The sequence below is a fragment of the Euprymna scolopes genome, chromosome 7 (genome assembly GCF_053919585.1).
Source record: "Euprymna scolopes isolate OS-2025 chromosome 7, ASM5391958v1, whole genome shotgun sequence".
NCBI classification, from domain to species: Eukaryota; Metazoa; Mollusca; class Cephalopoda; order Sepiida; family Sepiolidae; genus Euprymna; species Euprymna scolopes.
Window position 1 is genome coordinate 150,671,425 of NC_136488.1, and position 72,089 is coordinate 150,743,513.

General features: G+C 32.1%; 1 protein-coding gene across 7 annotated transcripts; it reads right to left on the bottom strand.

The window, feature by feature from the left end:
• Nucleotides 1-29,441: 29,441 nt before the first annotated feature.
• LOC145280057 (stathmin-like) lies at nucleotides 29,442-58,162 on the bottom strand. Of its 7 annotated transcripts, none has more exons than XM_080131739.1 (6): nucleotides 58,095-58,162; nucleotides 47,102-47,189; nucleotides 38,696-38,800; nucleotides 36,915-37,078; nucleotides 31,689-31,880; nucleotides 29,442-30,661 (listed from the first exon to the last, which is right to left on the bottom strand). In XM_080131739.1, exons 2-6 carry the CDS (start codon nucleotides 47,109-47,111, stop codon nucleotides 30,587-30,589), a joined length of 546 nt encoding a protein of 181 aa, XP_079987865.1. In that variant the 5' UTR covers nucleotides 47,112-47,189; nucleotides 58,095-58,162; the 3' UTR covers nucleotides 29,442-30,586. The 7 variants fall into 7 exon arrangements, with proteins under 7 accessions (XP_079987865.1, XP_079987867.1, XP_079987866.1 ...); XM_080131741.1 differs by having other exon boundaries at nucleotides 58,106-58,126; XM_080131740.1 differs by lacking the exon at nucleotides 58,095-58,162 and adding an exon at nucleotides 52,806-53,026.
• Between the last annotated feature and the right edge of the window lie 13,927 nt (nucleotides 58,163-72,089).

Sequence of the window (72,089 nt, forward strand, 5' to 3'; positions counted from 1 at the left end):
GAAGGAATGTTTGACAAGCACGCGAGTCCCCTCCTCCTATCTCTTTGAAAGTAGGGGTAGGCTATAGAAACAAAATTTTTCAAATAAATGCCAAAAGTGGCTTATTACCTTCATTTATATGTAAATAGATGGGAACAAATGATTTTTTTCAAAACGGGTCAAAATTGGAGGGTCGCTGGCCCCAAACGTGATTTGACCGCGTCAACGCGTGAAAATGGCCCAAATTTCGCCCCCGAACACACTTAATCATTTATTGAAAGCCACAGGGTGCATTTTTTTACTATAAATGCATTTGTATCATGAAATCTAACATTCCCATTGGCTATCCCTCAAGTATAGGGTTTTTTAGGGTATCTCAGAGTCCAAAATGGGTCAAAATTACCCCAAAATTAGCCAAAAATGGTCGGAAATCACAGATTTTCCAAAATGCACCTCCCATGGGCCCAAAGACACCTCTACATGGCAGAAACTGTTAAGAAATTTTTGAAGCAGGCACTCTCCTAACTTTTGCACTGTTAATGAGGGGTATAAGGACCTTTAAAAGGGGCTAAATATGGCCGATTTAGCCAAAGAGAGTCAAAAAGTCCCCAAGAATCAACATAGGTTGTCAAAAAGGGGCTTAATTTGAGTTATAGATGGAAAATTACCAAATAAGGAAATGTTTTCTTTCTGTAACAATGCAATGGCATCTTTAAATAGACACGATAACATTGCATTGCATTAATTGTGAATTTGATTGAACTTTGCTTTCTTTTTCAGTTAGTAAAATGCAATGAACATGGCTGGTATAGCAGGGCAGATTGACGAAGATTATAATTACGACGATTGGACTTATCTTCTGCTTGATTCTCTCCCAACTGAGGCTGAATGTGTTCAAGCTGTGCAACATCATGCTGCCAAATATGGTACCACGACACAGAAAAATCATATTCACCAGTTCTCCTTGCGATTACTACAATTGTGGCAGAAAGCATTTGGAAGTGATGTTCGTTATGTTACAATACCTGGGATAAAACATAAACTTGATCGATCGCTAAAAATTTACGACAAAGATGTCTACAAAGCAAAGGGTTTCAGACGTGTGAATATGATTAAATGGAAACGAGAGCACCATGTCCTTCTCAATATACTTTCAAAAGATGTGAATCCTGATGAATTTGATGTACATGAACGAAGATTCTTTGTCGATCAAAAGTCTCTCTCTCGCAAATGGCTCATTGACACTTTCCACGTCGATATGGGACATGAACGGTTTCTGGCAGAGCACAAACTGCAGAATCGTTTGGATTTGGACGATGATCAATTTGAAGTGGAGGATATAAGTGACCAATTGCCAGAGCATGATACCTCCAGATGCTGATAGTATGTACGATCAACTGCATCAATCTGGAGATTCTACATCTGCTGTGCTCGTCAATACTGATCAGGAGGACGACGTTGAGTTGAACGAACCATGCATTGCCATCTGGGATACGCAGAAAGGCCGAGAGTGGTTTGTTGGTATGACACGGGAGAAAATTGGGATTGATGAATACATTGTAGAATATTTGGAACCACTTCCCAACGACAATAGAAAGAAAACATGGCAGTATCCTTCCCGAATTGAAGAGCAGAAGACATTGAAAATTCAATTTTTGTCGTGCAATGTCATTGGTGCATGGAACTTGACAAGACGAAAACCAGTATTTGTGCTAGAGAATAATGATGTGATTGACGAGCTCTTTAATGCATTATATTGATATTTTACTGTTGAATGATTTTAAAGTAATGTGAAGTGAAGCTGTGTCTTGAAATAACAAAATAATTCCTTTGCTAATTACTCATACCTTTTATCAAGTTATTCAATATATTGGTTACAAATCGAGAAATAGCGAATCGAGGGCCATTTTCATCAATTTTGGGGTAACTATGAGAACAATATGAATTCAGACTCTTCTTGGACAGCATTTTATTGACATTCAATGTTCAATTTACAATTAATTACTTTCTGAGAAGTTGATGTAGTAAAGTTACGATGTTTCTAAAAAGTATCATTGATGAATGAACTAATGATTCATATGTTATGTACCGTAAAGCGTAATTTTGTCATTTTTGGATTGTTTTGACCCTTTTTACATCCCCCAAAGATCTCTAAATACCCTAAATACAAATGGATAAGATAACGGGGTGGTTATTTCAGTCTTCCAACTGTAAAAAGCCATACAGGAGTGTTTATAGGAGCCCGATGAGATATAATACCTGCATTTTGGGGATTATCCGTGATTTTTGTTCATTTTTGGCCAATTTTTGGGTAAATTTGACCCATTTTGGACCCTTAAGATACCTTGAAAAGCCCTATATAGGTGGGATAGCCAGTAAGAATGTTAGATTTAATGATATAGAGCCATTTATGGTCAAAAATTGCACCCTGTGTGGCTTGAGAGGTGCATTTTGGAAAATCCGTGATTACCGACCATTTTTGGCTAATTTTGGAGTAATTTTGACCCATTTTGGACTCTGAGATACCCTAAAAAGCCCTATACTTGTGGGATAGCCAATGGGAATGTTAGATATAATGATACAAATGCATTTATAGTCAAAAAATGCACCCTGTGGCTTTCAATAAATGATTAAGTGTGTTCGGGGGAAAAATTTGGGCCATTTTCACGCGTTGACGCGGTCAAATCACGTTTGGGGCCAGCGACCCTCCAATTTTGACCCGTTTTGAAAAAAATCACTTGTTCCAATCTATTTACATATAAATGAAGGTAATAAGCCACTTTTGGCATTTATTTGAAAAATTTTGTTTCTATAGCAAGCAAACCAGTCGACCTGTGAGTTCAAGAGAAACTTACTGCAACACAATAACTGATTGTAGCTAAAACAATGATCTGCCATCTGACGCAAAAGAGAAAGAAAGAGAGAACATATTGTGTCGCGTTGTAAATACATGTTGGCGACTTGTGTGTGAAAACAAAGAAAATAAATAACTTTTCTTTCAACAGTTTGTATCAAAGTTTTGTTTTCTTTGCGAGTCTCTAAATACGTTTGGTCATAATCTTGATTTTATTTTGATTAAAGCTCTATATACAAGTAGCTTCATTTTACAGTCAACGTCTTGGTTATTTTTTATACGATATTTACTAATTTTATTGTTATTTCCATGGGAAGTGCTCGTCTGAACTCCAATCTCTGGTCCCCCTTTTGCCAATCTTTCACGAAAAACACCCGTTTAGCTGAAACCACCGTCAGTAATTTTCCCCACTCTTTATCTGTGCCTAAATCAAAACGTAGATTCCATGAACAAAGCTTCTTTCTTAGAAGTGCACGCCTGTGGAACTCTCTTCTGTTTGCCTGTTTCCCACCTAACAAAACTTGGATGTCTTCAAGTCCTGATAAACCGCCCCCTTAAGTAAGACACTTTATCAAATCTCCATTACTAGCGATTACTATGATCTTATCCCATTGATTACTGTACACGCAATACCCCTTATCCCCGAGTGGCTTCCGGGCCTTGATAAGTGGTGACTTCCATGTAAAAATAAATAAATATATTTTTGTTTTAAGTATTCTATGTGGATTGTGAAATCCAGTTTGTTATCGAGAATAACCTCAAGATATTTGTTTAGTTGAACTGGTAGATTGTTATTATTTAATTTTGTGTTGCGGGTACAATGTTGCTTATTTTTTTAATTGAAAGCCATGTTTAATTTTAGAAGAGTTTCCAATGGCTAATTAATCTGTATAAGTTCTGAGATTTAAAAAAAAAATAGACTTCTTAATGGGTAGCTAGTTCAGAGATGAAACATACAGTTTTCGATGAGTAGCTAATCTGTATAAGTCTTAAACTGTAAAAGTTTGCAGATAAAGAGCAAAGATCTCTCTCACGTGAACATGAAAAATTATGTGCGGGATTCTAACAGATCCGGTATTTTTGATTTTTGGTTGGTTTCTAGCAGAACGTGACTCCATTTGATTAGTCAGTTCCTATCGCCAGTGTCTATAAATAGAAATTTCCAATTTTCTTTAATCACACCCTCTTATTGTATCAAACATATTGCAACATTTATATTATTCATTTTTACAGAAATGTGTGCATACTCCCATACGTTACCACCACATACGCTAAAATAACGACTTTATTTCAACAATAAAGAAAAAACACAAAAACTCAGTTTTCCTTAGTTAAACAAAACTAATAGACTTTAATTTTGGATGGAAAATAAATTGTATACGGGCAATAAATGCCACAGACATGTTTGCCGACCAGAAATCCAGATCAAAATTAATTAGAGCCATTTGTCTGCTTCAGCCGCGTTCATTTACAGCAACACCAGCTTCATCAGTAACCTTCAGCGCCAGCACTTCCAGCCACCAGCTCATGTGACTCTTGACGCCCGGCTACCAGTTTTGGTTAGGTTAGGTTAACGTCCAACTACCCGTGCATGTCCACTGACGTCCAGCGTCCGTCAACGCCCGTTTTCCAGCATCAAACCCCGCCTATATGATTCGGATTAACCTGACACACGTCATCCTAACTCGGGGACACAAGAATCTCAACCATAAGCTGATCCTGATATTAAACATCATACAATTTAGCGTTGTCGGTTGATAAAAATAAAATACGACACTCATCGTCTTTAACCGATCATCAGTGTTTGTCACCCGTCTTTGTTATTGCCGTTATTTCTTTGCCTTGTGTTTACTTTGTAAAGTTGTACGGACGATTGACACCTTCATGTCTTTCGACCGTTCGTAACATTAGAATAAAACCTATTTTCAAAACAAAAATGGAAAAATGATTTTATTTAATTACTAGCATTTCAGGTGTTTGCAGGTGTGTTGAGCAAAAAAAAAAAAAAAAAAAAAAAACTGACATCTTTGCTGTTACGACCACCGCCAAACCGGAAGTGACGTAGGTTTAAAATAAGGCTAGACAATCGAAAAGAGGCGATGACTTTCGAAAATATCGGCGTAAAAAGCGACCCTTCCCTGTAGAAAAGTGCCTAGTTGAGGGTGAAGAAATTAATGTTTTTAGCCAATTTTTCGGTATTTGTCGTCTGAAAGGTCGAACTTCAAAACAATACTGATCTTGCGAAAATCCATCGCCTCAGTCGAAAGTTTTAGGCAGACATGCAAACAGACATACATACATTTATATATTGGTAGCTCAAATTTTCGACCAAAACCGATTAAAAAGCTTGCCCTATCTCTGAATACCCTTTATGTAAAATTTAAAATGTCTAAACCAGAAATTGTCTGAGTAATTTGGTAGAGACCACAGAGGTCAATTTTTTTCTAACGTTGACTCCTATTCTGACTCCCTTAACATTTATTCTTTTGGGCTCAAATCAAGTTATTAAGTTAGATCCATGTCCAAGGAATCTATATCTCAAATTTCAAGTGTTTAGACCCAAAATTGTCGGAGGAGTTTGGTAGAGTTCTCAAAGGTCAAATCGAACTTTGACCCCTTAACAGACAAATTTCTGGCCGAAAACGTATTATAAAGATTTTCCCAAATCTCAGTACACTGAATATCAAATTTTGAGTCTGCAGATTGAAAATTGACAGTTATTGCGTAGGGAAATGTGCACAGACAGACACACACACAGACAAACACTTTCACTTTTATATATATACTAGCATTTCAGCCCGGCTTTGCCCGGGTGTTTTGAGGTGTACGCTTAGCAAAAAAAAAAAAAGTCAATTTTTTTTTTAATTTGACCCCTATTATGACCCCTTAAAATTTATAGTTTCGGGCTCAAATCACTTTATTAAGTTAGATCCAGGTTCAAGGAACCTATATCTAAAATTTCAAGTTTCTAGACCCAAAATTGTCGGAGGAGTTTGGTAGAGTTCTTAAAGGTCAAATCGTTGAATTTTGAACCCTTAACAGCCAAATTCCTGGCCGAAAACGAATCACATATAATTTCCCAACTCTCAGTACCATGTATCTCAAATTTCGAGTCTGTAGACTAAAAATTGGCAGAGTTATTGCGTAGGGAAATGTACACACACACACACACACACACACGTTCACTTTTATAGATATACTAGCATGGTTTCCAATTTTTCGATATTTATCGTCTGAAAGGTCGAACTTCAAAACTATACTGATCTTGAGAAAATCCGTCGCCTCTGTCGAAAGTGTTGGGCAGACATGCAAACATACATACATACATTTATATATTAGTAACTAAAAATTTTCGACCCAAACTGACTAAAATGCTTGCCCTATCTCTGAATACCCTTTATGTAAAATTTCAAATATTTAGACCAGAAATTGTCTGAGTAATTTGGAAGAGACCGCAGAGGTCAATTTTTTTAAACTTTGACCCCTATTATGACCTCTTAACATTTATTGTTTTGGGCTCAAACCAAGTTATTAATGAACCTATATTTAAATTTTCAATTGTTTAGACCCAAAATTGTCGGAGAAGTTTGGTAGAGTTCTCAAAGGTAAAATCGTTGAATTTTGAACCCTTAACAGCCAAATTCCTGGCCGAAAACGAATCACATATAATTTCCCAACTCTCAGTACCATGTATCTCAAATTTCGAGTCTGTAGACGAAAAATTGACAGAGTTATTGCGTAGGGAAATGTACACACAGACACACACACAGACACAGACACACACACACACACACACACACACACACACACACACACACACACACACACACACACACACGTTCACTTTTATAGATATACTAGCATGGTTGCCCGGGTGTTTGGAGGTGTATGCTGAGCAAAAGAAAACAAAAAAACGGCCAATTTTTTTTTTTAAATTTTACCCCTATTATGACCTATAATTTCTCAAAGGTCAAATCGTTGAACTTTTACCCCTTAACAGCCAAATTTCTGGCCGGCAACTGATCACATAGATTTTTCCAAATCTCAGTTCCCTGTATATCAAATTTCGAGTCTGTAGACTAAAAATTGACAGGGTTATTACGTAGGGAAATGTACACAGACAGACACACAGACACACACACACAGACACGTTCACTTTTATAAATATACAAGCATTTCGGCCTGGCGTTGCCCGGGTGTTTGGAGGTGTATGTTGAGCAAAAAAAAAGGGTCAATCTTTTTAAACTTTGACCCCTATAATGACCCCTTAACATTAATTGTTTTATGCTCAAATCAAGTTATTAAGTTAGATCCATGTCCAAGGAACATATATCTAAAATTTCAAGTGTTTAGACCCAGAATTGCCGGAGGAGTTTTGTAGAGTTCTCAAAGGTCAAACCGTTGAACGTTGAACCCTTAACAGACAAATTCCTGGCCGAAAGCCTATCACATCGATGTTCCCAAATATCAGTACCCTGTATATCAAGTTTCGAGCCTGTAGACTTAAAATTGACAGAGTTATTGCGTAGGGAAATGTACACAAACAGACACACAGGCAGACAGATACACAGACAGATACACAGACACATTCACTTTTATAGATATACTAGCATGGGTGTTCGGCGTTGCCCGGGTGTTTGGAGGTGTATGCTGAGCAAAAAAAAGTCAATTTTAAACCTTTGACCCCTATTATGACCCCTTAACCTTTATTGTTTTGGGCTCAAATCGAGTTATTAAGTTAGATCCATGTCCAATGAACCTATATCTAAAATTTCAAGTGTTTAGACCACAAATTGTCGGAGGAGTTTGGTAGAGTTGTCAAAGGTCAAATTGTTGAACTTTGACCCCTTAACAGATAAATTTCTGGCCGAAAACCGATCACATAGATTTTCGCAAATCTCAGTACTCTGTATATCAAAGTTCCAGTCTGTAAACTAAAAATTGACAGAGTTATTTCGTAGGGAAATGCACACCGACAGGCACACAGACAGACACACAGACACGTTCACTTTTATAGATATATAGATAGATAGATTGGATGCAATATATAGTAATGATTTAAAAAGTATGAAAAAAAAAAAGACTCATGCGCCACCATCGAGAATCGAAACCAAAACGTTCAGCTCACGATTTTGTTTACTTCTGCCGCCAATAACTGGGCTATGAAGACATTTACTACAAGGCTAAAAATTAAAACATGAACCAATGACTACTATGTTATGCATTCGTAATGCTGGCGTTCTACCTTCACCTGGCAAATTTCATTTTTTTATTTTTATTTTCACACTTTTGCACCGATTTTTCTGGGCTAAAACCCAAATATAAAGTTTGGCATGGATTCAAATACCCTATATATGAAGTTCCATGTGTGTATACCAAAAACTCTAGGAGGAGTTTGATAGGCAAAATTTGTTCAACAAAATTATATACGTATACATAAATATATATTGAAACAATTTTGTGTTTACTATAAACTTTTTACGCAAATATTATGCAAGTATAAATCATATAGAATATCTGCATGAATTACACGTAATGGTTAACTAAAGATGATTATCCCATTAGAAAACCGAAACAACTAATAGGGAATTAATTAAAACGAATGTTTAAAAGAATATGCAAACTAGCTAGATCTTTTGCTAGTGAATGCAATTCCACAACTCATATATAAGAAAATTGTATTTTCTTTTAAATAAGTAAAAAGGGTTTTTTTAATATGAATATCAATACACACAAAAGAAAAACGAATTTATAGGAGTATGTATATATATGTGTGTGTGTGTGTGTGTGTGTAATGTACACACTCATCACGGAACGAAGATGTCATATTTAAAAAATTACGTAAATTGGTCAATTAGTTGGTTTTTTGTTGTTGTTTTTTTTTACTAAGAAAATCAGATTTCATGAGGAAGCGATACATTGTTTTAATCCGTGTTTTATAAATCAAAGAAAGACAACTCAGTTCAAAATATCCATATTAAAATCAGCTTTGTAATGCTTACTATTAAAATCGCAAAAATAAAATTATATATATATATAAAAAAAAAAAACTGCTTGATCAATTTATATGATTTTTAGAATATGACATTCGTTCCGAGACGAGCACGTACACCATAACGGTCTTTCTGTGTTTAATTCTAAATATGCCCGGAGATTAATTTAAAAACTAATTATGCATTAAAAAAAAACATTAAAAGCGTATCATTATAGATTGCTCCTATTTACTTGCCTCCCCACGAGGGCAAAGTAAGACACAAGGTCGGATTTTAATGTGGGGAAAATCCAAGGGTCCCAAAAAGAGGCACTCTAGATAGGAACAAAAACTTAAATTGTCTCAGTCATAAAGCACCTCCTCCATCGATCGAGGACAGAAAAGGTGAAGTTTAGCATCAAAACAGATACTACACTGTGATTTTGACTCGATTTTCAATGTTCGAAAAATATGACGAAAGTTTTAGAAATGGGACATATTTTCGGTAAAGACAAACGTCCTTTTGATAGAGATAACGTTTTAATTTGCTTTTCATGGTTCAGGGGAAGCAACTCCAGATAAAAGTAAGAGTTATTTCCCCTACAGATCCCCTCTTGAAGAGAAATATAGAAGCCTATTCATTAGCAGTGTCAGAAATCGTCAGTAAGAATTCGCGGTAAACAATTGAATATTCAAACACTGTCTTTCGAAGCTTTTAAATTCTTGAAAAATGTAATTCAAACCCTATTTTTTTTTAAATTAAAGGAGCAAAGACCAAAATTAAAAACAATAACAGGTTTAATAGCAAATTATGCAATATTTGTTTTTTTAAATCGGTTTTCCTTAAAAATGATTTAAAAAAACAACGAAATTTTACTTCCTTCAATTATAAAAAATATATATAAATTCCAAAAGAATATTTACCTATAAAAACTAGTATTCGATGAGGAGGTCAATTGTTCATTGTTAAGAATTTATCCATATCTATACTTATATCCAATGTCCTTTTTAAATAAAATACTTTTTTAAACAAGGATTAAAAACAAACGCGAACTCATTTTTTTTTTTTAACTGTTCAAATCAAGGGAGACAAATCTGATTTTATTCGCCTTTATAATGTGGCGCATAGAAGGGGCATAAATTATGTCTTTTTAATGCATACCGTAAACCAAATTTAGTATTTCGGTCCCCCGTACTTAAAAAACGGAAATTTTCACTTAAAAGTTTTTATTGTTTTTTAAAAAAAAAAACAAAAAAAAACAGTTGACCGATTTTTTATATATTTTTTTTTATTCTCTTAATGGAATACATGAGTTTTTGATTGATATATTTTTATACTTCTTTATCGACTGAATTTTTTTTTTTTTTTATATCTAAAAAAAGAAAACATTTTATGAAATAGAAAAAAATTGTTGTAACCATCCCATATTTACTTGACATTCTAGGCATAACATAAGCTTCCACTTAAAAAAAATAAAATAAAATAAAAAATTCAACGTGGTTTTTTAAAAAAAAAAGGGGTTTACACTTTGGACTTTACAGGTAAATTTCCAAAAACTATTCTTTTTTGTTGTTTTAAATTACAATATATGATTTATTAATCTTTTATCTTCAATTTGTGGTATATAAAACTTTGGTACATAAATTAATTATTAAAATTTTAATAGACATTTCAAAATGGGGGAGGGGTGAATTAAAAAAAAAACCGTTTGTCCAAAATATTATATTTGTTTTTTTAGAAAGAGCATAAAATTTCACATTGACCCTGAAAATATTGTAAAAGTTGACCAATAGAAAAATTTTGATAGATTTTTAGAGTTTAAAAATTGAAAAATATTTAACTCATAAAATTCAATTGATTTCATTACGTAAAAAAAAATGACTGCATGAAGACGCTCCGGCACTTTATAAACACTGGGGTTTTTTTTTTAAATAAACAATAATACTTCTATCATTTTTCAAACAACTTTAATAATTTATTTTGGAAGTATATTCCATAAAGAAAATAAACAACCCACTTTAAAAAGAGAAATTACGAGTTTTTTTTAATATTTTATTCACAGTTTTTTGTTGGGGGTGTCAAAAATTCCCTCAAAATTCTGATACAACTACATATTCGAAACCAGAGGTTTTTTTTTTCTTTTTAAATGATTAATGAATAAATAATATAAAGAGTGTTTATTTAAAATTACACTTAATAAAAAAAATACAGAAAATACAGATAAATCTTTTTATGCACGTAATATCGTATTAAATAAAAATCACGTAAATTGATCAAATAGATTTTTTTTTTACTAAGAAAATTAAATTTTATTACGAAGTAAACCGCTATTTTTTTATCAGCCATGTTTAACTAAGAGAGACAACATAATTCGAACTACTGAGCCTTTTATGGCTATAATCGACTCTTTAAGTAGCTAAAACTCGTTAAAATGATTTTCTATATAAACATAAAAAAACGTAGTCAATTTACGTGATTTTCAGAATATGACATCTTCGTTTCATGACAAGTACGTTCATCATACAGATTTTTCTGTATTTTTGTTTATTTATTAAGTTTAATTCTATATAGGCATGTTTTTTTTTGGGGGGGGGGGTGAGTTTTTTTCAAAAGTCGAAGTATTTTGAATTTTTTGAAAATAAATCATGTCAAAGTATTTTGAAATTGTTAAAAATAAGTCATGTCAAAATATTTGGAATTTTTTTAAAATAAGTCATGTCAAAGTATTTTGAATTTTTTCAGTCAAAAAGTAAAACTTCTATACAAATTAAATCAATTTTATTCAAACTGTTTCGTCAACACAAAACATAGAAGGGAAACAGTTATAAAAGTAGGACGATAACACATATGCATCGGCTGAATCTGCCTGCGTTATAGGAATGGAATTGAGTGACGTCTGACAAATGGCCAGCCGAGAGACTCATCCAGTAAAGTTCTTCATAGGCCAGCCAACAAATTAAAGGTATTGCCACCCGGACTTGGGGTCATGCGTGTTTTGTGTACTAGAAGCATCAGAGTGGTATTTTCCAGCCAGTGTCTTGAATGTTTTGAAAAGGTCCACCACTAGACGAAGTAAAGGTGTAGCCATTGAGACTTAGGGTTAGCACTCTCTTATTTGCCCGTGTGTTGTGGGCCTGATCTGTTCCTGGCTTGGTTACATTAAAACGATGAACCAGAATTGGGAAAAATTTAAACTTTTTTAAAGTATTAGAATCGGTATCGAAAAAATTGGAGTCTAATTTCCAATTCCAAGCACGATTCTTTCATTTATATTTTTTTGTTTAAAACATAATTTTTCATTGTTTTCATTATTAATGATATTTATTGAATTTATGCTACCAGTAAAATTAACATTTATAAATCATAACGAATTTAGTTAAAAATAGCGCTGGAGAAATTGCCCTAGAAAATGGCGCAGATAAAAATGGCACCAGCTGATAAATAAGGAAAAAATGGCACAAGTTAAATGAGTTTATCAAAATCTTGGACATCATATAGAAATGGAAATCGTCAAATTCAGAAAATTAGATTCTGGTTTAAATGCAAATGAAGATTTTTCGTTACCCTACCCCCCCCCCTCTTTTCATCTACCTCTCCCCCCCCAAATGGAATTCTTCTTTCTTAGTTGCATTTGGAATCAGAATAGCTAATTGTATCAGAATCAGGAATTTAGAACAGAATCAGTATTTGTATCGGAACCAGAAAAAACAATGAAATAATCCTTCACTAACTAAGATATATTATCACCATTACCATTTTCCTTTTTTTTTACCATTTTCATTTTTTTTACTATTTTCCTTTTTTTTTTACCATTTTCCTTTTTTTACCATTTTCCTTTTTTTTTACCATTTTCCTTTTTTTACCATTTTCATTTTTTTTTTACCATTTTTATTTTTTTACCATTTTCATTTTTTTTACCATTTTCATTTTTTTTTTACCATTTTCCTTTTTTTTTTACCATTTTCCTTTTTTTTACCATTTTCCTTTTTTTGCCATTTTCCTTTTTTTTACCATTTTCATTTTGTTTTCCATTTTCCTTTTTCTTTTAACATTTTCCTTTTTTTACCATTTTCCTTTTTTTTTTACCATATCCTTTTTTTTTACCATTTTCATTTTTTTTACCATTTTCCTTTTTTTTACCATCTTTATTTTTTTACCATTTTCATTTTTTTTTTACCATTTTTATTTTTTTACCATTTTCCTTTTTTTTACCATTTTCCTTTTTTTACCATTTTTATTTTTTTACCATTTTCATTTTTTTTACCATTTTCCTTTTTTTGCCATTTTCCTTTTTTTTACCATTTTCATTTTGTTTTCCATTTTCCTTTTTTTTTTTAACATTTTCCTTTTTTTACCATTTTCCTTTTTTTTTACCATATCCTTTTTTTTTACCATTTTCATTTTTTTTACCATTTTCCTTTTTTTTACCATTTTTATTTTTTTACCATTTTCATTTTTTTTTTACCATTTTTATTTTTTTACCATTTTCCTTTTTTTTACCATTTTCTAAGGAAATTTTTTTTTTTTAATTTTTTTTTTTTTTACCATTTTCCTTTTTTTTACCATTTTCCTTTTTTTACCATTTTTATTTTTTTACCATTTTCATTTTTTTTACCATTTTCCTTTTTTTGCCATTTTCCTTTTTTTTACCATTTTCATTTTTTTTTACCATTTTTATTTTTTTACCATTTTCATTTTTTTTACCATTTTTATTTTTTTACAATTTTCATTTTTTTTTACCATTTTCATTTTTTTACCATTTTCATTTTTTTTTACAATTATCCTTTTTTTTACCATTTTCCTTTTTTTTACCATTTTTATTTTTTTACCATTTTCATTTTTTTTTACCATTTTTATTTTTTTACCATTTTCATTTTTTTTACCATTTTCCTCTTTTTTACCAGTTTCATTTTTTTTACCATTTTTATTTTTTTACCATTTTCATTTTTTTTTTACCATTTTTATTTTTTTACCATTTTCATTTTCTTTTACCATTTTCCTTTTTTTTACCATTTTCCTTTTTTTTACCATTTTTATTTTTTTACCATTTTCATTTTTTTTTACCATTTTTATTTTTTTACCATTTTCATTTTTTTTTACCATTTTCCTTTTTTTACCATTTTCCTTTTTTTTACCATTTTTATTTTTTACCATTTTCCTTTTTTTACCATTTTCATTTTTTTTTACCATTTTCCTTTTTTTACCATTTTCCTTTTTTTTACCATTTTTATTTTTTACCATTTTCATTTTTTTTTTACCATTTTTATTTTTTTACCATTTTCCTTTTTTTTACCATTTTCATTTTTTTTTTACCATTTTCATTTTTTTACCATTTTCCTTTTTTTTACCATTTTCCTTTTTTTTTTTTACCATTTTCCTTTTTTTTTACCATTTTCCTTTTTTTACCATTTTCCTTTTTTTACCATTTTCCTTTTTTTTACCATTTTTATTTTTTTACCATTTTCATTTTTTTTTTACCATTTTTATTTTTTTTTTACCATTTTTATTTTTTTACCATTTTCCTTTTTTTTACCATTTTTATTTTTTTTACCATTTTCCCTTTTTTTACCATTTTTATTTTTTTACCATTTTCCTTTTTTTTACCATTTTCCCTTTTTTTACCATTTTCATTTTTTTTACCATTTTCATTTTTTTTACCATTTTCATTTTTTTACCATTTTCATTTTTTTTTTACCATTTTCCTTTTTTTTACCATTTTTATTTTTTTACCATTTTCATTTTTTTTTTACCATTTTTATTTTTTTACCATTTTCATTTTTTTTTACCATTTTCCTTTTTTTACCATTTTCCTTTTTTTACCATTTTTATTTTTTACCATTTTCATTTTTTTTTACTATTTTCATTTTTTTACCATTTTCATTTTTTTTACCATTTTCCTTTTTTTACCATTTTTATTTTTTACCATTTTCTTTTTTTTTTTACCATTTTTATTTTTGTACCATTTTCCTTTTTTTACCATTTTCCCTTTTTTTACCATTTTCATTTTTTTTTACCATTTTCATTTTTTGACCATTTTCATTTTTTTTTTACCATTTTTATTTTTTTTTTACCATTTTCCTTTTTTTACCATTTTCCTTTTTTTACCATTTTCCTTTTTTTTACCATTTTTATTTTTTTACCATTTTCATTTTTTTTTACCATTTTTATTTTTTTTACCATTTTCATTTTTTTTTACCATTTTCATTTTTTGACCATTTTCCTTTTTTTTTACCATTTTTATTTTTTTACCATTTTCATTTTTTTTACCATTTTTATTTTTTTTACCATTTTCCCTTTTTTTACCATTTTCCTTTTTTTTACCATTTTCCCTTTTTTTACCATTTTTATTTTTTTACCATTTTCATTTTTTTTTACCATTTTTATTTTTTTACCATTTTCATTTTTTTTTACCATTTTCCTTTTTTTACCATTTTCCTTTTTTTACCATTTTTATTTTTTACCATTTTCATTTTTTTTTACTATTTTCATTTTTTTACCATTTTCATTTTTTTTACCATTTTCCTTTTTTTTACCATTTTCCTTTTTTTACCATTTTTATTTTTTACCATTTTCATTTTTTTTTTAACATTTTTATTTTTGTACCATTTTCCTTTTTTTTACCATTTTTATTTTTTTACCATTTTCATTTTTTTTTACCATTTTCATTTTTTGACCATTTTCATTTTTTTTTTACCATTTTTATTTTTTTTTTACCATTTTCCTTTTTTTACCATTTTCCTTTTTTTACCATTTTCCTTTTTTTTACCATTTTTATTTTTTTACCATTTTCATTTTTTTTTTACCATTTTTATTTTTTTACCATTTTCATTTTTTTTTACCATTTTCATTTTTTGACCATTTTCCTTTTTTTTTTACCATTTTCCTTTTTTTTACCATTTTTATTTTTTTACCATTTTCATTTTTTTTACCATTTTTATTTTTTTTACCATTTTCCCTTTTTTTACCATTTTCCTTTTTTTTACCATTTTCCCTTTTTTTACCATTTTTATTTTTTTACCATTTTCATTTTTTTTTACCATTTTCCTTTTTTTTACCATTTTCCTTTTTTTTACCATTTTCCCTTTTTTTTACCATTTTTATTTTTTTACCATTTACATTTTTTTTACCATTTTTATTTTTTTACCATTTTCATTTTTTTTTTTACCATTTTCCTTTTTTTATCATTTTCCTTTTTTTTACCATTTTTATTTTTTTACCATTTTCATTTTTTTTACCATTTTTATTTTTTTACCATTTTCATTTTTTTTTACCATTTTTATTTTTTTACCATTTTCCTTTTTTTTACCATTTTTTTTTTTACTATTTTCATGTTTTTTTTACCATTTTCATTTTTTTTACCATTTTCATTTTTTTTTACCATTATCCTTTTTTTTTACCATTATCCTTTTTTTACCATTTTCATTTTTTTTTTACCATTTTCATTTTTTTTTTTACCATTTCATTTTTTTTACCATTATCCTTTTTTTACCATTTTAATTTTTTTTTCCATTTTCCTTTTTTTACCATTTTCATTTTTTTTACCATTTTCCTTTTTTTTTACCATTTTCCTTTTTTTTACCAGTTTCATTTTTTTTACCATTTTCATTTTTTTTACCAATTTCATTTTTTTTTACCATTTTCCTTTTTTTTACCATTTTCATTTTTTTTACCATTTTCCTTTTTTTTACCATTTTCATTTTTTTTACCATTTTCATTTTTTTTTTACCATTTTCCTTTTTTTTACCATTTTCCTTTTTTTTACCAGTTTCATTTTTTTTACCATTTTATTTTTTTTTACCATTTTCCTTTTTTTTTACCATTTTCATTTTTTTTTTACCATTTTTATTTTTTTACCATTTTTATTTTTTTACCATTTTCATTTTTTTTTACCATTTTCATTTTTTGACCATTTTCATTTTTTTTTTACCATTTTCCTTTTTTTACCATTTTCCTTTTTTTACCATTTTCATTTTTTTACCATTTTCCTTTTTTTTACCATTTTCCTTTTTTTTACCATTTTCATTTTGTTTACCATTTTCCTTTTTTTGTTTACCATTTTCCTTTTTTTTTTTTTACCATTTTCCTTTTTTTGAAATGCAAAGAGATTTCATGAACACGCTGTATATTTGTTATAACGGTTCGTAAAAAAAGGGGGTTCATTTTGATGATGAACCATCTATTAGTGTTGGGACGATTAATTGCAACCAAAAAAAAAAAATCTGAACTGTTTGGAGTATTGGAATTGGGATCGGAAACATTTGTGCCTATTTACCAATACCAACAACGGTTCTAGTAAAATTAAAGGCAATAGATCAACCCCACTCCCTTTACACACAAAATGTATTCTTATATTTGTAAAAATATATGGAAATACCACATTGGTATTTATGTTGATTCGAAATTTAAAAATGATAACAATTCTATTATTAAATATTTCAAAATGTAAAAAGAGTTGAAAAAAATATCGGAATCAGAAAAAATATCGGACTCGTCTCATTACTACTTTCTATATCTATTCGGCTTGGGCAGCAGTTTAGTTTTTCCATTTTTGCACAATGTTTAAACTTATACGGAAAAAGAATTCTATGAAAGACAACTACTTCTATATTCTTCGGTCCTAGATATGACCTTCAACTATATCCGATGGTGAGGCCCCAGTAAGCGGGCTTTGGGGAGTGTGAAGCCACCCTTTAATTGCCATTGCTCCCAGGTCCACTCTAACCCAGAGTGGTAGTACCTGTTAGGGTCCTAACTATGGACTAAATAGAAACCGACTTTAAAAAAACAACAAATATACTCTATTAAAAATTTTTCTTCAAAATCAATGGATTCGGCATTAAATAACCTGAAAAGGGGTTGATATGCTGTAAAACAAGAAAACAACAGTCTATATCTATATATCTATAAAAGTGAACGTGTCTGTCTGTCTGTCTGTCTGTGTACATTTCCCTACGCAATAACTGTCAATTTTTAGTCTATAGACTCGAAATTTGAAATACCGGGTACTGAGATTTGGGAAAATCGATGTGACGGGTGTCAGCCAGAAATTTGGCTGTTAAGGGGTCAAATTTCAACGATTTGACCTTTAAGAACTCTACCAAACTCCTCCGACAATTTTGGGTCTAGACACTTGGAATTTTAGATATAGGTTCCTTGAACCTGGATCTAATTTAATAAAGTGATTTGAGCCCGAAACTATAAATTTTAAGGGGTCATAATAGGGGTCAAATAAAAAAAAAAATTTACTCTTTTTTTTTTTTGCTCAGCATACACCTCCAAACACCCGGGCAACGCCGGGCTGAAATGCTAGTTCTTCAATAAAGCAATAAATAAAATAATAAAAATTTAAAAAAAACAAACAGATGCGTGTGCGTAATTATTTAACCGATAAACTCTTAAACTGCTGGTCACATAAAACTGAAATTACCAGGAAATAGTAATCATACACACATACAGGCAAGTTGAAATGCAAACTGTTCATTTCAACTTACCAACATTTTTACTTCTTTCTGCACATGCCCAAATTCAATTTGTTTCTTTAATTCGGTTAATATTTAAATCTTTCTTACCTATCTCTCGATAGCTACATTGGTAGGGAACATAGGTGAAGTACTGAATGTTTTGGTTTCGATTCTAGCTAATAGCACCCAAATCATTTTTTTTTTTTTAACTTTTGAAATCTGCTATATATTATGTTGCCTTTGATGAGATTTATTTATTATATGTTTTTGACAACTTTTTCGTACCTGTGTGAATTGTAATACAAGCCCCATATTTTTACTTCTTGGGTCCAATATAGTATAATAATAAAACGAAATCTGCATTGATTAAAATATCATATTTAAGCGTATTTTACGACTAGGCAATGCCAGGCGGCCTGCTAATAAGAAATAAATTTTGTTTTATTTCTTATTTTGAAGTCTTTGTCGAGACTTCAAAGACATGGCAGCCATTTTTTCTTGTTCTTTGGTAGCGCTTAATATTACTTGTTTTTTGAACTGATAAAACATTTTACATTAAATAAAAACACTAAAACTCATCCAGCGAGGTAGAAAAGTTACTTATGTTGCCTTTGATAAGATTTATTTATTATATATTTGTTTTTTGACAACTTTTTTGTACCTGTGTGGATTGTAATACAAGCCCCATATTTTTACTTCTTCCTGTGCATGCCCAAATTCAATTTGTTTCTTTGAGTCGTTTAATATTAAATCTTTCTTACCTATCTCTCGATAGCTACATTGGTAGGAGACACGGCTGAAGCACTGAATGTTTTGGTTTCGATTCTAGCTGATAGCACCCAAATAATCATTATTTTTTTTTTAACCTTTGAAATCACTGCTATATATCAGGTACAATATAATATTCGATAGACCATTGGATCCATAATAATAAAAACGAAATATGCATGAAGTAAAATATATTTAAGCATATTTTATAAATCGGCAAGACTGCACCCCCTCCCACACACTAGTAATACATATCGTTCTTTTTTTTTTTTATATATATATATGGAGGTCACCACTTATCAAGGCCCGGAAGCCACTCGGGGATAAGGATTATTGTGTGTACTATTGGTAGATGTAACTGAAGTGCTAAATGTAGCTGATGGCACCTAAGTCACTTTTTAAACTTGAAATCAGTACTATATATTAGGTACAATATAATATTCAATACATAATTGGCTTTGTAATACGAAATCTGCATTAATTAAAATATATTTAACACTTTACCGCTAGAAATTTTTTTATGCAATAAATAAATAAATTTTTGGATCATGAAACCCACACGTGACGGAAGTTAGCGTGCAACTGACGCATAAACATGAACCCCTCATTCACTTGTTCAACCATGCATAGACCTGTACTTTGAAAACCAGTTCGGCTGACAAGCCACAAGAGTAAGAAATATTTCCTATACAGGTGTTTTTTGACAGGCGACTTAAAAGTACAATTTGGCGATAAAGGGTTAAGCGTAGTTTACAACCCGGCAAGGCCGAGCACTCTTCACTAAAAAAGTATGAGTTATTCCCCTTGTTTTGTTTTTTTTGTTTTTCTTTTTTCTTATTAAGCTATAATTGAAAAATGTTTTCATTTTACTAAGGCTGCATATTTTTAAATAAACTGCAGCAAAGTACATTATCTTAGTGCTAATAACATGGCAAAACGATAACAAAGAAAGTTTGGCATGTCAGCTTAAATGTTATTTGGATCCAACTTTTAGATAAACACTAGAAACGGCGCAGTGACGCAGACGCACCCGTCGCACCCTCCATATCACCCTTAAAAATAAAATAAGGTATTCATTTTTGTCTCTGCCCCCTCTCCCAACGTTAATCAGAAAGGACGTTTTTATCACAATCTGTCTTGATTTTTCACAATATTTTGCCGTAAGTTCTATATCGGCGTGAATGCAGGAAAATTGAGTGTGTCACGATTTTTAAGAAAAACTATTTCGTCTCTGAAATGCTTTCAAATGCTAAATCTTTCCAAAAGTCTCCAATTCCTTTAGTTTCTCCTAAAACTTTCAACTAGAAATTGAGATTTATTTTTATACTAGACTGGGTGCCCAGCGTTGCCAGGGTGTTTGGGGGGGGGGGGTGTTGAGCAAAAAAAAAAAAAAAAAGTTGTAGTAGGCAGGAAGGCTCAAACCCGTACCACGAAGGAGGAAAAGAACGTGAAAAAAAAAAAAAAAGTGACGTCTTGGCTGTTGCGTCCATCGACAAACCGGAAGTGATGAAGGTTTAAATTAAGGCTAGTCAATCGAAAAGAGGCGATGACTTTCGAAAATATCAGCGAAAAAAGCGACCCCTCCTTATAGAAAAGTGGCCAGTTGAGAATGAAGGAATTAACGTTTTTAACCAATTTTTAGATATTTGTCGTCCGAAGGACCGATCTTCAAAACGATGTCAATCTCGTAAAAATCCATCGCTTCTGTCGAAAGTTTTAGGCATACATACATACATTTAAACAAACAGGTGAGATTTATATTAAAGAAGATTATTACTAGAAGGGATATCCGGCATTGCTCGGGGTCAGAAAAAAACACACACACACACAATAAACAAGTGGAACATTTTTACATTAAAACTTTTTGATCTCTCTTTCTCAATCTGTCCATCTTTCTTACTCGTTTTTTTTTTTTGTTCACATCCCTCTCCCCCATCTCTTTTTCACCTCCACACAGCCCATTCCTCCATCTTGTATCGAAAATAATGTTAAGTTATTCACCCCTTCTTTATATAATAGACGACACATGAACTGGCTGAAAAACCGCCCCCCACCGCCACTGACGAAACCTACCCCAGTTGACCTCCAAAGAATGCATAATTATTTTCAATTTTAGATATTAATTTTCCAGGACAACACCAATCAAGAAATAGACCAAATTTTTGAGTCTTTGTTTTGTAGTTTTATTTTTTTTAGTTGAGCGTACACACATGCAACCGTCCTTTATAGAATTAACTAGCGGGGCTACCCGACATTGCCCAGAGTCAAAGTATAACTTATTTATATTAAAACTTAATATTCTACCTCTATCTTTGTCTTCCCAACTCCCTCCTTCTCATTTGCTGAACCTAATTCTCTCTCTAGATTTACATGTAGAACTCTCCCTTATATAATAGACTAGCAGGCCGTCCAGTCATAAAATACACACATTATATTTTGATTAATACAGAAACTGAGATATGTGCATGCGAGTATTGTTTTTTTCTAAGCAGTTTACTTCTTGTAAGTAAAAATAAAAAAAGTACTCGAATTTAGATCGAAACCAAAACCTAAAGTACAATAACCATTAGGCCATCTTGACACGTTCTTTACAGAGTGTTTTCAAATCTACTTATTCTTAGCATGAGGAATCTGTAATGGGGACGATTCATGCATGCGCATTCGTGAAACAGTTGATAAACAGATAAAAATCCAATGACTCCCACGTACCAATGTTTCAATTTTCATTCCTTAGCAGCCCTTTTTCCCCCCAGATGAAAACTGATTAAAAAGTTTTCCACATATCTGAACACCCTATATACCAAATTTCAAGTTTGTAGATAAAAAACGTCGAGTATATAGATTGAGAATTGTCCTCACATACACACAAGCACACATACGTACATTCTCACTTTTATACATAGAATGGTGTTCAACATGTTTTGTTTTTAATTAATACCTTTTCTTTTTTTTTTTTCACTAATCTTAATTTCTAGGAAAATGAAAAATGTTTTAAATATTGTAAAAAATTTAGTGTGGATTTAGGCGCTTCTACACTATTGGGACAAAATTTCGGAAATCGTAATACTGAATTTCACATGAAAACAATTGTATGTACGTATTCTTCGTATTTTTAAGATGATTATATCCAAAAATTATGAAAATCGATAAGGTAGAAAATTATTAAAGAAAATAAAAAATAGAATTTGATGAAAACAATCGTCAGACACAGGAGAGTTCAAAAGGGAGGTAATTTTCCGTCTCAATTTAAACAAGATGGCTGAAATGTTTCACCGGCTCTCTAATCTTATAGGTCCAACACAATCTACCAAGCTTCAGCCTTTGTCCCATCATTGCAATATTACATTCCTGTACTTGTTTTACAAGTACTTCAATGGAATATTTATCAATGAAGTTGCTGCACTAGTGTCCCTTAACATAAATACCACCAATTGACTCAGCCAGCAAAATCCCACGTCTTCATGGTAGATGTACTCAGATGTCTGAAGACTCTCTACTCAAATAGTTGCTTTCCTTGAACTGCCGGTCTTTGGAATTCCCTTCTAGCCCACCATTTTCCTGACTATATGAACATACAGAAATTTAAATGTATGTGAACAAAGATTGTGTAGATAAAATTCACAGTAGGCTTTTGCATCTTATTGGGAATTGTCTTGTTTGAGGTGAATGAAATAACCAAACTTGTTTTTTTTTGTGTGAAAATAAAGTATTCAGTTTTTGGCACATGAAATATGAAAAAAAAAAAAAAAAAAAAAATTATTGTCCTGTGTATGCAGTTCAGATATTTTATTTAAATAAATTTGAAGTCTTAGGACGATATAACAGGATCAAGGGCAACTAACTCTTTTTTTTTTGTAAAAAAAAGCAGAGTTAACTCCCCTATAACTGCAATGAGAGTTTTCGCATTTCGGACCAAAATCAAAGTGTAGCATTTGTTCTGATGCTTCACTTTGTTCTCGGTTAGTGGAGGAGAAATCCTTCACGAATAAGACCATTTTTATTTTTATTCCTTTCTCCTCATTAAGAAACGACCTTGGTGTCTAACTCTGCCCTTGTAAACAGGAACGATGCTGAGAGTGCCATTTTCATAATAGCAGCATACTGGATGACAAGGCGACATGGAGACCTACAGGACTGAAAATTGAATTATAAAGAAGAGATTTGGAAGAACCATTTTTCAGCTTATGATTCAAAGAGACAAACTGGCGATGAGTAAAGAAAAAGAAAATCAAATATTTGAATTTTGATAAAATTATGCAAGTTGTGGTTGATTTAATTAAATTAAACTTCAAAATAATTTAACATTTTCATTGGATTTTGAGGACTTCTGGATAATACTGGAAAATTATACTTTGTTTTTTCTTTCAAGTTTTATGAGGACCAAAAAAAAAAGGTTTTGCAATATAACGGACACGATACGGTTTATAGATTTCTAAATGTCAAGTTTTGAAGTACAACTTGAAAGATTGTAGTAAACGCATCAAATCGAGATTTAAAAACTGGATGAGATCAAGAATTAAAATGTCTACAACTGATAAATTTATTGCACATGCAAGAAATTAGCTTTTGTTGTGTGGTATTTTTGCTATTATTTGTAGGTTTAATAACATTTAAAAACCAAAAATGCATAGAAAATACTCCTAACCAAAACTTTCTGCCATTATATATATATATTGCACCCAGACAGAAATTGCAAGAATCTCTATAAGCTAGCTATATTACATCAACTGTATCTCCATCTTCATGACTCCAGTTGTACCTATTTACTATGCCTCCCCACGGGACAGAGTTAGACACCAGGGTCGTTTTTTAACGTGGAGAAAAAAGGTACAAAAATAAAAATTGTCTCAGTCGTGAAGGATTTCTCCTCCACCGAAAGAGAACAAGAAAATGAAGTGCAGCATCTGAAGAACAAATACTACACTTTGATCTTGGCCAAAATCTTCATGACTCCAGTTGTAAGCAAACTCCATCATCTCCAAAATCAGATTAGACCATTCCTGTAATGATCCGTTCCTTGTTGATTTTGCAGTGCAATGCTGATCTTCTGCAGTTTTAAGTCTACCTTCTCAGGCTCCAGCTTCGTTAATGGTCAGTTTAGTGCTCCACTTCAGACGCAACAAACAACCCCCTCCCAAATCTTCTTTTAAGGACAGAAGCCACACTGGATGATCTGAAAATCACCCTCTCTAATATTTGTGATGCCATAAAAAGCCTAGACTTCTCAAAGGCTTATTTATATGCCTGATCTCAGCCCTGCTATACAATAAAAAAAAATACATATGCTCTGCTGAAGTTGCCCCAGTCTCCTTCAAACTCTACAACAAATATCTTATCAAACCTTGCTTTCTTGACTGCTGGAATACTGCTTTCTGTTGTACGAGTTTTTAAGAATTTTAGCAAAAGAACTGACCCACTCAATTATCACCCCGCTAGCCTCCTGCCTATCTTCACAAAAATTTTTGAGCCTTTAATCAATCTGGCACTAGTCCACCACCTCATCAACAATAAACTTCTTTCTGAGTGACAGTATGAATTTAGGCAAGCCTATTCTACTGCAAATATCCCTACTGTAATCTCCGAACATATATACCATGCATCTAAAGCCTTTGACAGAATTTGGTACGATGGTCTTCATGAAAATTTAATCATATGGTACGTATACTTAACATAAATCTTTCTTAGAAAAATACTAGGTTGTCTTTGATGGTTATATGTTAAAACATTAATGCGGGTGTGGCACAGAGTTCAATCTTTGAGACTTTATTACTGATATTTCTAAATGAGACCCCTGATAAAATTATCTCTGAGATCGGTATATTATATTTACTGATGGCACTGTTCTATAAAAAACTCCAGGGGGAAAATGAATAGACACATATCTAAGACTTCCAGTCCATAGTGGAATAAGGTTGTGAAGAGATGGTTCAATGCTGCCCAATATATTACCTGAAAATATTTTGTTTAAATCCCTAGGCTTAACATCCACAGGCAACATGAATTGGAACAAATACCTTGAGGGCATTGCCAAGGCTGCTGCAAAGGAAGTAGATTCTATCATGTTTCAAAGTTACTCACACCTGAGAGTATCCTGTACCTCTACAAAGCCACTATTTTCCCATGCATAGAATATTATTGCCACATTTTGGCTGGTGTATCTGTTATTAGTTTCTCACTCCTAGAAAGGGTTAAAAAAAAAAAAAAAAAAAAAAAAAGTCACCAACCTGTTAAATTCCGCACTTGCAACCAAACCCAACCTCCATTCCATAGTTGAAATGTGGCGCGTCTGTGCCTGTTTTACAAGTATTTTAATGGAAGGTGCTGAAAAACTTGAAACATTTGTACACTAGCACCCTCACCGCGACAAACAGCAAAATCCCATCTGTTCTTTAGAGATCCCTAGATGACATCTTTCCTCGAACTGCTAGACTTCGGAATTCTGTCTCAGGTTCCTGCTTGCAACTGTACTGGCATGCAGAAGTTCAAGTGTAATGTGAACAGATATCTTCCTGCCCAACTCCCTACATAGTTTTCCTGTAAATTTGGTCTCAAATAGTAGCCTGTTACAATAAAGTGGCACGGTGCCTTGTTTGGGGTGAAAAAACAGTAGTAAAAAAAAAAAAAAGATAATAATAAATATATATATATATATATATATATATATATATATATATATATATAAATAAAAATATATAAAAATAGCTAATCGCCTGAGCCATCTCTACCAGGGAATATCAACAGGGCTGCCCATGCATCTTTCAGGTTCAGAGTACTCCACCAGGCCGCTTTTTCACTTTCCAAACCCTTGTCACATTTCTCACTGTGGAAGAGAAGTAAATGTCTTGAGTTGCAAGCCAGCTTCCCTGATAAACTGTTCTTTTCAGGATAATTTCAACCACCCCAGAAAGATGTCATTACTAGAAACTGTACAATTTCTCTGGTATATTATACAAAACGATTGTTATTTTTATGTTTGGCCCGAAAACTTTCTTACCATACCCTTTCAAGATGACATTTTATACATCCCTTGTACAGATGCAAAGTTTCAAGCATCAGAATAACCAAAATGGATTTTTGATCATTCATTTCTAAATGCAGTCCCTCCATAAAGGATTAAACACTTGATCCAATGGTACTGAAGTGTTAATATCCTAGTGCAGAACTAATTGTAGCTGTTAACATTATCAATGGCGATTGTAGAGGGCCAGCTCTAGCGAATAAGGTGAATAGTAAGTTTCAATCCATAATCTCGACTTGTTGCTATGACAGCCAGTTTTTCATGGAATCACATTATTAGCATTACATAGTAGTGCTTCCAAGCAAGTGGTGAATCTAGGTATTAGTTTATTCACAAGTACCCATTGATAAGACCGATGAGAGATATTGCCTACACATCTCTCACTGTAGAACACATCCATTAAGCGGGTATGTAGATACTTTTTCTTGCAAGTAAATTTTGAATATTTATTCAGGGTTACTTGTATTCACAAACTAAATAAGATTGCCCTTGTATGACAAACCCCACACTGGCTTTTACACAAGAAATGCTGCACTTTCTTCCAGTGAGATTACCTTAACAACACAAATCTGGATATTTTAGACTAGAAGTATTGTCCTGAAATTCAGCAAGACCAACAGACCATAAAAGCCCAAATGTGTTTGCGCACTTTTTGTGCATGTCCAGTGGAGGCGGGGGGGGGGGGGGATGTCTTAGAACTTTTTATATACTCCTTAGATTATAATATCTACGATTTACAAAATGACGTCGTAAATATCTTTTATTTCAGCGACTTTTATCTTACAAAATTTGCGCTGTGATGTTTGGACTTAGAAAACCATACATTGACATTAAACCAGCTGCCTTTCTAAATGTTTATTTCTGGCCGTTCTCAGTCCTTGCCTTTGTGGCGTCATGCTAAGTCATCAGACTTTGGGTTCGAGCCTACCTCCCTCGCAAAACTTCTTGCCCCCCCCCACCTTTATTTTTTTTTTATATTAATATATTTGTTCACTAATTTAAAGAAAAAAAAAAAAAGCAATGAATAACAGTAAAATGTATTAAATTACTATAGTGGGTTTTTTTTTTTTTCATTGACTTCAGTTGCTCGGTATAATCCAGTGGTTTTTGTCATCCATCGGGCATTGCTAAGGGACATCATGGAAAAACAGGATCTAAAATATTTGTATCCTAATGACTTTAAGAATATAAAACAGGTCATTTTGGAATGACCAAAGCAGATTCTAGAGATTGAAGTCGATTACTCATTCTGATGAGATGCATTGATTCTAATATCACTACAGAAATTAACGGTTGAATCCAGAGGATTACTTAGTTATAGAAAATAAAAATTTACAAATATCCACAGCAATCGAGTTTCTTTTCATCACTAACCTTGTAAGATCAAGATCTCACAAAGATTTAATTGCATTAATTGGCATTTTTATTACAAAGTGAAAATTAAAAACCTGAAAAGAAAATCTCAAATTTAATTCGTTTTTGTTTCAAGACTTGAATATTTTCTGATTGAAATGAATTTAAAATGAACAATACAACAAAGAGTTCAACTAAATAAGGTAGTGTGAAATAGATAATCAATATGTAGTGTTATGCTTACATTTTTTTTCTTCCGAGTGACTGTTGGTTAATTATAACCTTTCATTTCTTGTAATTTTATCAGGAATTCTAAATAAGTTTTGGTTTTGATTATAGCCTGAAGGAACTTTGTGTGCGATCAGACAAGTGCCACTTCCTCAGATGTCCATGAGCCCAAAAATGACTTTTTTCACACACTCAAGCAGGCACGACACTGAAGACAGTCATTGAGATCAATTATTACATGTTTCCAGCATTTCAAGCCTCCACATGTCACAACTTTTCCATCGCCAAATGCCTGAGGGAGTATCTATACACAGATGTTACAGAGTCTTAGCTTTGTAAGACAGCAAAATCTCTCTGTTCAAAATGTTGAGATCCAGTATCAAGCAAGAGCAAGATAGCCAGCAACAAGTTAAATTGCAGACCAGCTTAATGCGGGTACTTGTATCCCGCTTTATGTTTTTTTTTGAATCAGAGATTTGCTTCTCCTAGAAAGGTTGCCTTCACCACGGCTTACGGGAGCCCTCTTTACCCCAACAGACCTACACGATGCTAATTGGCCGTTAACCCCGAAAAAGGGTTCATTTGCCCTTTGGAAGGTCTTGTTTTTAATCCTAAAACATTACATGCATAAATTAAAATATATTTAAGCATATTTTACAACTGGGCAATGCCAGATGTCCCTGCTAGCCAAGATAAATACCTCTGCAGTTTTAACTACCCAGCTACATTAAAATCAGAGCGCATTTACGTTCAACATCCAAAGAATGACAGCATCAATATATATGAAAATCTGCTGTAGAATTTTTAGATCCCACTAGTCAATATATTAATTGGTCAGTCGTTTTAAAATATAGATTTGATATAAATTGGCTCTTTATTTTAGCCATTACTACTTACACCACCTTAATAGAAGAACTTCAGCCAATTACTCTATTGAGATAGGGATTCGTCCGAGGGGTGGGGGTCAAATTCTGAAACTAATTCAAATTTTAGCAATCAGTTGGAATACTTAAAAGCTTAAAATGTTTAGATAAATAAAAAAAATTTTGATTGATGATTGAAAATTTAAGGCTCAATAAAAAAATGAATTTATCTTTTGAAAAAAACGAAAGTTCTCAAGAAATTGCATCCAAAAGCGGAGACAAAGGAAAATTCCCTAACTCAGTAGAGTTGGCCAGATCATTTACAGAAATCAGCTTTGAACACTAACAAAATCTTTGTGTCAGATGTCAAGATTTATTATATACAAAACATATACACTCACACAATAGCTGCAACAGGTAAGCTGGAACACAAATACGAAAAAAAAAAAAAAAAAAAAAAGACAGCATTCAATCAACTGCACCATGTACGTCCAAGTCACAAAGATTAAAAAAAAAAAAAAAGTAGGAGAGGGGGGAATCATTGCTCTTTCTTCAATGTGAAATCTTATTAAAAAAAAAAAAATTCTTACCCCAGCTGGAATTAACTACATAGGGGATAGGGTGGGAGGGGAAAGAAATAGAAATGACAAAAAGACGTTACTTTTGAGATTAACTTCCAACCAAATTGACATTTTTTCAAATTTACAGAATTCAAAACCAGTTAATTTGCTTTCATTTAGTTTCAAGAACATTTTGGAATTAAAATAAAAAAAATAAAATAAGGTTACTCTCAGTGTAATATTTCAGATTGTGAATAGAAAAAGCAGTTGAGGAGAGGGAGGGGGGGATAAGTGTGTAAAAAAAAAAAAATAAAAAAATAAAATAAATTTTTTTTTTTTTTTTTTTTTTAAAGTACTTATATAAATGAGTACAAACTCCAAAAAATTATTTTGGGCAAAATAAATTTATTGACTCAAAAAGAAAACTAAAACATAATGAAGAAGCCATATATATATATATATATCTACACATCCAAGGTCTTAATTTGCTATGCTACAATACAAATACGAGTGTCGAGAAAGAAGTCAACCTGCTTTTGTTTCATTGTCCATTCACAGCAGGAAGAAGGGAGAGAGAGAGAGAGAGAGAGAGAGAAAAAATATATATATATGCAAAGTAAGAAATGATATGAACCAAAATGGCAGGCAATGAGTCAGAAAACTGAAGAATCTTTCATTAAATGGCACAGCAGATGGAAATCTCATTAACATATACCGATATGAAAATGGCATTAAGTACATGTATTCGTAAATTAGTCATGGTCAGGAACCGCTTTTCTGCCCTTCATCTTTTTTTGTTTTTATTTTTTGTTTTAAAGATTGGATTAACCATCTGGAAAGCCACCGCGCAATGAACCAGGCACAAAAGCCAATTGAAGAAATATTACGGTTGTATGCAGAGCTCATGTGTTGCATGCAGAGTTAGGACTTGTGGGTTAAAAAAAATTAGGTTCTTTTGGGTTTAGTTTTGTTGTTAGAGAAAAGGATTAGTAATTAGCAATTTATTTTTATTTTTTTATTAATTTTTAAAAATTTTTAATAAGATTGACATGAAGTTTACCCCACCATTCATTATTACTAGTTCAGTAGAATAGCGAGATATCTTATTGGCTCATTAATACAGAAATCTCAAAAATATTCCGCTTGGTTTATGTCAATTAGCTCCCAAAACCAGTCTAACAATTGCTTGCTTGAAGAGAGAAAAAAAGAAAAGAAAAAAAAAAAAAAGAGGGAGGCAGGGAGAGGTGGGTTGGTGTTAGCAGAGCCTGTCAGGTCAATGATCTGGGGGCCAACTAAGCGGATAAACCAACCAGAACGTTCTTTAAAAAAAAATTTCAAATTAAAAAAAAAAGTTCTTGTTTTAAACTATCTGTGCCAACATGGCAGAGATGAACAACGAAACATTCTGAAAACCTATGACAGGAAGAAAGCAACAATGGATGATGTTTTCACCAGTAGGCAAATTTTAAACAAACAACAAATGAATTCAGGACAGCACACCAGGGCAACAGTCCTTCAAAACCATGACCATTAACTGGCGGGGACAGCATTCTCATCTTCATGGATAGACAGCTTGTTTTTACGGACTTCTTCGATACGCTTTTCCTATAAACGTCAAAAAGGAAAAAATACAAAAGTCAAGGGAAGAGAGAAAAAAAAAAAATTATCTAAAAAAACATTTACTTAAATATGTAAAGTAATTTAACAATTTATATGAAGAGGAAATAAGGTTCAACCAATCAAATATTTCAAAGCATTAAATCAATTAAAATTTTGAAAAGAAATATCTCCAAAAGATTCAAATGTCCAAGTTTAAATGAAATTTTAAAGTTCACTCCTTAATTATTAAAAGTTCAGTTTCTTTAATTAAGATTTTGTATATAAAATCCCAATAAGTGAAGAAAAAAAAAATCAGATTCAAAGAAATTCTGATTTTAATGTGTGTGTGTTGAGGGGAGGGAGGCTTCTTAAATGAGATAAACATCAGCTGAACACCAATTTGAAAACTCAAAAATCTAAACACGAATGAGATGAAATAAAAATGTTGGTGTTGCAATTAAACAAAAGTTTAAGCAAGATGGTGCAATAAAAATTAAAACTACAAAACAAATTAAATTTTAGTTTTTTTTTTTAAACTGTCTAAGTTGTATGAAAAAAAAGATATTTAACAAATTCTAAAAAGAGAGAAAAATAGAAATTAAATTATATGATTTCAGTTTATTTACTAAGTGCATATTAATCAAGGTTAAAAGTCACTTGAGGATAAGAGTTAATGAGAGGATTGAAAATGAACAAAATGAAAATTTGATAACTTAGGACGGTTCATAACAATCGTTGTAATGTGAAAAAAAAAAAGTTTACTGCAGTTGTGATACTCAATACTGACTGACGGCATTTTAAAGGAATAGACCACAAAACTAAATTTACTGGGTTTAATCTTGACTAAAGAGTCATTAAGAGTTTCTCATTGAATAATTAAAGTACAGAAATATGCAAATTCGTTGCAAAAAAAAAAAAAAAAAAAAAAAAAAAGTGGATGGATTCATAAAATTCTTATCAAGTCAAAAATCCACAAGTGCCAAAGTTAACAGAAGGCGTTTCCAGTTCAGAGGGACATGAGAAAATTACTTACATGTTCCCGAAGACGCTCTTGTAACGCCTGAATTTGAGCTTCTCTGTTTCCCTTATTTAATTCCAAACTTCTACGTAGTTTTTCTTGTGTTGATTTGGAGAAGGTCGTATTTTCTTCTTGGGCTTTTTGCAAGACTTGTTGTGCTCGGTCTCGTTCTTTCTGAAGTTGTTCCAGCTTTTGAGATTCTAAAGACTGTAAACAAAAAGAATGCAGATGTTAAGAGAAGCCATCTTTTTTTTTCTACAACCAAACTTTCATAGCAAAAAAACCTTAAAAGCCAATGGAACAATATTTTGTAAGAAAATTTTCACTACCAAAATGTGAAAGAAACTTTAACTCCGGCCAGTTTTTGTTATTAATTTCCAAAAGTACTTTTATTCTGAACTTTTACAAAATAATGCAGTAGAAAATTTACATTTTGCAACGGTCGAGGTCACATTTTTGTTTTAGCAATAGTCAGCATATAAGACAATGGAGAGGTTATACGTAAAGCATTAGAATTAGGTGGCTACGGTCCAACAAAAATGGTCATCTTAAGGTCCAACAAAAATGGTCATCTTAAGGTCCAACAAAAATGGTCATCTTAACGTCCAACAAAAATGGTCATCTTAACGTCCAACAAAAATGGTCATCTTAAGGTCCAACAAAAATGGTCATCTTAACGTCCAACAAAAATGGCCATCTTAACGTCCAACAAAAATGGTCATCTTAAGGTCCAACAAAAATGGTCATCTTAAGGTCCAACAAAAATGGTCATCTTAAGGTCCAACAAAAATGGTCATCTTAACGTCCAACAAAAATGGTCATCTTAACGTCCAACAAAAATGGTCATCTTAACGTCCAACAAAAATGGTCATCTTAAGGTCCAACAAAAATGGTCATCTTAACGTCCAACAAAAATGGTCATCTTAAGGTCCAACAAAAATGGTCATCTTAACGTCCAACAAAAATGGTCATCTTAACGTCCAACAAAAATGGTCATCTTAAGGTCCAACAAAAATGGTCATCTTAAGGTCCAACAAAAATGGTCATCTTAAGGTCCAACAAAAATGGTCATCTTAAGGTCCAACAAAAATGGTCATCTTAAGGTCCAACAAAAATGGTCATCTTAAGGTCCAACAAAAATGGTCATCTTAAGGTTCAACAAAAATGGTCATCTTAACGTCCAACAAAAATGGTCATCTTAAGGTCCAACAAAAATGGTCATCTTAAGGTCCAACAAAAATGGTCATCTTAAGGTCCAACAAAAATGGTCATCTTAAGGTCCAACAAAAATGGTCATCTTAAGGTCCAACAAAAATGGTCATCTTAAGGTCCAACAAAAATGGTCATCTTAAGGTTCAACAAAAATGGTCATCTTAACGTCCAACAAAAATGGTCATCTTAAGGTCCAACAAAAATGGTCATCTTAAGGTCCAACAAAAATGGTCATCTTAAGGTCCAACAAAAATGGTCATCTTAAGGTCCAACAAAAATGGTCATCTTAAGGTCCAACAAAAATGGTCATCTTAAGGTCCAACAAAAATGGTCATCTTAAGGTCCAACAAAAATGGTCATCTTAAGGTCCAACAAAAATGGTCATCTTAAGGTCCAACAAAAATGGTCATCTTAAGGTCCAACAAAAATGGTCATCTTAAGGTCCAACAAAAATGGTCATCTTAAGGTCCAACAAAAATGGTCATCTTAAGGTTCAACAAAAATGGTCATCTTAACGTCCAACAAAAATGGTCATCTTAACGTCCAACAAAAATGGTCATCTTAAGGTCCAACAAAAATGGTCATCTTAAGGTCCAACAAAAATGGTCATCTTAAGGTCCAACAAAAATGGTCATCTTAAGGTCCAACAAAAATGGTCATCTTAAGGTCCAACAAAAATGGTCATCTTAAGGTCCAACAAAAATGGTCATCTTAAGGTCCAACAAGGCAACCAATACTTGGACTTTTAAAGATATTTGCATATTTATGTTTGGCAATCCTTCAAACTAAGATTTTTTAAAAATATAATGCATATTAAAATTTTTCTACAAAATTATGCATAGGCATCCGATATCGCAAGATTAATTTGCATTAACAATTTCTATTGTTCTAATTCAATAATTGTTTTTATTCAAATAAATCTCTTTAAAATTCTGAAAGTCTATTTTCCATGGTAACAAGTCTTGCTAACGTATATATTAAAATACATTTCTCGGTGCTTCTACACTATTGCAACAAAATTTCGGAAATCGTAAAACTGAATTTCACATGAAAACAATGGTATCTACATATTCCTCGTATATTTAAGATGATTATATCCAAATATTACGAAAAAAAACAATAAGGTAGAAAATTAAATAAAAAAATAGAATTTGATGAAAACGATCGCAAGACACAAGTTCAAAAGGGGAGGTAATTTTCTGTTTCGATTTAAACAAGATGGCGGAAATTTTTCACCTGTTACTTTTTTTTTTTTGTAAATAATTCAATATTATTCAAGTAATCCATACTGAATAATTAGGAAGCTATCATTGTAACTTATTAGAATTGAAAAAGAAATCAGCTAAAACCATTTTTTTTTGTTTTTTTTTTAGCTGAAAACTATCGACTACAAAACAATTTTGCTTTAACAAAATTAACTTTTTGTCATTACAGATAAATATGCTTTGTAGAATAGAATTCCAAAAATAAAATGTTACATCATTATGACTAAAAACTGAATTTAGATATGAAACATTTTTTTAATTTTTTTTCATTTATAAAAAATTAAAGCATGATTAATTATCAAGATACAAGACATGGATCACGTTAAAAACAACCAAATTAAGTAATTTCAGCACTTTGATGGTGATTATCCATCCAAAAATATTCAACAGGTTGACTAGTGGAGAATGGAGCTAAAATCTAAAATGTCCACAAAATCTTATTTTGTTCAAGCTGGAAATAAGGACATTCTACCAAATGCCAGACATCCAGCCGTCATTGCAACTGAGAGATCTTTTTATGATTCTAGCAGTCCTTTTCAGTGCAATTGTTTGTATCTCTTGCACTTGGTTCATAGAGTATATTTGCCAGGTATTTTTTGAAATTCTTTTTCATGAATGCTGGAGATCTAAGATTCTCAGGTGATGAGTTAATAAAAGTTAAGAGTGAATGAATGCTGAAAAAAAAATGTCAGAAAATGTTTAATCAGGATCAACAGTTGGCTTGCTAGCTAATAAGATCTCAATCTTTTTGGATTACTACATGTAAGATATAATGGAGAAAAAAAACGTAAAAGGAGGGTTTTCATCTATAAAACCTACAATATGAACAAGGACGAGCCGATACTAGAATGTAAGGATTCATACTTCACAAACACTATTATTTAAACGGAAAGTTTTTCAGTAAAATTTGCTTTTAAGCAAAATTTTCTTTTGCATGTATAAATCTGTCCCATATATAATATGGATCCTCTTTATGTAACCAACTTTATTGGAAATTTAGATTTTCATTTAAATCATCGGTTCTTACAATGTAAATATAATTAATAATAAATTATCAATCATTAAACAATCATCGGTTCTTACAATGTAAATATAATTAATAATAAATTATCAATCATTAAACAATCATCGGTTCTTACAATGTAAATATAATTAATAATAAATTATCAATCATTAAACAATCATCGGTTCTTACAATGTGCAGGTAGAGGAGCACCATCCATATTTGTGGTCTCATGTTTCACTGAATGCATGCATGAGTCATGAGGTGTACGAACTGCCATGCACTGCATGACAGTTCATACACCTCACTTCCAGATCAATACAAAGTTAAAAATTGATAAAAATACACACTTCTAAAGCAAAAGAAGCCAATATCTAAGTTTTGTTTAATAAAAGAAATCATTTTACCCACTAAGACTAAAGCATAAAACCAAGTTTTTTTTTTCTTTTTTCAGTCAACTAGCCAACTAATAAAAATAATTTCAGCCCCAAATATTTTAAATCTTACATAGCATCAAGTAAATTCATGCATAAATTAATAGATCTACTTTATATATATATATTACAGAATCAAAGTGATGACGAATTTGTAAAGGTTTCAGAATTAGTGTTAAATTGAAGATAAACAATTTTTTTTTATATAAAACATCAAAATAAGGATCGTAAAAGAGCAATAACCGAGCATTTCTAGCAATGTGAGATTTTTACACAAGTTTTAATGTAAAAGTGATTATGGAAGGAAAATTTAATATTTGGGATCTTCCGATACAAAGAAAGCCCCATTAGCCTTGCTTCTAAGACAGCATACTCCAAAAACTTTGTAAAATGAGTATATATTTTAAAATCTTAAAAATAGACATCTAATGTTAAGTTTCTTTTGAAGTTACTTATGGAATTGTGACAAACTGAATATCAATAAAATAATTACAAATTAAATCAAAGATGATCATATACACATTAAGATATACATCTTAAGGGTTTCATAAGATTTTTTTTCTTGAATAAAAAAATAAAAAAAATGCATCATAACATAAAAATTAAGTTAACCATTTGCTTTGTTGAATTTCATACAAATCAACACTACAGGCAAATATTTTGTTACACTTGAATATTGTAGATATAATGGAAAAATTCCTCACATCATCCATATTTGATTGTAATAAAAGCAAGTTTTGTCAAAATATCCGTTAGTTAAAATTAAAAATCCATTGATGAAATCCAGTTGGTATACATTATCACTGGTAAATAGTTAAAAATCCAAAAGAATTGTAATATGCCAAGGTAATTTACATTTGAAGAAATTTGAAAATCCAATTGAAAAATCCTTAAAATGTGCTCCTCTCCTGGCTGGTTTGGTTAGGTCCAACAAGTTGCATTCGTTGAATGCATCAAGTACATATCACATGCGATAATAGCAGAAACAAATGTGTATATACGCGTTTATAACATGTTATGGCTAACACCAGTTGGAGGTCTTTGCCAGTTTGGTTTCATCATTTCCAATTCAGAATTCCAAAGTCACATGAAATTTTCCAATGGATAAGTTTCCAAGGACAAAAAGGAAAAAAAAAAAGAAAAAAAAAAAAAGAAAAAGAAAAAAAGAAAAAGAAAAAAAGAAAAAAAAAAAAAAAAAAAGAAAAAAAAAAAGAAAACGTACTATTAAAATAATGAAAAAGATTAATTCAAAAACATACAATTTTTTTCTATTAGTGTTGGAATAACTTCAAAGATTAAAAATAAAATTGCTAAAAATCGATTTTACCTCCCTCCTCTCTTGAGCTTTTCGTAACTTGTCATCAATATCTTCTTGGGTGAAAGAACGTTGATGCTCCTTTGAAGGAGGAGTTGGTTTTGGAGAAGTACATCTTGTAGCAGGCCTCAAGATGACATCATAGGCAACACCACCAGCACTTTCCTTGGCTTTTTCTGAAAAAATTCATAGCATTTGCAAAATTTTATTCCATTTTTTTTAGTTGATCAAAATTAAAGTCCACAAGATTTTAAAACCAACCCTTGATTTGAATGTATAAAATTTATTTAACATCTATTAATACAGAAGTAGGGAATTTGTATAGATTTCCAGAAATATTTTATCTTCGTTAAAGACGTTCAAGTGATTTGAGAATTTACTTCAGGTTAGTTTTAAATACTTTTACCAATCATCCATATTGGATGATGAGTCATGCTATTAATCTCTTTAAGCAGGAAGAGAATGGATTACTTGCTAATTCACTTACATCCAGGTTAACTTACCGATGACTCATTGCCATCAATAGACTTTAGAGACAATGTTATCTAATTAGAGGAGATCATCTACGCACAGGCCATGCAAGTGGCCTCATAATTAGGCAGTTGACAGCTTTTAAACTTGTAGAAAAACATTCATTTTTCAACATTTCGCATAAAATACACTAAAATGTGCAATTAATTCTTCAAAATACCAAAATAACACAATTTGCTAGACAAAATAACTGGCATAAAAAAAATAAAATAAAATAAACAAAGATTGTGTAACATTCTTAATATAGAAGATAAGTACATGGATAACTGACCTATGTCATGCAATGATACAAGTGAGGGGGGGTTTACTAAATGTTTTAAAAACAAGTTAAAAATCTCATACTAAGGGTATTTCTTAAAAATAAATTCTCATAAAATATCAAAATCTTACAAGTAGAGAAAATACTGCAGGAAAATATTTAAGTTACAAAAATACACACTAATTTGCTCATGAAAAAAAAAAGTTAAAACAAGTGCAACTTAAATTATAACACAAAAAACAACATAAAGTATAGCTAAATTGATGTCGTCAACAAGTTGACCACATAAGCTTTCAAAAAAACTGTGCATAAAATCTTCCACTGAAAAGGTAAAGTTAAGAGGGTGTAAGCAGTCCTGCACATCAGCAGTTTAATAATAGACCAAGGCGATTGGCATCGAGGATTTTGTTTTATAGCATGTAGACTTTACAGTCAGTAGTACACAAAGATGGTAATTGCGGTAATTTAAAATTCAAGGCGAATATATAATATTCAGTACGGACATAGTTCAGATCATATATAATGATATAGATTTGAGTAGTCTATACTGACTTTTTTTTTTTTTTTTTTTTAAATAAGATTGATTGTAGAGTTATTTCAAAGTTGGCTTGGAAATTCATTTATGTCCATTTCAGTAGCAAATGTTCAACTAGTGGTCAGTGTAGATTGTGCATATATGTGGGAAGTCAATTGTTTTTTTTTCCAGTAGTTGTAGGTTATGCAAGTGTTGTTTCAAACTATTACAGCATCTTCCATATATCCATCTGGTCAGGAGTCAAAACATTTCATCAGTCGAGTGGGAACAACATGCAATAGTACATAAGTTTTGAATACACAAAGAAAAAACAAAAAGGCAAATTAGACAACAGACATGCAAGGATTGCATAATTTTTTCTTTTAGAAATAAAACCAGTGGATTTGGTGCCAACAACAACAAAAAAATAAAAATGGCAACTAAAAGGAGAAGCCTAAGGCGAGAAGAAACTTGTCATCTTAACTCTACCTCTCCAGATAATAATGGCATCAAACGTCTGTTGATCTGGATGTACTTGATGTTGAATTTTTTTGTGATTTTCCCATATACAGAAACCACTTATCCATTTGCAGACTGAAGGAAAAAATACCATTAATTCAGATTTGTGACAAGTTCAAAATAGTTTGTGGCTTTAAGAAAAGGAGCCAGGAAATTCTGTAAGAAAACTGAAAGCCAATAAGTGGGGAAAAATGTTCACTTGAACAACAAGGATCGTTAGAGTAAAACAAAAAATAAAAACATTGCATAAATCGACTAAATGAAAAGACGAGTTGCATCTGAAGAGTTGGGAAGAAAATATGGCTCCTCCAGTTGAATAACAAATGGGAAAATTGCTGACACTTCTTCAAAATGAACACCTAAAAATAAAGCGATTCAGTTTAAGCTGAACAGCGAAAATGAAACATTTGACCTAAGACAGAAAAGTTTTTTGTTTTTTTTTATACAAGTTATAACGCACTTGAAATAAAAATTAAAAAATACTATTGAAAATATTTTACAAGATTAAATTTTTTTTTCAATATTCAATTCTAATTGAAGTTTTGTTCAATTTCATTATTTTATAAAAAAAATATTTTTAATGTATATTTTCATTTGATTTTAATAAACCATGTTACCCTACTTTTGGATTTCGACTAATTCAAGCCAGAAATTCTATTTAGAATCAGATCATTTATTTTTAAAATAATTATGTCAACTAATACAGTGACGACACAAAAGTCGTAATTTTAAATATATTAGTCTGCCAAATAGAAATTAATGGCTTGAATTAAAGTTTCCATTGGAAAAGGGTTTGTTCGAACTCTTAAATCAAAGGGGAAAAAATGATGCTGGCATAGAAAAAAAATTAAAGCAGCTAATGAGATTTAAGATGACAGGTCTGGGATGTTTTTATTAAAATGAATCGTGAAAAAGGAAAGAAAAGAGCAACAAAAATAAGTTTACCACAAAGAAGCGGTGAACACCAAGAAAACCAAAGAAAACTGTTAGATCAATGGGAGAATGAAAAAATGAAATTCATGAAACTAAAACTTGAATCATGCAAGGCAAGCATCACCCAATGGAGGTGACAATGTGTATAAATATGGCACAAATAATCACGTGAATTATCCAGAACTTTAAAATTAAAAAAAAAACTTAAATCAAATTTTTAATGGAATTTGCGGTAGCTATCAAGTTACATATAGCTAAAAGCTATGAAGCGACTTTTACGTCCCTGTTGCCCTCAATTGTGCAATTTCTATTTCAGTAATTGGGAGATTCTATTTATTAAAGAGGAGAATAAGTGATAACTAGGGCTATGACAACAGCATATTCTTTTCATTGTTTTGACTCTTGAGTGTGTATCCATTGATATCTTATATGCTTTTATATAGTGATGTGGTTCTCAGTTGATTAACTGTATCGGATATATACTGGAGAATCAAAACAATGAAAAGGATATGCTGTTGTCATAACCCTAGCCATAACAGACATTAAATTAGTATATAGAGATATTAATTCAATGTCCATAGTATGTTTTCAACTTTTTAATAAATAGGATCTCCCGATCGAATAATTTATAATCTGGGAACCATGACACGCATACATTAAACGTTTACAACAGTGTTAATATATAAATTAGCTGTCCGACTATAATAAAAAAATTATCAGGTGTTCTATAAAATTTAAGAAATTAAATGAACATAAACATAAGATTTTCAAAGTCAAGCCAAAAATATTAATCTGACATTGATAATCTAAACATTTTTGTCCGTTATTGTCGGCATGAATTTTATTTTGCTGTAGTTTTTCTTCTGACAAAATTCCTTACTCACCAAAACAGATTAAAGGAAATTTATCACATCCAATTCCCCCCCCCCCAAATTTTTTGCTAAATTCTACTTCAAAATAATTTGATTACAAAATTTAAGCTACAAAAATTAAGTTTTGTTCCAGCTATTCCTATAAGAAGCCATATTAATCTTTAAGGCAATCCACTAAAGCCAATATGCATTCACTTCATCTTTAAACGTTGCACCATTTTCTTACAGAAAAAATAAAATGTTCTACCAAAAAATGTAAACTATGAAGATGGTTTATTTATATTGCATTTTAAGATAAATTTATTTAAAATTTTATTTCAAACTAAAAATGATCTAATGTTAGTCAACAAAATTCTTATGTTAAGAATATTAGAAAACCATTTAGTCAAACATAATTTATTTTAAAAGATACAATAAGTGACATGGAAAAGAGCTTAAACTATGCCTTATAAATAAAAGATCACTAACAGCTAAAATATACATATCAGACATTTCTAGTTTTTAATTAGCATATTGCTTTGCAAATGTGTATTTCAATTATGAAATATTTGGTGGTTTTACTTTAGTAAAACATTTTTTATAGCAAATTAAATGCATATAATTTTTGGTAAAAAGTATCTTTTTGGTCAGTTTTCTTAAGGGTTGTGATTCTTGATTTTAATTTGTCCAGGCAACACTAGAAGTAGTAAGCCCTACTAGTTAATCTTACTACAAAGCATGTTATTTTATAGAACTATACTTGCAAATATTTTTGGTGCTCTATCTTTATTTATTTTTTAATTAGATACTTATGTTATTGTTTTGGTTTAGTTGAACCATTGTTGTTGCTTTAAAAATGAAACTAAGTTTTGTTTTAACATAATGCCAGGTAAATTCCTATTTTGATCTAAATTATTTACAGTGAACCGTTAAGCCCTTCAAACTTCTTATAAAAATATAAAAACATTTTAACCTTTGAACACGAAACTATGGGACTAACCCTAATGGCTTCCTCCAAAGGAAGTATGAAATTCACAAGCAATCTCCAGTTGCATGCATATGTTCTACATACAGCGCCTGGTATTCTCAAATTAATCACCCATCAGGCTCAACATTGCTTAACTTCAGTGATCTAACAAGAACTGGCATGTCAACATGACTATGCCTTATATTTCAGCCTTTCAAATGAGAAAAGCTCCTACTTAATGGTAAAATTAATTTTGAAATTCGAATAAAAATATTAAACTTTTTTTTCTAAAAGAACATGGCCTAATGTACCTGCTATATTATGCACAAGACCAGACTAGCTTTATTATAGATTATAGACTAGATGTCAAAATTTGGGTTAAACCTTATTTCAATCAACTAATTTCAGTATTATTTCCTTCTACAAACAGAATTTCAATATATAAATTTGTTAAATTCAGAACTTAAAAACAAAGCAAAATTACAATTAAATCAAGAGTTAATGAATTGAAAGGAAAGCATGTTTTCAAAAGGAATTTGAGTAAACAAAGAATACGACCCCTATCACGCAGTTTTCATTTTCAAAGTTTCACGTATACAAAATGACAAACTTAGTATCTTGTTTTCAAGTGAAACTATGTGATTTAGAAATAATAACAGCATCCATTTTATTTTCATTTAGCTGACTGAAATAAGATTTTAGCTTGACACGGTTTCTTGATAAAAATAAAATAAAAAGCGGCATGTTTTTGAAAATAAAATTGAACGCCTGATAATGTCGCAGTATAGTTAAAGTGCTAAGTTATTAAAAAGAAAAACATTCACCAAATTCAGGGGGGGGGGGTTCTAGTCTGACAGGCAAATATCCCCGGACTCAGGGTTAGTGCTAAGTCACTCCCCCTCTCAATCTTTTATAAAGGCAACTTTTTTTTTTGGGGGGGGGGGCATCTTTTAGAATTCAGAGAAACCAAATCAGGTTCCACACAAATATATGGGTAGGTAAAAATATTTTAATGCGTTTGATAAAATAAAAGATATAAAGAATAGTGTTTGTTGCACAATCTCATTTTTGAAGTTTGGGTTAGATATAAGTTTCCAAGCTTTCGAAACCAATTAGAAACATTTCCTTGTTCTGGTATCGCAGTACCATATTAGCAATATGAAGTGTACGTAGCATTAGATTGATGCGTACATCAGCATGGTACGCATAAAACAATAAATCGAATATAATATTTTAGAGAAACTTTTTTTTTTTTTTTCAAATTCATCCCCCATTTTGAAATGTCTTAAAATGAAAATTTTCTCACCTCAAATTTATATATCACAAATTGAAGATAAAAGATCAATAAATAAAATAAGCTAATTTAAAACGAACAAAAAAACAGTTATTTGCAAATTTACCTGTAAAGTCCAAAGTTTAAAAACCTTATTTTTTTTTTAAAAACCACATTTGTTTTTTGTTTTTTGTTAAGTGAAACCTTATAATCTTGTTCAGAAAATTTTGTAAATTACAATTTTTTCTATTTCATTCAATGTTTTTTTGTTTTTTTAGATATTTACAAAAAATTCACTCTATAAAGAAATAAAATATATTAAATCAAAATTATTTTTCAACTATGGTGGCCCATATTTATTAACTTTTGTTTACAGCACGCAATAGAAAGACATTAATTGTGGCGCTTAGAGCCACCGAAGATTCAACGTGAAGAAAAGCAGACATTTGTCTCCCTTTATTTCAACTGGAAAATATCTGATCGTGCGTTTTTTGAATACTTGCTTTAAAAAGTGTTTTATTTAAAAAGGACATGGAATATAAAATATAAATATGGATAAATTCTTAACAATGAAGAATGGAATTAACCATTGATTAGTATTTTTATAGGCAAGTGATTTTTTGGAATGTATCGAAGTAAAAATTTGATTTTCTTTAAATCTTTTTTAAAGAAAACTGATTAAAAATTAACATTGCATAATTTGCTATTAAACCTGTTATTTTCTTTTTTTTTTTTTTTTGGTCTTTGCTCCTTTAGGGTTTGAATTATTTTTCAAGTAGTTATAAGCTTCGAAAGATAGGTCGATTTATTATCACGCATTTTTAATGGCGTTTTCTGACACTGCTACCCCAGTGCTCTTTTTTCTCTCCATTAGTTACTATATACAATGTTGGGAAAGAAGCGAATTAGCATGGCTTAGATTCTAAGCCATGCTAATTCGCTTCTTTCCCAACCTAAATTTCAATTCCAAAATCCGTTCTTCTAAGCCTTAGAAGAATGGATTTTGGAATTGAAATTTAGGAGTAAATTATCGTTATAAGAAATAGTTTAAATTTAAAACAATTCTTTGAATATCAAATTATTGAATCAATTAAAAAAATTTTTTTAGCCAAAACTCAAATTCCGAAGCAATTTAAGATAGTGTTAATAACAATGTTTTGATATCTTTTTTTTTTTCAGAAATCTATTTACAAATTATTTTGAAAATAAGTTTTAGAAAACCAGAATTAACTTTTAGTTGATTAGTAAATTTACATACGTTTGAAAAATATCTACGATAACTCGATTACTTTTCTTTGAAAATAGAGTTAACTACCCATATATATATATATATATTGTAATACGGCACTTAGGGTTAATGTTTTGGTCAATTAAGTTATTTTTCTCTTTGGGAAGAGGGGAGTCAATTGAAATGTAAGTTTGGAGTGGAGGAAGTAGATTATGAAAATATGCTAAGATTAAAAAAAATACTTAAAAATCACTGGCATTCTAGTTTTTATAGGAGGAGGGGGAGGAGAAGATGAAGGAAAAACACCGAAACCTAAGCACAAAAACATTCTTGCAGAAGAGAAGCAAGCAAGTTGCGAGCACAAAAAGTACAGAGTTAGAAAAAGGTATATTTTGAAAAAGTTATACAAAAAAAAAAAAAGAAACTTTTCCTAACCCTGTAAAATGAAACAAAGCTAAGCTGCAAGAAAAACCAGTTTAGGGGGAAATTATAGGAAAAGCAAAAATGGAATGGCCGTTCAATTGAGCTAAATTGAATAGATCAATTATGAAGCTGGTCAAAGTTCAAGTCAAATTGATATTAGAAAAAATTTGTTTAAATTATTTCAAAATAAAAGATTTTAATGAGAAATAAAATGAGTGATCTTGTGTGTGTGTGTGTGTGTGTGTGTGTGTATGTATATGTATATATATATATATATATATATATATATATATATATATATTAAACACAATAGAAAAAGAATAACATGCTTTATTTGTTAATCATAAAAATTAGGCACGTCCAAAACAGGGAGGAAGAAGTATTTTTTGACGAAATTTCTTTTAAAATCTACAATTACCCATCAATACAAAATCTTCAGATTATTAAGTGAAGAATGAACTTTATAATGGTTTACTTGTTTTTCATAATCGATATTGCAAAAAAATAATTATATATATATATATATATATATATATATATATGGCAACGAGTCCCCCCCCACCTTCTTTATTTGTGGTTACAAATATGCTCAAAATAATCACCCGAAACTGAATATATTGCATTGTGGGAGGGTGAGGATAGATAAAAGCTGCACGTATCAGATTTTAAGGTTGAAAATCCGAATTTTGAAGGTGTTGAATTATTATCTTTTGTGTTAAGTGTGAAATTGTTGAATGTGAAATTTTTCTTTCAGATTATCAAAAAAAATATTTTTTAATTATTTCTAAGAAAAACACTTAAATCTTTGAAAAATAAGTTTCTTCTAGTGAGCCTAATACTGCTAAAATATTAAATAGAAAATGCTGTGAAAAATCGATAGAAAAAAGAAAAAGATAAATTGCGCATTTTGCTAAAAATACGATAATTTCTTTCTGCAATTTGTTGTTAAGGCCTACAAATAATTGTTCGTATTTACAAACAGTTGTTATCTCTCCCTTTTCCTTTTTACTGTCTTGCACTTGACTTAGTTTAAAGTGCGTGAGACTTTCATCGACCACACTTTCGTCCAGAAACACGAGGTTCAAATGGTAAGACAGAGTCGAGACGACCAAGTGTGATACTAGATGCAGGAATTGTCTTCAACACATACGGCGTCTAGCATTCCCAAATTGGTCACCCATCCGGTACTGGCCAGCCTCATCGTTGCTTAACTTTTGGGGGTTATGTAGGCAACAAATATATGTATCGCTTATAAAAAGAATTAAATCCTTATAAAGTTGATTCTTCACTTAATCGTCAAAAAAGTTAAAACCACATGGAAATTCACAGAAGTAATTTAATGAAGTTCATTTTGTCATGTAAAGGATTACATTAGTTTCTTCAAAACTATCATTTAATTTTTGGATTTTTTAAATTTCGCCACATGAAACCTTGAGCAAGATAAAAGATGGAATATTTTAAATACTTTTTATATCCTAAATATTAGACAAAAAATAAATACAATAAAAAGAAAAGATTTGTTCAAAAATCTTTTGAAAAAAAATATTTTAGGAAAATTTTAAATTCTATCAAAAAAAAAAAAAAAAAAAAAAAAAAAAAGTTTTATATTATGCTTTTCATACGATACTGTTATCTCCGTGGGGGAAAAAAAAAAGGTTGCTTAAGAATAATGGAGTTTAATAGACTGTAATTCGTTAAAAAAATTTTTTCCCATTTTTTTTGGCCGTGCCTAATGACAATATTTTTAAAATAGTCAATTGTAATAAATAGACTCCTAATGCTTACATAAATCAGTCCCGAGTATTGACGAAGAATCCATAATATTAACATAAAAAACGTCTAAGTGAACAAACTTCTGGTTTGCTCAGAAGAGCGTGTTTTTTTTTTCTTTCTGCCAAATCTTTAAAGTTAATCACTCCTGTGTGTTAAAAAGGAGTTAAAAAAAAATTTAAAAAAAAAAAAAAACCTTAACTTGTCTTTTTCCATTTCTTTTTTAGGCTTTTCACCATCCGTATCAAACTGGCAAACGTAATCGCGCCTTTTTTTTTTTTTAGTGGCTCCAGACTGATCCGACAATACTCTGGACTAACTCCATCCTTTGAGTGCCCATTACAAATATTGTAAAATGTTTATATGAACTTCTTTATAAGAGTAAATAACTCCAAGAAAGTTTTTCTTGCTTAATTATCTATGAATTACAGATTTGATTGAACCAAGATAAAACAAATCAAAACTGATTGGCGACTGCAAAGATTAAACTTCGATCCGGTTAGATGAAGTTTTTTCTTTAAGGCCATCTATTTTAATTACTACAAATTGAATTAGGAAAAAAAAAAAGTTTCTAAAAAAGATAAATAGAAAAATTCATACAATATAACACAATCGGAACTAATTTTACAGTAAAAAAAAAAAAAAAAAAAAAAAAAAGACGCATTTAAAGATTTTTAACTTTTTAAATGCAATATATATATATAAAAAAAGAAAGAAAGAAAAAGAAAAACCTTTGGATAAATAGTTAAAACTCCCACCATGTTAAGAATGTTAATTCATTTTTAACATTAACGGAGGTGTTCAGTGTTCACTATTCTGTACCGTGCGCGTTAGTTATATTCCTTTGAAAGTAATCATTTCAAAACGACATACCACATATAAGACATAAGAAAATAAGCGATCGAAAGCGAAAAAAAAAGGAAAAATTTACCTGCAGACATGATACTGGTTCAAAAAAATGGGAGGCAGTCACCCTGAAGGCACTAATGACTCTACCACACCTAAAAGTCTATGTCCAGCTGAAAGAAAATGAAAAAAAAAAAATGGCTCAGCAATAAAGGCGACGGCGAAGGGTAGATTTATTAAAGGTCCAATGGTTAAACAAGTTACTCCTCCTTATGAATGAATGTATATCCAAGAAGAAGCTGATAAGGCAGCCGTCCAGTAGAGTAGTCCAGTTTTTAATGATCGAACTGGTGAGCAGTGGTCTTGGTGAGTGAACTTTATTGAGAGGGAGAAAGAGAGATGAAGGAAGGAGGGAAGGATGGAGATGGCAAGTGCGGTTAAATTGCGGCGGCGGCAACTACATCAAAAAAGAAAGAAAAAATCCTCCTCCCCTTCTCTCCGGCTGCTGAGTAATAGAGAGGGGGAGAAAGAGGAAGAGAGAGAGAGAGAGAGAGAGGATGCAGCAATTGGCAAAGCTCTTCTCGACCCCCCCCCTCTCCACCATGAGTCTGACGTAATGACCACGAAGTATTGATTAAGCAACAGCAATGTCAGGCTATCCTGCGCTTCATCACACACACATACATACATACATCACAAGATAGATTCACTACTGATTATAGGAACATCTTTCGACGGATGGTGAATACACTCATTCCTTCCGTAATTTATTTTGTCAATTTGTTTTGTTTTTAGATGGGGGTTCAATTTCCTACGTAAATTAAAACGCCCTTGAATATATCTACTGGTATAAAATATACTTATGGCAAGCAAGCTACACAAACACTCAGCTGAGTTTGTTGCTTACTTGCCATAAGTATGTAAACACTGACACATAGACGTACCATTTATTTTAGGCACGCATATGAAACTATGACAATCTTCGGATTTATTATATTGACTGAATAGCAAATCAAGACAAAATGTTCAATTTGCGCGCGTGCGTGTGAGAGAGAGAGAGTTGATTTGCTTAGTTCATTTAACATAAAATGATAGGGGGGGAGGGCAGTATATAAAAAAATTAAATAGTATATTGAACACTAACTACCGGCGTTCACCCCACCCCACCCCACCCCTATCCAACTATGTTGTTTCAGTTCACATTAAATAAAGTACATCCGATTACATTTTATAAATTAATAATATAAAATCATGTTTATTCGTTAAATTCTTTGGGGGGGGGGTACAGAAACGATTTTGCAAAAGTCATCTCGTTAAAATACTCGGTGCTAATGCAGATCCGCGCTATTTTTTTTTAAATCGTATTTCCAAGTTTAATTAAAGTTTTATGATAGGCTTCTTTTTTTTTTTATTCAATTGTAAGGTCAAAGTACATAATAGGTACTAAACATCCTCCCCATGTTAAGAATGGCTTTTTAAATAACATTATTTCAGCACGGATCACTCTCTGCATGAATACTAAATACTCTTAACAGTTTCGAGATGGAATTAAACTGAAAATTTAATTTGTACAACTTATGTTGGGGGGTTAGAGAAGGGTGAGGGAGGGAAAGAAACAACATTTTTATTATTTTTTTTATTCATTTAAAAAATAGTTTTAAAAAAAATGAAAGCGAACCCTAGTATGATTAACTCGACAGGATTTTCTAACATGTGTCAAGAAAAATTACAATATTCATTTTGATAATCTTAATATCGAAAGAAACATTCATGGACTTTTTTTTTTTCTTTGAGGACTAATTAAATGGTTAAATTTTCAATTCGTAACTTCGTAAAAAGTGAATTACAACAAAAGGCGCCTTCGGGACAAGATCAAAGTGTAGTATCTGTTCTTCAGATGCTGCAGTGCGGCATCTGAAGAACAGATACTACATTGCTGCACTTCTATTTCTTGTTCTCTTTCGGTGGAGGAGAAATCCTTCACGACTGAGACAATTTTTATTTTTGTACCTTTTCTCCACGTTAAAAAACGACCCTGGTGTCTAACCCTGTCCCGTGGGGAGGCATAGTAAATAGGTACAACAAAAGGCGCCTTCAACAAGTGTCAAGATCAGCAATTCAAAGAAAAAAAAAATAGCGTTGATCAGTAAACGAAATTCGGGTTGGCTTTGTATTGGCAAGATTTCAAGAACAAAATTATAATTTGGGAAGAAATAACTTAATGGGATCTTTTATACGCGAACCATTAAAATAACACGAATTCAGAAATTAAAGATTGCAATAAATTGGTGGTGGGGGAGGGGGCTGATCAAAATCTAAGATAAACAAGCAAGCGATGTTCAAATAAATTTATTGCAAAATATACATTACAAAATAAAAAAAAAACGCATTGTCATATGTGAAAAATAACAAATGATCGCTAATATAAAATACTAACCATAATTTAACCACATATATTTAGAGGGGGGGGGGATAGAGGAAAAAACCAGTCATGAAAATGGAAGCCGGACAGTTTTCATAATTATTAAGGTATAAAAAATTGTTTTAACTTTTACTATTAATGCGATATTAAAATATTTCTATATTAAAAACTTGTTTAATGGCTAATTTTCATAAAATAGGAAATTCGAAGAAAAAAAAAAAAAAGACCATTTGAGATCAATTGGTTTTAGATAAAAACATCTATATTAATAAGATCTTCATGAGAGTATGCCCTTTTCGCGACTTGCACATTGAATTAATTTTAATATTAATGAGATATTAAATATATTTACGCAACAGAGAAACTAAGTTCTTTTAATGATTGCCTCTTGATTCAAAGAAATTTTAGTATCTGTTCTGATATACTGCACTTCTGGATCAGTGAGAAATCTTTCTAGACTGGGGTAATTTTATTCCAGGGATTATCCCTTCATTGAAATTCTAAAATGGCCAATATCTTAGTACAAAGAATGAAACAATAGGGTGCGATTTTAATATTTTCTTAATGCCAGGTAAAATACAGATGGTATTTGAATATTTAAAACTTGGAAAAAAAAACAAACAAAATTTCTTAAACTTGGAATTTTCTTTTAAAAATTTGCGGACAAAAATAAAATATTTCTAACTCGCATATGAAATGACAACTTAAAAATCCAAAAATTCTCATTTAAATGTTACGAAATCTTTACTTCATGACCATTTCTATATGCAATTGTAATTTTATAAATTACAGGTGGGGGGGGTGATTTCGATTCATTAAGTTGCTTCGACATCGAAGTTAAACTACGCGAAATTATAATAAAGTATTTTCAGATGTTTAATTACACATATCCGATTTTATTTGTCTGCTTTTAGTTTCAAATATTCCTTTATTTTTATTCGGAAAATAAATAACTGCTTGTCCACGGTAGATTTTATTATTATAATTAAGGGACACGTGAATGCGCTTGATATTCTAGACAGACTGCAATATTGATCGAAAAAAATTCACCTCTGTTGCCTACAAGTTGTCATGCTCAAATGGTTTACTTTATTTTCATTTTAAATGTCCACAATAAAATGAGAATCTCCCTCCGCGAAAAATAAAAATCATTTTTTGTATTCGAATGTCTTTAAAAATTCGATTTATAACGATAGTCTAGTAATACCGACAATGGTTGGAGACCGGCAATTTCTCCATGATGACCATCCAACCGGCATCTTTCGAGAAACTACTTCGATCGTCGACAGCGGACATTTATTATTCCCGACGCAGACACAAAACACACGATACTATGCTAATTGATAAATGTATAATCGAACAAAAATTCATTTTCTTTTTTTCGTTATTAAACAGTATTTTTTTTTTTTTAAATAAAGTGCAAACTAAAAATCTAATATTGAAGACATTTAGAATTACTTTAAACTAGGATTTTATGAAAAGAGATCAAGTGATATAAAGGTAATACAATTAAAAAATTAGCAGAAAAAAAGATTAATTTCTAATATTAGGAAGAAGGGGAGGGTTAAGAAGCATTAAGCAGGGAAGACCGGTATTATTACTTTAAATATTAAAGAGCAATTATATTTTAAATATGAATCTAGAATCTGATGAAATTTAATATTCAATATTGTTGCAGAGTAAAATAGTAATTTTACACTTTGGTACTTATGCATCTGTTACCGTGCTGAAAGTTATTGAGAAATGCATTCTTAACATGGGAAGGGGAGGGCGTTTTGTAACTATTCTATACTTTCACCTAACAATTTACATAATATCGTAAAGATTGAATTTAACTTGAAAATACGATTTAAAAAATAATGCGCACCGATTTTTATTGCGTATAAGTTTTGGTGTGCATTTTATATATATATATATATATATATATATATATATATATACTAAAAGGCCTTTCCCCATGAGGACATGGGGTCGGTTTATGAGGATAGAATCCAGCTCCTCAAAAAGGAACACTTTGGATCAAAACAAATCAGTTTAAAATTTCGTATCAAACCATACTACACTTCGCTCATGTAAGACATTTAATCGAATCCAAAATTACAGCGTATTTGGGTAAACGAATGTAGAAATAGAATCAAATACCCAAATGGACGTCAGGAATAACGTTAACATTTAGAATCTAGACGATCTTCATTTTTCTAATGAAATATTGAGAAATTAATCAGATTTTTTTAAAGTGACATGAAATAAATTAAAACACATTGCAAAAGTGAAGGTGGAAGAGGTCTTTAAAAAGTATCTCAACCACAAAGGGGGGGGTATTTATCGCACAAGCTGATAAAAGTTATATTAAAGCAGTATCTAAAGGAGAAAATAAATTAGATTATATGTTAAAATATGAATTTATTTAAAATAAAACAAATCAGATTAACGTATCGCTCATTAGACGGTTCATCGCTCAAATTAATTGCGTTCAAAACTTGAATTGCGATGCGACAAACAATGGTTTAAAAAACCTCGACCGGGCGGAAAGGGACGTGAAGAAACATTTCAAGAAAACGAAGTAGATTTACTTCAAAAAAAAAAAAAAAAAAAAAAAATTAAATTACGGCAAGTAAATGAATTCAGACATTTTCTTAAATACTAACAAATGGAGTTCATGCAAGTTTTCAGTGAAAACGGATAGAATGACAAGGTAAAGCAAACGTGCATTAAATATTAGCAAGTTTTGTTTTTTTGTTAATTCAGTTAAAAAGGACTATAAGTATATAAAGTTCCATACTTGAAGTTCAAACCGGAGTTACCTCGACAATAAAAAGTTTAAAAGAAAAATGTAATTTTATATTTAAAAAGAACGTTTTTATTAATATATGGAGGACGTTTCTTATGGATGCATTTTTCAAGCGTATATAATATTTAATCAAGTATCATAAAAGTGAATGTAGAAATTCTCCATTCATGAAAACCTTAAGAGGTATATAAAAAAAAAAAACGCGGCAAAAAGTTAAAAATATAAAAACCGTAACAAAATATTTAAAGTAAGATAAATTAAGTAAATATGTATGAGTGTAGCTTTGAGATCGCATCGAATATTTACATTAAAACTGAGAATAAATAAAACATGGAAAAATAGATTGAAGACTGGGCGCGAAACCAAAAAAGCAAGACAAAAAAGATGATCAATTCAAGAGATCAACTACCCATTATGAAGGACAAAATTAAGGAAAATTACTGAACACTTACTGCCACAAATTTAAAAAACAATAACAAGAAAACGATTATCTTTACGATAGAGGTTAAATTAAAACTAGATAATAGTTATATATACACAAAAAAAATGATTTGAAATAACAAACCTCCACAATACCTGTCACAGGTTGTAGCGAGGGAGTTAAATGCGCTCGACTTGCATAGAAGAGCTGACGTCAGTGCCTGTTGTTGATTGGTCAACGCTGAACAGAGTCGGGCGCTGATTGGTTAATTCTATACGAGAACTAAATTCAAAATGCCGGCTGCTAAATTATACTGATGATGATTCTATTTGTAGATGGTGATGATTATACGCTGCGACTACAGACCGTAAAGTGTGATGGCGTGGAGGATTATCTATTTTTATCTTGATATATATAATGATAGATAAATAAAATAAACAATTTAAGGGTGACTAGTCCAGCTTCAAAGAAAGACATGCAAGTTGCGCAACACTGGAGTGGACTGGATCGCCATGCTGCTCGACGACTTAAAGGAATTTTCATGGTCAAGAAATTACCTAAAGCAACAAAAAACCAACACCAGTTTAGTCGCCTCTAATTAGTTGAAAAAATATTTTCATTTTATAATGAGGTGACTGATGCTGATCAAATGTTAATAATTATGGCTAGCATTCTATTCAAGTTTCTTTATTTTACCACAAACATAATGTCAGTATTTACTTGTCTCCACATGAGGGCAGAGTTCGACAATGTCAGGAAAATCCAGCTCCCATAAGGGAAACTTTAGATACGGCAAAAATTAGGATTGCCTCAGTTTTGAAGGATTTCTCCGTCACTGACAGAGTAACAGAAGAGATGAAATGTAGTATCGAAATAAGATACATGACAATAAAAAGGAAAAAAAATTAAGATAGCCAGAAAAATGGAGCATTAGGCTGAGAGAAAAATAAAAAAAATTCCTCAACCCCAGAAGAATCTCCCTCAAACCACACAGAAGCTATAATTATACTAGGTCTACGACGACACGAATGAATAGTTAAACACTATCGGTATTTATGCAGAGAAGGTACCCTGCTATTTTTTTATATAGTGTTTTAAATTAAACTCAACTTTTACGATATATTTATTAAATTGTTAGGTGAAAGTACAGAATAGTTACAAAACACGCTTCCCAAGTTAATAGGTTTCTAAATAACGTTACCTTCTCTGCATAAGTAGTGCCTGAACTTCTAATTAATGGACTAAAAAGATGTAAGAGATTAGTTTTGTTTGGAATTTTAGTCAAATTGAATCCATTGACTACTTAATATTTGACCAAAAGCAAAAGATGTAGTATCTGTTCTGATACTACATTTCGTTTTTTGTCTAAGGAGAAATATTGAAGCAATTCTCATCTTTGTACCAATCCAGACTGTGTTTTGGATTTTCTTTATACTAAACACCGACCTCGTCTGACTGCCCTCGTGGGGAGGCAAGTATTAAGGCCTACTTAATTGTCAAATAAAAATATTTAACTATTTTATTTCAATGGAATCAATGAATTCGGGAATCAATCATCACCAGAAATTGCTGGTTACAAAAGATACAATAACATTTTGCAGTGAAATATACCGGCTTGTGCAGAGGAACCACTTATGGCAACCGGCAGCTTTTAAACACGAGAGTGTTTTTTCTTATGTATTTTCCCCCCTCGCCATTCTTTTCCAAATGGCGCCAAAAAGAAAAAAAAAAAAAAAAAATGAGCCCGTCAGAATTTTTTCTTATTTATGGAAGATTTCAGCTTTACGGCAGCTGGAATTGAAACATTATCCTAACTAGATTAGTTTTATAACATTTTGGTTTAATTAATAATTTAATGACAAATTAGTAATAATACAAACTCATTATTAAAACCAAACTGATAAAAAAATAGTTTAGTTTAAAATACAGTAGTTTCTTAAAGCTGACATCTCCTCAGGATAACCTTTTTAAAAATTATTTTTAATCGCTCCTCCTCTCCTATAATAAATTTCCAATTTCATTTATCTGCTAATAGTCAATTATACGCTCTTTTTGGATTCCAGTTTTTGCTTCGCCAACGATGATATTGACCAGCAAGATATGGTCCCTTCCTATTAAAGATTAGTAGAATAACAGCATTTTTTGGCGTATTTTTTATGAGAGTACCTAGCGTAGTATGAACACCCCAACATCCCCATGTTAAGAACAGCTTTCGGAATAAACACCCCCAATCTTGAAAATTGTTCTTAACATGGGGAGGCTGGGGGGGGGTATTTCCGAAAGCCGTTCTTAACATGAGGAGGTTGGTTGGTTGGTACTACGTTGGGTATTCTAAAAAAAAAAAATTTTTTAGTAAATTTTTAATTGAAAAATTGTTTTTTTTTTATCAAATATTAAACAACATTCGTCTGTCAGATTTTTTTTTTTAATAAAATTAAGATTTAAAAAAAATAATGAAAAGCGAATTAGTCTTTTTAAAAAAATGGTCCTTGTGATGTTTTTTTTTTTAATTTATTAAATGTTACTTGAAACTTCAGAAGTTAAAAAGCCTCCTTGTGTTAAGAATGGCTTTCCGGATAAGGTTATTTAGAAAGTCATTCGTAACACAGGGAAATGTGAGGCTTTAAGGAAGAGCCATTCATCAGAAGGGGCCATATCTTGTTTGTCCCTGTGGAGCAGCAGAAACCGGTTAAAAAGAGCCAAGTTTTTATTATAATTTATTTTAATCAAAATTAGCTTGATTCATAAATTATTAAAAATCAAAATAAAACACTGATGAATTAGCCATTCTCAACCTTTTATATTTTTTCAAAAGGAAGATCTTCAGAATTAATTATAGGTTCGGGTGGTAACACGAAAAAGGTCATAAAAATATACTAGTTCCTGTTTACAATGCCTCCCCACGGGACAGAGTTAGACACCAAAGTCGATTTTTAACGTGGATAAAGGAACAAAAATTAAAAATTGTCTCAGTCGTGGAGGACTGGAGGACTTCTTCACTGACAGAGAACAAGAACAAATACTACACTGTGATCTCGGCCCAATACTAGTTTTGGAGAATAAAAAAAATATATATATCTGCACTTGCCACTTCACTTGTCTGCTCACAAGCGCAGCAGCGCCGCCGCACCAGTGTGCCGCAGCCGCACCAAAGTTAAACACAAAAGTTAGAACAAGAAAATAATGGCCGACATGCGACGATCATCTAGGGAGTCTCAATAATCGCTCAAATAAAAACAGTACATACGATTGTGACATTTATTACGTGGGTTTCTATCAGTATTTTGTTTAATTTTCTATTTTTGAAAGATTATCGAGACTCATCAGTTAACCGTCTCGGCGTCTCATATCGATCATTTTTTTCTTCCAAGACTCGACACTATTTGTTTCGAAATAAGGGTTTGTTTTACAATCCACAGAGGTACGAAAAAGTGGTAAAAAGAAACGTGACATATTGGGTTTGGGTGGGTTTCTAACAGTATTTTGTGTATTTTTTTATTTTTAAGTAATTATCAAAACTTTAAATATTTAGGGGTTAATTCGCTGTTATTTTTTTTCTTGTTCTCACCTAGCGATAGACACTATATGATTCTAGAACCAAATAAATGTTTAAAAATGAGTAAAACCACTAAAACGTTTCCAAATAGGTAGAAGAATAACTTATTTTGCCTTTCATAACATTTGTCATATATTTGAATTTTTGACCACTGCTAATAAACTCCAAAATAAACGCTTTAAAATAGGGGTACTTGTGCCTTTATTTTGAAAGCCATTCTTAATATGAGAGGAGGGGTGCTTTGTAACTATTCTGTGTTTCCACTTAATTTAAAAGATATCGTGAAACTGGAATTTAACCTGAAAAAAACTATTTAAAATAGCGCGGTAACAAAAATGCATAAGTACCAAAATAAGTTAAAACTAATTATCTAGGTAGGTTAAAAAGGGTATCTTGCCTTTGGTAACATTTATCATGTATATTTGTTTTTGGTTACCCCGTTTTCGTGTCCATTTTTAAGTTGCACTTTGAATTAGAACAAAAATTAGAATTGCCTTAGTCAAGAAGGAGTTCTCCTTTACTGACAGGACAAAACAGATGAAGTTACCGATACGAAAACGTTATTAATCGTATTTTTAATATGCGCATCAATCTCCGAAACAAATAATTTGCCAGAATCTCTTGAGGGCAATTTTTCCCCCATCCAGAATGACTTTTGGGGGAAGGGGACATATATATCTCCCACATAAAAATGACGACCATGTGCGTAACTTTGTCTCAGGGGCAGGGAAGGAAACAGGACTTCCCAGTGCGACCACTACCACCACTATATTTTATTTTCAAACGTTAAAAAGGAATATAAAAATATGTTCAAATATATTAGTGATTCTGCAGCTTACGGACAATGCTGAAATAACTATTCTTAAGAGACAGAGGGGGGGGGAGACATCTATTAAGTATTCTGTACTTTCGCTTACCCAAGGATACCTAAAAAAATTTTGAAACTCCCTTCTAAAAAAAAATAAATAAATAAAAAATAGAACGGTACGTAAACTGCAGAAGTACCACTATTTAAAAGACACATATTAAAGTTGCTTTTATTTAAGGAATCTGAGATCAGAATAATTCACGGTGGACCTGTACGAGAGTGCCCACCCCCGAAAAATGTGGGGTTTTTTTTTCATCTTTTTAAAACTTTTTTTCGACATTTTTTTTTTTTTTAAATAAATAAACTTGATGATTTTTAAGAAGGGGGTTCACTTTCTCATTCCACCTGACGTACGTACTGTTCCTTTCTTTACCGCAGTATCACGTGATTAGAACCCGTTCTTAAAAGTTAATTTTTTTTTTTTTTCAAAATTTACTTAAATCTGTAATCTATCATAATCATCGGGGGGGGGGGGGGACTTAAAAAAAAAAGGTGAAAAACACGCATGTGGGCAATGTCGTACAGGTCCGCCTAATTTATTAATAATTTCATGAAAGGTGGTGCATTTTAATTATGACAAGTAATGTCACGCGTACTTTTAAACAAATAACTTAACCAAATACATGAACAACGACAAAGAAAACGATCAAAAGTTATGTATTGATGATCGGGTTAAAAGATTATGTCGAATGTTTACATTATAATTGAAACTAACTAAATCAAAAGGGAAAGTAGAGTATGAATGAACCGCGAGATATATATATATATATATATATATATATATATATATATATATATATATATATATATATATATATATATAACAGTTTATCCACGTACAAGCAAAGACTCGATGCCGAGATCAATTAACAATTAGGAACTAAAAAAATAATAAAACGTAAGAAAACGATCAAAATTATGGCCACGAATTCAAAAATAATTACAACTGGTTATCTACGAAGGATGAGTGTTAAATTAAAACTAATTATATTATATAAAAATAATTTTAAAGTAACAAACCTCCACGATACCTGTCAAAGGTTGGAGTTAAATGTGCTCGGCGTCTTGTTTATAAGAGCTGACGTCAGTGCCCACCGCTGATTGGTCGACGCTGAATTAAGTCGGGCGCTGATTGGCTAATTCTATATGAGGACTAAATTTAAAATGCCGGCTGCTAAATTATTATTGATGGTGATGATGCTATTTATGTTGCTGCTGGTGATGATTGTATCCTGCCTACTACAGAAACTATGATGCCGAACAAGTTCATCTCTTTCTTATTTAATGAAATACATAAAATAAACTAACAATTATCCATTTCCCAAAAAATAAAAATAACTTGTCGGCATGCTGTTGCTCTAGCATAATTCAGTTTGCATTTATTTTTCATCTTCAGGAAACTTATCTTTTTACGAAAAAAACAACAACAAAAACAATATCATAAAAAGGCAAAATTGTAAAAGCTGGTCTCATCCAATTGTTAGAAAATATGCAATTACATCTAGCAGTGAATTCAACCAGTATGTGACCATTTTGGCAACCAATGAATCTTAACCGTGACATTTTTCTGTATCTTTTTTTCTTCTTCTCGTTACCATTCTGTATTAAAAATCCTGTCAGAAAAAAAAAAAAAAAAATGGATACTGTTGTAGATGAATACCCTCAAGTAAATTTATTACCCCCCCCACACACACACTCACACAAAATGCGATTCTACTTTTTTAGGTGATTTGGGAATTCCCAAAAAAGTAGAATCGTAATTTTTTGAGGCTGCGTGATTTAACTGACTTCATCTATTAATTTACCATTTTTTGAGTAAAGGAATAACCTGGGCGAGCAGAGACATAGTTCTGTATAGTCCTAGGAGGTTCAGCCTCCCTGGTCGTTACCTCTCATCTTTCGACTGGAGTAAGTTAGCTTACTGCCTGAGAAGCTACCGGGGAATGCCAACCGACGAGACTGCCCGAGGCAATTATAATAAGGTCAGAATGCTTTCTCCGTTAAGAGCGATGTCTTGATCTGCCCCACTTTTCGACCTTGCGTCACATCTCCCTGCACTTGGAAGAAAGTAAACCAGTGCTAGAAGTTCCTAAAAAAAAAAAATGAATAGAATAAATAAAGCATGGATTTTTTGTTAATTGACCGGATATCGGCAGGTCCGATTCAGGGTATTTTTATGACTATTCAGAGTGCCCTTTTAAGGGAACTGTGTTCTTCCCCTATAAACTGACGTCATATCGAACTTTGCTGCAGTGGGAAACAGGTGAATATATTCTTTTGAGAGAGGTGGGTATCTCCCACATAAAAAAAAAATCGACCAGTTGTCTAATTTTGCCCTCATGGGGAAGCAAATTAATAAGCATTTTCAAGATCTCTTCGATTATGAACAAAGTGTAGTATCTGTTCTCATACTACACATATATTTTTCCTCAATCAGCGAAGGAGAAACCCCTTCTAGACTGTGAGGCAATTTTAATGCTTATTTCAATCCTCAATTTTGTTGTTTGTTTGGAAGGGCACTAGAGACCCCTCCCTACACACACGCACACACACACACACACACACACACACACACACACACATTAAAAATGGATTTTGTGTTCAATTCTGCCCTCATGGGGACTTGAATAAATGGAGAGAAAAAAACTATTTATTCAACCCGATTTATAGATTTTAGTTTAATATACGAAAATGATTTTTTTTTATTTCTAAGATGGTAGCTGATACTGCAAGTAGTGTCACAAAGTCACATGTACTTTTAACGAAATTATGTAAAAAAAAAAAACAAGTTTTTTTTACTTCTTATTGCCGTAAACGTCATAAAAACGATAAAAAACATGTGGTAGCTTGCTTGAAGTGTATATATATATATATATATATATATATATATATATATATATATATATATATATATATATATATATATATATATATATAAAGAAAAAAAATCCCTCAAAAGTTCTACTTAAAATTTTAGAATATATATATATATATATATATATATATATATATATATATATATATATATATATATATATATATATATATACCGTGGGGTCCCGATTTCGAATCTCGCTAGATTAAGCCACTCTGATGAGTCGTAGACAACGAAACACGTGTCAGTGGATAATTATATTTAAAAAATAATATATATACCGCTCCCCATGTGGGGGTACCAAATTGGTTAAAGGGAAAATTATTCCCAACTCGCATTTAGGTAAAAATGTACTTTCTTAAATAATTGAATTCATTCAAATTTTGAATTTCAAAACGTATCGCAAAAACAAAAACAAATAACATATATATATATATATATATATATATATATATATATATATATATATATATATATATATATATATATATATCCGAGTTCATGAACCTTTTAATTTCCGGGCTTGCTAGGTATTTATCGGTATCTCCCGTTGTAGGATAGTTGGACAAAAGGTTCCTATCTACTTGCCTTCCCGCAAGGTCGCTTTTCAATTTCGAGAAAAAAAAAAAAAAAAAAAGGTAAAGGAGTTCCCAGAATTGGAACAAGAATAAATATCGCCTCGGTGCAGAAGGATTTCTTTCTCCGCTGACCGAGGACAAAACGGATGAAGCGTCGTGTTGGAACAGATACTACACTTTAAATTATTTATTTGCTATAAGGCAAAAATAAAAAAATAAAATTACAATGTAACAAGGCGAAGTATAGAAAATGGTGGTTGAATTTAGGGGTTGTTGGTTATCCTTAGTTCAAAGGTCATGAAAATCAACATGCCTGTCCTAATCTTAACTAAAAAAATCATCTCAGTCACTACAATTTACCGAAAAAAAATATTTTTTATAAATACTACACGTTTTACGGTACTACACTTTCATCTTTGCCAATATCTACAAAAGGTCAGTTTATAGTGGGGAATTGGTCCATCATCACCCCTCAAAAAAAGTGTAGGTGGGGAGGAGAGACAATAATTGAGGAGATTAGACCGCATGATCCGAAAGGAGAAGATAATGTCTGGGAGGATGACACAACTGTACTCTAAACTGATATAAGCCTTTTTTGCCAGTAAATAATAATTTTCAGGGTTTGTATCACTGTACACATAGATTCGAAAGAGTTGTCAAAAAACAAATATATAACAAATAAATGTTATCAAAGGCAAGATAAGTTACTTTTCTACTAAACTGGATATATTTTTCGTGTTTTTATTCAATGTAACATGTTTATTCAGCTCGAAAAACATGCAGTGTTTACCGATGTATTGGAAAATTTAAAATGGCGCCCGACTCTCTATTAAACACGGTAAGTTCGGGAAAAGGTGTTATAAATAATAAACTAGACAAAATACTGTTAGAAATTCGCTCAATATATATTACCGTGACATAGGTTGACATATATTGGGTGTTGTTTTAATAGTATTTTGTCTAGTTTATTATTTATAACACCTTTTCTCGAACTTACCGTGTTTAAGAGAGAGTCGGCCGCCATTTTGAATTGTCCAATACATCGGTAAACACTGCATGTTTTTCGAGCTGAATAAAGATGTTACATTGAATAAAAACACAAAAAAATATATCCAGTTTGGTAGAAAAGTAACTTATCTTGCCTTTGATAACATTTATTTGTTATATATTTGTTTTTTGACAACTTTTTCGAATCTATGCGTACAGTAATACAAACCCAATTTTCAATATAAACAAAAAAAAATCTGATCCCCCCCCCTCCCACACACACACACACAAAATAAAACTCTTCATAACTACAAAAAAGATTTCTGGTTTTATTTATACATCTTTTTAATCACAGTCTTAATAAAGAATATTGTTTTGTTTTGTTTTGTTTTTTCCAAAAGCGAGACATGTGAACATCCTTTGTTCTTCCTTTGCGCGAAACACACGGTAACAAGTGAAAACTAGCGGGAAATTAGAAAATGGGTCAGAGCATCTAGAAGTCGAGTAACCCAAATAATAAAGAAAGGGGAGGATGAAAAAAAAAAAAGAAAAAGAAGGGGTGGGGTATTAAAGATTTATAAACAGACTATGAAATTACGCGGTACGGGTTTTATTATTGAATAAGTATACGGCGAAGGTGTTCGTGTTCAAATGAAAATGAACGACGAGATACTTTTTTTTTTTTTAACACAGTGCACCACTGCACCACTTATCAAGGCCCGGAAGCCACTCAGGGATAAGGGTTATTGCAAGTACATTACGTTAGTGTGGAGATTTGATGAAGTGCTTTTGCTTTACTTAAGGGGGGGGGGTTCATTAGGAATTTGTTTACGTTGGACTTGAAGACATCCAAGTTGTATTCCGGTGGGAAGCAGGCAGACGGAACAGAGTTCCACAGGCGTGCAGTTCTAAGAAAGAAGCTTTGTTCATGGAATCCGCGTTTTGATTTAGGCACAGATATAGAGTGGGGGAAATTTTTCACAGTGGATTCAGCTAGACGGGTGTTTTTCGTGAAAGATTGGCGAGGAGGGACCAGAGATTGGAGTTCAGACGAGCACTTGCCATGGAAATAACGATAAAACAAGGATATGCTCGCAACGTCTCTTCTGCGGGAGAGAGGTTGCAGGGTAGAGAAAAGGGCATCCCCCCATTAAGCCACGAAGTCTATTTTGTACTCTGTCAAGGCAGGATAGGCTGTTTTTAGCAGCTCCTGCCCAGATATGGCAACAATATTCCATCCTTGAACGTACTTGGCTTTTATATAGATAGAGAATTGCATCAGTAGTGAGATATCTTCTGGAGCGGTAGAAGGATCCCACCATCTTTTCAGCAACCTTGGCAACAGACTTGATGTACGTGTTCCATTTCAGATCAGGAGTAAAGGTCAAACCCAGAACCTTGTCAAAACACGGGGCCTCGCCCAGACGAGAGCCATCCATCACAATTGATGCCAGATGGGGATCAGAGTGTTGATGATTGAAGGATAGGAGTTTGATTTTGGATGCATTAAAGGTAACTAGCCACATCTTCCTCCACTGAACCAAATGCTTGAGATCAGAGGAGAGAGAATCCGAGAGAACTTTGTCATTTACAGCCTTTGATGTGTTACCGTAGATGGTCGTGTTATCAGCATAGATGTCAACGAATGATTTAAGTATATGCTTAGGGAGGTCATTGATGTAGATCAGGAAGAGAGTTGGGCCCAGGATTGACCCCTGAGGGACTCCAGTATTTATATTGCAGGCCTCCGATTTTCGTCCATCTACCACTACTCTTATGAGCCTATCGGAGAGAAATGATTTAATGGTTGAGAAAACATTTCCAGTTATACCGTAGCTAGAAATCTTGTGAAGTAGACCCTTATGCCATACCTTGTCGAAGGCCTTTGATATGTCAAGAGCAATTGCCCTAGAAAGGAAGCCTTTGACAAGAGATTCACTAATCCTGTGGGATATAACCGTCAGCACATCTGCGGTAGATCTTGAAGAGCGGAAACCATATTGTGTGTCACTAAGAAGGTTATTCCTGCTGAGGTGGTTGACTATTTCTCTATTTAATATGGATTCCAGCAACTTACTCATAACACACAGGAGACTTATTGGTCTGTACTGAGAGGGAGATGACTTATCACCTAAATTCTTAAATACAGGGCAAACTTATGAGGTCTTCCAGAGAGTCGGAAAGCACTTCTTAAGGCAGCGCTTAAATAGTTTCGTAAGTATGGGAGCAAGTTTTGGTTGAAGCTTTTTTAACACTATAATTGGGATGCCATCAGGGTCAGTTGCTTTACTGGAATCTAGGTTCTTGATTAGCTTGGCGACCTCATGCACGGATATTTGTATGTTACCTAGCTTGTTCTGTGTTATAGGAGGAAATGTGGGGAGTTGATGGCCTTCGTCGCATAGAGTAGAATTAGCTGCAAAGTTCTTTGCAAATAGTTTGGCCTTGTCTGACGCTAACGAGATGACCTCTGGTCCATTGATAATGGTTGGGATAGAACACACACTTCTGTTCAGGATCCTATTTGTTATTTGCCAAAAGTGGTGGGAACCAAGTTGCTGATCAGCTACCTTGGATTTAACAGACTGGGCATATAGTTCTCTTGCATTTTTTATTACTCTTTTACAGTGGTTGCTGGCAGTCCTGAAAGCAGCTTTAGTCTCAATGCATCTATGACATTGGTAGCTATGGAAAAAGTGATTTCTGTGCGCGATAGCAGCAGCACATTCTGGGGAGAACCATGGCTGGCTGTTAGGTTTTTGTTGGAATTTTTTAGATGGTATGAATTGGTCTATGCCTACAATTAACCATTCGGTCAGATCTGATACTATAGAGGACACTTCCTTTTTAAACATGGAGTGCAGAGGTAAACCAGATATGAATGTATGGAAGCTATCCCAGTACGCCATAGAGTATCGGTATACAGTACGGTGGAGGGGTACGTCTGGGGACTTCTTACATTTCGTTTTTATCTTAACTGATACGATGGAGTGGTTGGAGGATCCTAGAGGAGAATGAACGGAATATGAACATAGCTCAGGGGAAGTTGAGAGAAAAAGGTCTAGGAGGCTTGCATATTGAACAGGTGTATCGGGCACACGGGTGGGTTCGCGAACAATCTGAGTGAGGTCATAAGCAATGGCAAAATCATGACAAAACCTCCCCTCATCGTCTGTCTTATTTGAATGGGTCAGCCATTCCACGTTATGGACGTTGAAGTCACCACAGATGTGGATGTTAGCCGAGGGATGTGCAGACAGTATGTGGTCTATTTTCTCAGATATGCTCTTAAAGATAGTAACTCTGCTGTTGTGGGGCCGATAGAGGGCAAATATAAATGCAGTGGTGTTAGCAAGTGCAACCCTGAAGCACCTATAGGGTAAATTAGTGTTTAAGCGAAAAAGCAATGTGCTCCACTTATTTATTTATTTATTTTTAACTTTTGTTAAGCCCATGACAAGACTCGACACATTGCTATTAAGACGAAAAGAGGCTACGGTAGTTCGAGGGTTGTGCCTACAGAAGTATCAAAAGTGGGGAGTTGTGCATCTTTAAATTTCTGCATGTTTGGGGAAACGGGAAGCAGCGAGGGAATCCCAAGCATCTTCTCGAGGCATTTCATTGTTGTTTTTCCTCCTCTGTTTTCAAGGCGGTAATAGCTGATTTGGTGTCCCCGACGAAACAACTTTCTAACGGATATTATGTACAAGCGGGGCTACCCGGCGTTGCTCGGGGTCGTATAAACAATGAGAAAATCTAATTTGATGTTGAATATATTTGTTAAGAAAGATTCCCCGCAAATATTAAGAGTATCATTGTAAATAACAACGTTTGTAAATGTTTTTATTTCAGCACAGAAGAAAGTCAGCATGAAATCAGTCATAGTTTGATGTGCTTCAAATCGATTTTCCTGAAAATTTGAGATTTTACATTTCATAAATGCGATAATCACGATGGTATAATTACTTTGACCGGAAAATAAATGTTTACATGTTGGTACACCTCAAAAAAAAAAAAAAAAAAAAAAAAAAAAAAACTTGGAAACTGCCCCCCTCCACACACACACACACACACACACACACACACACACGCAAAAAATGAAAAGAAAAGAACGATGTCAAACTTTCCAGAACGCTCGGAAAAATGTAAACAGAAAAAGAAGAATCGAACGTAAGGAAACGAAATAAAATGGAAATGGATGAATTAGTAAATGGTACAAAAAAATGGAAGAAATAACGATGTGAAACTGTCCAAAAGATCGGAAAAATGTAAACAGAAAAAAGAAAAATCTTAGGGAACGAAACAAAACGAAACGAAACGAAATAAAACGGAAACGATATAATGTTTGGTTTATAAAAAAAATTAAATGAAAAAATGAAAACTGCGAAGAAAAGTAATCAATATATTTGTCTTAGTGTAAAAATGGGACCCATGTAAAACTAGGCGCGGTTTTATATGTAAAATTGATATTTTAGATTACGAAATGCGATAATTACGATGGTATAATTAATTTGACCGGAAAAGTAATAGAAAAAAAAACAAAAAAAAAAAACAAAGAAAAGAACGATGTCAAACTTGCCAGAAAGTTCGTAAGAATGTAAACAGAAAAAAGGAGAAGCGAACTGGACGAATCCAAATAAAACAGAAAGAAATATATGAAAATAGCGATGTCAAACTTTCCAGAAAGATAGGAAAAATGTAAACAGAAAAATAGAACGGAACGAAACGAAATTTAACGAAAATCATGTAATATATGGTTTCCAGATAAATGAAGAAATAAATGAAAATAAAATGGAAAAATGTGGAAAACGTGTAAATAATGTATTTATATTTTATAGTGTATAAATGTGAACAACGTATAAATAGTTCATGTAATTTATTTGCGTTTTTGTTAAAAAACCCGGCTGTATTACAAAGAAAGAAACGATGTTAAAGTTGCGGAAGGAAGAGGAAAAACGGAAAGAGAGAAGAAAGAAATAAAGAAAATGTAAAGTTCGTAGAAACAGAAACAGAGGATAGTTTTTAAAAATAAAAGAAAAAAATGTAAAAAAAAAAAAAAAAAAAAAAAAAAAAACGGTGGTGAACCTGTCAAAAAAGAGAGGAAACACGGAAAGAGAGAAGAAATAAATTTGAGAAAGAGAAAGATCAGGAAAACGAAAAACAGAGGGAAGATGTATGCCCCCCCCCCAAAAAAAAAAGAAAACGATGTTGTAATTGCCGAAGAATGCTAAATAAAACGGAATTGAAGTATAAGTTTAAATGCACTGTAAGGAAATGTAAAGTTTTTTGGTTTGTGTTTGTTTTTATTTTCAACCAACGGAAAAGTTAGCGTGGTGCGTTTCACCGTAAATGCAGTACAGTTTTTATGTAAACCTAAACCGGCGTTCGTCCTTATTTGTCTCCTGTGAATGGTCACGGACAGTGTAAATGAGTGGCGGTGGAAGAGAGAGATGACTTTACAACTTCCATTGATCGTAACCGGTTTTGGCAGTGAACTCTCACCAGATATAATATAGGAAGCTCCGATCTGCGAGTTAGTGGATAGCTAATATGCCTGTAACACACCTCAGATATCGTGATGCAGTTTGTGCATAGTACATCTGCATAAAATGTCTAGATTCTTAATCCTAGTAAGGTAAAACGCAGACGGGGAAATGAGTTAATTTTATTTATATAGATAGATAGATAGATAGATAGATAGATAGATAGATAGATAGATAGATAGATAGATAGAAGATAGATAGAAGAAGATAGAATAGAAGGAGATAGAAGAAGAGAATTTTATCTGTTCATATTCGACTTTTATCGAAGTATTCTAGTGTTTACGTCAATATAAAAATTTAACTTCAAATCTAGAAGACAAAAAGAAACTACACAGCAACAAATGAGCTTAAAAGCAGCTTCAAATATCCAGCTTTTAGCATCTCTAATCGTAAGTGTTGTTGTTGCAGGTTATACAACGTAACATTTAGTCCATATGCCACGACTTTCTCTTAGTGATGATCAGCAGCTCATTAATCTCCACCTTTCGTATTTATCCAATCAAGAAATTGACTACAGATTGAAATGTGATGAGAAAATGGTACGAATGAGTGTTTGTGATGCCCCTTAATAAAAGTTCATTATATATATATATATATATATATATATATATATATATATATATATATATATATATATATATATATATATATATATAAGATATGTATATATATATGTATATATAGATAGATAGATAGATAGATAGATAGATAGATAAAAGAAGAAGATAGATAGATAGAAGATAGATAGAGAATAGAAGAAGAGATTATATAATATACTAGCAGTTTCAACTTTGACCTCTTGCCAGCAACTTTCAACTTTGACCTCTTGCCAGCAAAAAAAAAAACTGATTAAAAAGCTTGCTGCATGTCTGAATACCCTATATGTAAAATGTTAGATGTTTAGACCCAAAATTGATTTAATGGTGTGCTAGAGACCGCAGAGGTAAAATCTTTTGAACTTTGACCTCTTGGAAGCCAAATTTTCAGAAAAAAAAAAACGATTAAAAAGATTTTCCCAAATCTCATTACCCCTTATGTCAAATCTCGAGTCTGTAGACTGAAAATTGACAAAGTTATTTGGTAGGAAAGTGTACACAGACAGACAGACACATTTTAACTTTTATAAATATATAGAAATGTGTAATATTTATTTCTTGTTATTAAGTTAACTATTTTATGTAAACATTCTTTATAGTAAATAACCATTTTTTACAGAAAAGTATCATTCTTACACCAAACTACTTATTTAATAATAATAATACAAATACTGCTGCTGCTGCTGCTGCTACTACTACTACTACTACTACTAATAATAATAATAATAATAATAATAATAATAATAATAATAGAACTACTATTACTACAAGTAATAATCACATTTTACTTATCAGCTTTTGCCTTAAAAAACACTCGAGGATTTTTTAGGGGTGTCAACCCCCCCCCCCCCCCAAAAAAAATTCTGACACACCTAGTGACGCACTGCTTGACCCTTGTGGTCCTAGGATGCTTACTGCCAAAAATGGACAAAAAGAAGTGAAGCAAGTAATACACGAAAGAAAAAAAAAGAAGGGCATTTTTTTTTTTTTTTAACTTCTCGGCAAGCAGTCATGGTGGTCAGACGATGGAATCCTATTGTGTGTAGTTCTCAAAAATTAAGGCCCTAGGCTTTGTTGGGTATGGACCACGGCCGACCACGCACGAGTGAAAAACTAAACGAGCAAACGTGTTTACAATGGACAAATGGGAGTACCTATTTACTATGCCTCCCCACGGGACAGAGTTAGACACCAGGGTCGTTTTTTTAACGTGGAGAAAAGGTACAAAAATAAAAATTGTCTCAGTCGTGAAGGATTTCTCCTCCACCGAAAAAGAACAAGAAAATGAAGTGCAGCATCTGAAGAACAGATACTACACTTTGATCTTGACCAAAAGGCCAGACAAATGAGAGTAGCAAAGAAGAAAGAATATTACTGAAATAACCAAAAGAAAAAATTTGCAAAACTGATAAGTCAGCCTTTAATTTGATCTTAGTAAGTATTGTGTTGTCGGAAAGACTGCTTTCGTCAAAAGACATTTCTCTGGTGAATTCGAAAAACGAAATTTGCCAGTGCGAACTGAAGATTGAGTGGAACATCGAATTTATCGATGAAAATGGCTGTGGATTGAGTAGCGAAGAAGATAAAGTGAACAAGTTCTTGATGAGCCGTTCCATATATGTTAACAAATTCACCGAATTTCCATTACTAACGATTACTATATTGTCCAATTGACTACTGTACACTCTTTAACCATTATCCTCGAATGGCCTCTTGGCCTTGATAAGTGGTGATGCCTATGTAAAAAAAAAAAAAGTGACAATGCGCCTTAGAATTGTAGACGTGTGTTTTTGAACACGATGAAGCCAGGCTAACCAATATGTCCAGGACGAAAAACTAAAATAACGAAATTTGCTAAAAGAAATCACACACAAAAAAGAACGAACAGTGAGTCTTCTCCCTCTCTCTCTCTCTCTCTCTCTCTCTCTCTCTCTCTCTCTCTTTGTATCCCTCTATCTCTCCCCCCCCCCTCTCTCTCTCTCTCTTTCTCTCTCGCCTGCGATGAATTATAAATTAATGTTTGTTTTTGTTTTGCCCTTTAATGATATACTAGCAAAAGTACCCGTCGTTGACTGGATTCAAAAACAGCCTACAGAAAATGGACTCTGATTTATGAAAGTACTAGCGAGGGGTACCCGACGTTGCCCGAGTGTTTGGAGGTGTGTGTGGAAACTCCGGGGGGGGGGGATTAAAAAAAAAGTAAGTCGAACCCGAAACCTTGAGGCAAAGTTGTAAATTAAAGTGTGAAAAAAAAAAAAAAAACGTGCGACGAGATGCTAACGGAAACACGTTTGAATTTATTTAATTACTTGGATTTGGCAGGTGCCCGTTTTAATGAGTTAATGAGGTCAAGTTTGACTGCGGGATTTTTATTTTTTCCCAAGATGTTATAGGAAAAAGACTAACCCACATGCGACGAGCGACAAATGTTGAATATTTATCTTCCCGAAATCGAGCAAATTAAATAGACAGGCGAGCTTCGTTGTTAACTGTGAGATATTACGATTTATATGTGATATAAAAAGTTTTAAAAGTTGTGAAGCGAGCGACTGAAAAAAGCCTTTTGTAGACATACAGAAAAAGCGAACACATACATTTTCGCTTTAATATTTATAGATTTTCCGCCCAGCATTTTTAAACATTATCGTAAGATCCTCCGTTCGTGTTTGCTGTCCGTTGCTTTCACTGTGCTGTTCATTCGTCTTTTCCGTATTTTACGGGTTTTGAAACTGTCTTCCTATTCCCTCTTGTTCTACACAACATATCAAAACCCAAAGTACCCTTTTCCATTAACAAATTTGTTTTTTGTTTTGTTACGTGAGCACCTTTACGTAGTTCCAACGTGATCGTAACGTTATGTAAGAAAGCAAAATTTTCTTGCGTTTGGTAACAGTTATTTGTTTATCTATAAGGCACACTCGTCCAAGTTTTTTTTTGTAGTTAGAAAAAAATGCTAGTCATGGAATAAAATTCACAATTTTTTTCTGCAATCAAATGATATTTGGTACCAATAAACTTCAGTCTATGACTAACTTATCCACCAATTTTCAGTCACAAACGTCCTCAATAGTCTTTGCTTTATTTTCATTCAATATGTGGGGACACTTTAGTGACTGTCTTATCAGCAAGAGAGATACATACATAATTACAGAATGACTCAAATCAAAAGTCAGCTGTGGAATCGTTAATAAAAGTCACAATCCTTTTTTTTTAACTTGAGATTCACCATTTATCAAGGCCTGAAGGCCACTCGAGGATAAGGGTTAAAAATGTAAGTTGGTATTGTAGTAATGGTTAATGGTGTAACTTGGGTGGAATTTGATTATTTATGGAGACGGCTCAACAAGAACTTGAATTGAAGGCTACCATGTTGTACTCCACAGGCGGCCAGTTCTGGGGAAGAAGCTTTGTTCATGGAATCTGGGATTAGATTTAGGCACAGATAGAGAGTGGGTGAAATTTTTGATAGTGCTTGTAGCAGTCAAGTGTTTTTTTGAAAGTTTAGCAAGAGGGGACCATAAATTGGAGCTCAGTCGAGCACTTGCCATGAAAATAACGATCGATCAGAGACAGGCTAGCAACTTCTCTTCTGTGGGAAATAGGTTGCAGGGAAGAGAAAAGGGCATCACCTACTAGGTTTTGAAGCTGGTTTTGAACTCTCCCAAGGCTGGATAAGGCGCACCGAGCAATTATTGTCCAAATGTGGCAACAGTACTCCATTTTAGGGCATGCTGGCTTTTATACAGATAGAGAATTGTATCGGCAGTGAGATACCTACTGGAGCGATTGAGTGATCCAAGTATTTTTCCAGCAATCTTGGCAACAGATTTGATGTATGTGTTCCATTTCAGATCAGGAGTGAAGGTCAGTCTCAGGAGTTTGTCAAGTTTTCTGCATTCCAACGATATTTGCGACAAACGTCTTTCCCACAGAAGAGACGTTGCGAGCCCGTCTCTGCTTTATCGTTATTTCCATGGCAAGTGCTCGTCTGAGCTCCAATCTATGGTTCCCGCCTCGCCAAACTTTCACAAAAAAACATTCGTCCAGCCAAAACCACTATCAATAATTTCCCACACACTTTATCTGTGCCTAAACCTAAACGTAGATTCCATGAACAAAGCTTCTTTCTTAGAACTGCACGCCTGTGGAACTCTCTTCCGTTAGTCTGCTTTCCAGCTGACTACAATCTGATTGTCTTCAAGTCCAATGTAAACAAGTTCTTGATGAACTGTCCCCCTAAGTAATCCAATTTACAAAATTTCCACTACTTATGTTTACTACGCTATAATCACATTGACTAATGTATACCCATTAACCTTTATCCTCGAGTGGCCTCCAGACCTTGATAAGAGGTGATTCTTGTGTAAAAAAAAATCAAAATAAAAAAAATAAACTGCAGTCTATGTCTTACTTGTCCACCGAGTTTCAGTCACCAA

Excerpts from the sequence above, each read along its gene's own strand:
- LOC145280057 (XM_080131739.1), bottom strand. Across the intron at positions 37,079-38,695 it reads TGCCATTATTATCTGGAGAG|AAAAAGCCAAGGAAAGTGCT; the intron begins GTAGAGTTAAGA and ends GAATTTTTTCAG. Across the intron at positions 30,662-31,688 it reads AAGAGCGTCTTCGGGAACAT|GAAAAGCGTATCGAAGAAGT; the intron begins GTAAGTAATTTT and ends TGACGTTTATAG.